General features: G+C 48.3%; 2 protein-coding genes across 14 annotated transcripts in view; both read left to right on the top strand.

Moving 5' to 3' along the window:
* The window catches only part of LOC124007149 (disks large homolog 4-like), a 118,266-nt gene extending 99,852 nt beyond the window's left edge, over positions 1–18,414 (top strand). For 7 of the 12 annotated variants that reach the window (XM_046317546.1, XM_046317537.1, XM_046317516.1 and 4 more), the window contains 19 exons: positions 76–126; positions 579–703; positions 6,573–6,742; positions 6,976–7,112; positions 7,654–7,795; positions 7,987–8,125; positions 8,381–8,615; positions 8,983–9,085; positions 9,189–9,303; positions 10,538–10,714; positions 11,063–11,105; positions 11,217–11,247; positions 11,415–11,462; positions 11,571–11,672; positions 11,788–11,960; positions 14,633–14,745; positions 14,861–14,952; positions 15,464–15,566; positions 16,349–18,414. In XM_046317546.1, the coding sequence (XP_046173502.1) occupies positions 76–126; positions 579–703; positions 6,573–6,742; positions 6,976–7,112; positions 7,654–7,795; positions 7,987–8,125; positions 8,381–8,615; positions 8,983–9,085; positions 9,189–9,303; positions 10,538–10,714; positions 11,063–11,105; positions 11,217–11,247; positions 11,415–11,462; positions 11,571–11,672; positions 11,788–11,960; positions 14,633–14,745; positions 14,861–14,952; positions 15,464–15,566; positions 16,349–16,373 (2,124 nt within the window). In that variant the 3' untranslated portion in view covers positions 16,374–18,414. Of the gene's footprint in view, positions 1–75; positions 127–578; positions 704–6,572; positions 6,743–6,975; positions 7,113–7,653; positions 7,796–7,986; positions 8,126–8,380; positions 8,616–8,982; positions 9,086–9,188; positions 9,304–10,537; positions 10,715–11,062; positions 11,106–11,216; positions 11,248–11,414; positions 11,463–11,570; positions 11,673–11,787; positions 11,961–14,632; positions 14,746–14,860; positions 14,953–15,463 lie in introns of all 12 variants that reach the window. The other 5 variants (XM_046317555.1, XM_046317526.1, XR_006833883.1 and 2 more) reach the window with 4 other exon arrangements.
* A 4,714-nt stretch (positions 18,415–23,128) lies between these two features.
* LOC124007136 (ephrin type-B receptor 4a-like) lies at positions 23,129–63,283 on the top strand. 2 transcript variants are annotated; one of them, XM_046317474.1, is made up of 16 exons: positions 23,129–24,139; positions 40,032–40,102; positions 40,284–40,565; positions 41,987–42,377; positions 50,555–50,707; positions 53,508–53,843; positions 53,971–54,095; positions 54,628–54,802; positions 56,343–56,442; positions 57,852–57,913; positions 58,238–58,351; positions 58,470–58,717; positions 60,144–60,359; positions 60,453–60,796; positions 61,277–61,435; positions 61,613–63,283. In XM_046317474.1, the coding sequence occupies exons 1-16, from the start codon at positions 24,061–24,063 to the stop codon at positions 61,716–61,718; spliced, it is 2,961 nt and encodes a 986-aa protein (XP_046173430.1). In that variant the 5' UTR covers positions 23,129–24,060; the 3' UTR covers positions 61,719–63,283. The 2 variants fall into 2 exon arrangements, with proteins under 2 accessions (XP_046173430.1, XP_046173423.1); XM_046317467.1 differs by having other exon boundaries at positions 57,849–57,913.
* The last annotated feature ends 7,141 nt before the right edge of the window (positions 63,284–70,424 follow it).

The raw sequence follows: 70,424 nt of genomic DNA, 5'->3' as shown, positions 1-70,424 counted from the left end.
CCCATATTGCTGCGTGGTTTTCGTCCTAGTTTTTACTCATCGTTCATTGGATAAAACACTGTCTTCCTCTCTCAGGTCAACGGGACAGAGGGGGAAATTGAGTATGAAGAGATTACACTGGAACGAGTGAGTGTTTTAGAGCAAATAATTAGAACATGGGGTCAAAGCCTTATTGTTATCCTACAACTGAGCAGGGATAGCCAAAGAACAGTCAAATGTATGTCATCTACAACAGTTTGGTCTGTGATAGTCATCATGTTTGACACTGCGTAATGCTGTGTGTGTGATGTTGTGTGTGATGCTGTGTGTGATGCTTGTGTGTGATGTTGTATGTAATGCTGTGTGGAATATTGAATGTAATGCTGTGTGGAATATTGTATGTGATGCTGTGTGGAATATTGTGGGAAATGCTGTGTGTAATGTTGTGTAATGTTGTGTGTGATTCTGTGTGTGATGTTGTGTGTGATGCTCTGTGTGATGCTGTGTGTGATGTTGTATGTAATGCTGTGTGGAATATTGTATGTAATGCTGTGTGTAATGTTGTGTGTGATGCTGTGTGTGATGCTGTGTGTGTTTAGGGTAACTCAGGCCTGGGCTTCAGTATAGCTGGCGGGACAGATAACCCTCATGTTGGTGATGACCCCAGCATCTTCATCACCAAAATCATCCCTGGAGGAGCTGCGGCCCAGGACGGAAGGCTGAGGTACGCCCCTAACTAACTACCTACCTACCTACCTAGCACAGCTAACATCATCTCCTTTTCACCAGCCTCAATTTGTCAATCCCAACCCTGAACTCTGTATACACACGCACATATACAGTTGAAGTCAGAAGTTTACATACACCTTAGACAAATACATTTAAACCCATTCCTGACATTTGATCCGAGTAAAGAATTCCCTGTCTTGGGTCTGTTAGGATCACCACATTATTTTAAGAATGTGAAATGTCAGAATAATAGTAGAGAGGGATTTATTTCAGCTTTTATTTCTTTCTTCACATTCCCAGTGGGTCAGAAGTTTACATACACTCAATTAGTATTTGGTAGCATTGCCTTTAAATGGTTTAATTTGGGTCAAATGTTTCGGGTAGCCTTCCACAAGCTTCCGACAATAAGTTGGATGAATTTTGGCCCATTCGTCCTGACAGAGTTGGTGTAACTGAGTCAGGTTTGTAGACCTCCTTGCTCGCACAAGCTTATTCAGTTCTGCCCACAGATATTCTATAGGATTGAGGTCAGGGCTTGGTGATGGCCACTCCAATACCTTGACTTTGTGGTCCTTAAGCCATTTTGCCACAACTTTGGAAGTATGTTTAGTGTCATTGTCCATTTGGAAGACCCATTTGCGACCAAGCTTTAACTTCCTGATTGATGTCTTAAGATGTTGCTTCAATATATCCACATAATCTTACTACCTCATGATGCCATCTATTTTGTGAAGTGCACCAGTCCCTCCTGCAGCAAAGCACCCCCACGCCATGATGTTGCCACCCCGTGCTTCATGATTGGGTTAGTGTTCTTCGGCTTGCAAGCATCCATTTTTTTCCTCCAAACATAACAATGGTCATTATGGCCAAACAGTTCTATTTTTGTTTCATCAGACCAGAGGACATTTCTCCAAATAGTACGATCTTTTTCCCCATGTGCAGTTACAAACCTTAGTCTGTCTTTATTATGTGGGTTTTAGAGCAGTGGCTTCTTCCTTGCTGAGTGGCCTTTCAGGTTATGGCGATATAGGACTCGTTTTACTGTGGACAAAGATACTTTTGTACCTGTTTCCTCCAGCATCTTCACAAGCTCCTTTGCTGTTGTTCTGGGATTGGATTTGCACTTTTCGCACCGAAGTACATTAATCTCTAGGAGACAGAACGCCTCCCCTTCCTGAGCGGTATGACGGCTGTGTGGTCCCATGGTGTTTAAACTTTGGTACTATTGTTTGTACAGATTAACATGGTATCTTCATGCATTTGGAAATTGCTCCCAAGGATGAACCAGACTTGGGGAGGTCTACCATTTTTTTCCTGAGGTCCTGGCAGATTTCTTTTGATTTTCCCATGATGTCAAGCAAAGAGGCACTGAATTTCAAGGTAGGCCTTGAAATACTTCCATAGGTACACCTCCAATTGATTCAAATGATGTCAATTAGCCTATCAGAAGCTTCTAAAGCCATGACATCATTTTCTTGAATTTTCCAAGGTGTTTAAAGGCACAGTCAACTTAGTGTATGTAACTTCTGACCCATTGGAATTGTGAATTATAAGTGAAATAATCTGTCTGTAAACAATTGTTGGGAAAATTACTTGTCATGCCCAAATTAGTTGTCCTAACTGACTTGCCAAAACTATAGTTTGTTAACAAGACATTTGTGGAGTGGTTGAAAAACAAGTTTTAATGACTAATGACTTCTGACTTCTATTGTATGCAAGTGTATGTAGACACATGAACATAGGCTCATGCATGCATATGCAAATACACACACACACACACGCACACGCACACGCACGCACACGCACACATACATAAACACACAAACACACTTACAAAACACAACCCAGGGCTCCAACAGTGATGTAGGCTACTCATGTCAGTGCCAGCTGAGTCTCAGAGAGAGAAGTCACACTCTGATGCCTAACCCCTCCCCCACTCCCTCCTCCTCCCCTCCCTCCCCTCCTCTTCCCCTCCCTCCCCTCCTCCTCCCCTCCCTCCCCTCCTCTTCCCCTCACTCTCCTCCTCCCCTCCCCGCCTCAGACTGCATTCACTCACTCAGCCAGACAGATGCGTTTCACCACTGAGTCCACTCATCGCAGTGGAGCTGCCTAAATATAGTCCTCCCCCTCCCCCTCCTCACCCTACCTAGGCCCTCTGTACTGGGACCCCACTCCAACATCTTTCTCTCTGTCCGCCTTGGCCTAGGGAATGGCTAGCACTTACACTCTCTGTCCCTCACAGGCCTGTCCATTACTGAAGGAATTTAACATGGCATTTAAAGGGCACATCTGGGATTCTAGAAGGTACTATCAGAGGAGATGAATATGACACGTCTTCCCCGCCGCACAAGGCTGGCTGGGCTGCCTCCATCGAAGTCACACTTTCCGTTATCCATTTGACATGTCTCTCACTGTCATAGAAAATGCAATAGCTTTGAATGCGTCGAAAGAACGTTTGACAGTCGCTAGACTGTGCAGAAACGTGTCTCTAAAATCTACATGTACCCGTGTAAATGGACATGTCAAGCGGGGTCCACGAATGAAGCGTATGCAAAGGCTCGTTTCTTAATGTTACTTTAAGAGCAGAGGAAGCAATGGACAAGGTCATGCAAATGTCAGGTCCTGAATATTCATGAGCACCAAGGCTTTGACAAATGTGACTCCCATTATATGGTGCTTTAAAAGCCTTGTCTGCTCTGTATCTACACAGTGCATACTCTGTGGACTTTAAAAGCCTTGTCTGCTCTGTATCTACACAGTGCATACTCTGTGGACTTCAAAAGCCTTGTCTGCTCTGTATCTACACAGTGCATACTCTGTGGACTTCAAAAGCCTTGTCTGCTCTGTATCTACACAGTGCATACTCTGTGGACTTCAAAAGCCTTGTCTGCTCTGTATCTACACAGTGCATACTCTGTGGACTTTAAAAGCCTTGTCTGCTCTGTATCTACACAGTGCATACTCTGTGGACTTTAAAAGCCTTGTCTTATCTGTATCTACACAGTGCATACTCTGTGGACTTTAAAAGCCTTGTCTGCTCTGTATCTACACAGTGCATACTCTGTGGACTTTAAAAGCCTTGTCTGCTCTGTATCTACACAGTGCATACTCTGTGGACTTTAAAAGCCTTGTCTGCTCTGTATCTACACAGTGCATACTCTGTGGACTTCAAAAGCCTTGTCTGCTCTGTATCTACACAGTGCATACTCTGTGGACTTCAAAAGCCTTGTCTGCTCTGTATCTACACAGTGCATACTCTGTGGACTTCAAAAGCCTTGTCTGCTCTGTATCTACACAGTGCATACTCTGTGGACTTTAAAAGCCTTGTCTGCTCTGTATCTACACAGTGCATACTCTGTGGACTTTAAAAGCCTTGTCTTATCTGTATCTACACAGTGCATACTCTGTGGACTTTAAAAGCCTTGTCTGCTCTGTATCTACACAGTGCATACTCTGTGGACTTTAAAAGCCTTGTCTGCTCTGTATCTACACAGTGCATACTCTGTGGACTTTAAAAGCCTTGTCTGCTCTGTATCTACACAGTGCATACTCTGTGGGCTTGGAGCTGACGCTGAACTAAAGGGTTACTGGTGGGTGGACTGATTGACGGACGGACTGGCTGACTGACTGACGGATGGGCTGACTGCTCTTCTCTCTGCGTAGTTAGAGTGACAGAGTGAAGGCCAGGCCAGCTGGTCACGTGACACAGGACAGGAGGATGGGGCCAAGAGAGTACGCTGTAGAGAGGATGGTGTGCAGGGCTGTCTCAAAGGGGTGAGAGAATAGGCCTGCCCGACCCCATCCCCTCCTCCCTTCTCCAGACCATCTCTGGAGACCTTCTCCCGTTCTTCACGCCCCTCTTCAAGTCATCCCTGACCACTGGTTGCGTCCCCTCTGACATCAAAATGGCCACTGAGTCGCTCCCCTCCTCAAGAAACCGACACTCGACTCATCTGACGTCAAAAACTATAGACCTGTATCCCTTCGTCCATTTCTCGAGTGTGCTGAACACTTGACAACACTTGAGTGTGCTGTCTCTGATCAACTTCCTCGTTATCTCACTCAGAACGATCTTCTTGACCCTGACCAGGGTCACTCAACCCGAGACTGCTCTTCTCTGTGTCACAGAGGCTCTCCGCTCTGCCAAAGCTGACTCTCTCTCCTCTGTTCTCATCCTCCTAGATCTATCCGCTTCCTTCGACACCGTGAACAATCAGATCCTCCTCTCCACCCTCTCAGAGCTGGGCGTCTCAGGCTCTGTCAGATCCTCCTCTCCACCCTCTCAGGGCTGGGCGTCTCAGGCTCTGTCAGATCCTCCTCTCCACCCTCTCAGGGCTGGGCGTCTCAGGCTCTGTCAGATCCTCCTCTCCACCCTCTCAGGGCTGGGCGTCTCAGGCTCTGTCAGCTCAGGGCTGTCAAGATCCTCCTCTCCACCCTCTCAGGGCTGGGCGTCTCAGGCTCTGTCAGATCCTCCTCTCCACCCTCCTCTCAGGGCTGGGATCCTCCTCTCCACCCTCTCAGGGCTGGGCTCAGGCTCTGTCAGATCCACCCCTCCTCTCCACCCTCTCAGGGCTGGGCTCAGGGCTGGGCGTCTCAGGCTCTGTCAGATCCTCCTCTCCACCCTCTCAGGGCTGGGCGTCTCAGGCTCTGCACACTCTTGGATTGCATCCTTCTTGGTAGGCCGTTCCTACCAGGTGACGTGGAGAGGTCTGCACCAGGGCTCAGTTCTCTCTATACACCAAGCCACTCGGCTCCGTCATGTCCTCACATGGTCTCTCCTATCATTGCAATGTGGATGACACTCAACTACTTTTCTCCTTCCCCCGCTTCTGACACCAAGATGGCAGCAAGTATCTCTGCATGCCTGGCAGATATCTCAACTTGGATGTTGGCCCACCTCCTCAAGCTCAACCTTGACAAGGCAGAGCTGCTCTGCCTCCCGGGGTAGGTCTGCCCACTCATAAACCTCTCCATCACGGTTGACAACTCCACAGTGTCCCCCTCCTAGAGTGTGAAGAACCTTGGCCTGACCCTGGACAACACCCTGTCGTTCTCTGCAAACATCAAAGCAGTGATTCGCTCCTGCAAGTTCATGCTCTACAACATCCGTAGAGTACGACCCTACCTCACACAGGAAGCGGCACAGGTCCTAATCCAGGCACTAGTACTCTCTCGTCTGGACTACTGCAACTCGCTGTTGACTGGGCTCCCCGCTTGTGCCATCAAACTCCTGCAACTTATCCAGAACGCTGCAGCCCCTCTGGTTGTCAACCTTCCGAAGTTCTCCCATGTCACCCCACTCCTCCGCACACTCTACTAGCTTCCAGTCGAAGCTCACATCCACTACAATACCTTAGTACTTGCCCATTGAGCAGCAAGAGAAACTGCCCTTCCCTACATTCAGGCTATGCTCAAACCCTACAACCTAACCTGAGTACTCCGTTCTGCCACCTCAGGTCTCTTGACCCTTCCACCCCTACGGGAGGGCGGCTCCCGCTCAGCCCAGGCAAAACTAATCTCTGTCCTGGTACCCCAATTGTGGAACCAGCTTCCCCCTGAAGCGAGGACAGCAGAGTCCCTGCCCATCTTCCGAAAACATCTGAAACACTACCTCTTCCAACACTCTTAAATAATCCTTTTCCTCACCTCGACACCTCACCTTCTGGGTGGCAGACTCGTCACTAACAATAAACCTCTCTCTTCTCTCTCTATTTCTCCATCTCTCTCTACTCTCTCTCTCTCTCACACTCTCTCTCTCTCTTCTCTCTCTATTTCTCTACCTCTCTCTCTCTCTCTCTCTCTCTCTCTCTCTCTCTCTCTCTCTCTCTCTCTCTCTCTCTCTCTCTCTCTCTCCCCTCTCTCAGTGTGAATGACAGTATCCTGTTTGTGAATGATGTGGATGTGAGGGAGGTGACCCACAGTCTGGCAGTGGAGGCTCTGAAGGAGGCGGGGGCCATCGTCCGCCTCTACGTGCTCCGCAGGAAACCAGCCGCAGAGAAAGTCACCGAGATCAAACTCATCAAAGGGCCGAAAGGTACAGCTCTGTTTGTGTCTGTTTCTGTGGTTAATGCTTCCATATTTATGTACCTGTCAGTTATTATTTACATATTTCTTTCCACCTCTTCCATCTCTCTCTCCATCTCACTCTCTCTGTTTCTCTCCATTGCTCTCTCTGTCTCTCTCACTGTCTCTCTCTCTTTCTCTCTCATATTCTCTCTTACTCCCTCTCTCTCTTTCTCTCTCTGCTCCATCCTGTCCCTCCCATAGGTCTAGGTTTCAGCATCGCTGGAGGGGTGGGGAACCAGCACATACCAGGAGACAACAGCATCTATGTCACTAAGATCATCGAGGGTGGGGCTGCTCACAAGGACCAGCGGCTGCAGATAGGGGATAAGATACTGGCGGTCAGTCGTCACACACACACACTGGCTAGTAGAGGCCCACTTAGACAAGCCAGCATATCTTGTCCACTTCAGCAGCGTAGGGGCTTTAAGAATCTCGATAAATAACAGTTGTAATTTTCACAGCCTGAGATGACTTTCATTAATATGGTAATAGATGTGTGGGATAGGGGAGTTCTTTAACATCACCAGCATTGCTTCTGCTGCTGCCTGCACTGTGTAGCTCTACTGCCATCTCCTGGGCCATAGAGACATTGCAGATGAGTGGTGGATTTGACTCAATATGGGCTCCATGCAGGAACTACAAAATGGTGCCTGATCCACTGCTTTATTTCCCAATGAGCTATGATACCATGCCCTGTGATTTAGCTTCAGAATAGCTTCAGAATGTCCTCAGAGAGAAGGATCACGTTGACATTCCATTGACTGAGAAGCTGTGTAATATGCCTGTCAGCACTGCAGGGGCTATTTTACTACGGTCATGATGTACAGGTCAGCAGCATGTGTAGCAGTAGGTCTGATCCCATGCTGTCTGTGGGTTCAGGTGAACAGTGTGTGTCTGGAGGACGTGATGCATGAGGACGCAGTGGGAGCCCTGAAGAACACAGCCGAGGTGGTTTACCTCCGGGTGGCCAAGCCTAACAACCTCTACCTGAACTCCTACAACCCGCCAGACCTTACCAGCAGTAAGTGTGTGTGTGTGTGTGTGTGTGTGTGTGTGTGTGTGTGTGTGTGTGTGTGTGTGTGTGTGTGTGTGTGTGTGTGTGTGTGTGTGTGTGTGTGTGTGTGTGTGTGTGTGTGTGTGTGTGTGTGTGTGTGTGTGTGTGTGTGTGTGTGTGTGTGTGGTCCTCTAATGGTCCATGTCTTCTTTCTTCAGCTTACTCCGCTCACATGGACACAGATCTTGGCCACCCCACCTACCTTGGATCAGATTACCCACAAGCCCTCACTCCCACCTCACCTAGTCGCTTCTCTCCAGTGTTGCACAGCATGATGGGGGATGAAGACCTTCCCAGGTGAGCAAAGCTTTCTGGGCTTACTCATATTCCAAATCCACCTATGGCTTTTCCCAAAGGCCTCCCATATAGTGATCGTAAAATGATAGGCTGATGGAGGTAAGATTTGGTTAGCACAGGCCTGACCCAGAGCTAACCAACGATTATTTTATTTTTCTCTCTGCCTCCCTCCTCCTTGTGCCCCAAAATGTGGTGTCCCCATTTCACTACTCATATACATATCTCCCTCCCCATGTTACCTCTCCCTCTTGTTAGTCTCCTTCTTCCCCTCCATTTCTCCTCGTCTCTCCCTGACCCTCCGTCCCTCCCCTTCTCCCCTGCTCTCTCTGTCAGGGAGCCTAGGAGAGTGCTGATCCACCGGGGTTCTACAGGCCTGGGTTTTAACATCGTGGGAGGAGAGGATGGAGAGGGGATCTTTATCTCCTTCATCCTGGCGGGGGGGCCTGCCGACCTCAGCGGTGAGCTGCGCAAGGGCGACCAGATCCTCAGCGTAAGGACACACATGCTCACACACACGAGTGGATTCATATTCTGTACTCACACACATACTCACATGTGTATAGTCACGCAACCACACAGGGACACACTTACGTATATATACACAAACTCTCGATCGCTCTCTTTCTTAGGCACACACACACACACAGCTTCACATGCACACACTTCTCTGAGAGTTTAGTGTGTGTGTGTGTGTGTGTGTGTGTGTGTGTGTGTGTGTGTGTGTGTGTGTGTGTGTGTGTGTGTGTGTGTGTGTGTGTGTGTGTGTGTGTGTGTGTGTGTGTGTGTGTGTGTGTGTGTGTGTGTGTGTGTGTGTGTGTGTGTGTGTGTGCGTGCGTGCGCGCATGTGTGTGTGTCAGGTGAATGGAGTGGACCTGCGTATCGCCACCCATGAGCAGGCTGCGGCAGCCCTGAAGAACGCTGGCCAGACTGTCACCATCATCGCCCAGTACAGACCAGAGGGTGAGGCCAGCACTACAGTAACCTACCATTGCATAAAACACTGCGTCACCATACGCCAAGGGACCATACATGTGCTAATGTATGTGTGTGTGTGTGTGTTCAGAGTACAGCCGTTTCGAAGCGAAGATCCACGACCTGAGGGAACAGCTGATGAACAGCAGCATGGGTTCTGGTCAGACGACACTGAGGAGCAACCCCAAGAGAGGCTTCTACATCAGGTACTTATTAATACTGCACTTTATACTACCCCAAAAGAGGCTTCAACATCAGGTTCTCATTAATACTGCACTATATACAACCCCAAGAGAGGCTTCTATATCAGGTACTTATTAATACTGCACTTTATACTACCCCAAAAGAGGCTTCAACATCAGGTTCTCATTAATACTGCACTATATACTATATACAACCCCAAGAGAGGCTTCTACATCAGGTACTTATTAATACTGCACTTTATACTACCCCAAAAGAGGCTTCAACATCAGGTTCTCATTAATACTGCACTATATACTATATACAACCCCAAGAGAGGCTTCTACATCAGGTACTTATTAATACTGCACTTTATACTACCCCAAAAGAGGCTTCAACATCAGGTTCTCATTAATACTGCACTATATACAACCCCAAGAGAGGCTTCTATATCAGGTACTTATTAATACTGCACTTTATACTACCCCAAAAGAGGCTTCAACATCAGGTTCTCATTAATACTGCACTATATACTATATACAACCCCAAGAGAGGCTTCTACATCAGGTACTTATTAATACTGCACTTTATACTACCCCAAAAGAGGCTTCAACATCAGGTTCTCATTAATACTGCACTATATACAACCCCAAGAGAGGCTTCTATATCAGGTACTTATTAATACTGCACTTTATACTACCCCAAAAGAGGCTTCAACATCAGGTTCTCATTAATACTGCACTATATACTATATACAACCCCAAAAGAGGCTTCAACATCAGGTACTCATTAATACGGCACTATATACTCTATACAACCCTAAAAGAGGCTTCTACATCAGGTCCTCATTAATACGCCACTATATACAACCCCAAGAGAGGCTTCTATATCAGGTACTTATTAATGCTGCACTTTATACTACCCCAAAAGAGGCTTCTATATCAGGTACTTATTAATACTGCACTATATACTATATACAACCCCAAAAGAGGCTTCTACATCAGGTACTCATTAATACTGCACTATATACGATATACAACACCAAGAGAGGCTTCTACATCAGGTACTCATTAATACTGCACTATATACTATATACAACCCCACAAGGACACAACACAGATACTACCAGGCTAGTACAGCACTGTGAACACCTCAGAGCACAAGAACCCACGTAGACTTCAAAGAATGTCTGTATCTACTTTTGTAACTGTGTCTTCTTTCTTTCCTCTCCCATGGTCTCCTCTCCTCCGTCTGTCCCAGGGCCCTGTTTGACTATGATAAGACAGCAGACTGTGGTTTCCTGAGCCAGGCGGTGGGCTTCAGGTTTGGTGACGTGCTCCATGTCCTGGACTGTGGTGATGAGGAGTGGTGGCAGGCCAGACGGGTCAGTCCTCAGACAGACGTTGAGGAGGTCGGCTTTATTCCCAGCAAACGCAGGTCAGACACCTCATAGCACCGTCTGTGTGTGTGTGTGTGTGTGTGTGTGTGTGTGTGTGTGTGTGTGTGTGTGTGTGTGTGTGTGTGTGTGTGTGTGTGTGTGTGTGTGTGTGTGTGTGTGTGTGTGTGTGTGTGTGTGTGTGTGTGTGTGTGTGTGTGTGTGTGTGTGTGTGTGTGTACTATATGCTATTTGTTTTCTCCGTTTGCATGTGGAATTCTATGGTTATGTAGCGGATCTTTCACTTTCAGCCTCTCACGCTCCTTTCTTCCCCTCTCCCGCTCTCTGTATCGCGCTCTCTTTCTCTCCCTCTGCCCTTTACTGCCTCATTTCGTTCTTAACCCCTTCAGGGTAGAAAGGAAAGAGTGGTCTCGCATGGGCACCAAAGAGAGGGTAAGCACATAAGTTAGTGAGGGTCTTATGAAAGATCTTACTCCAATGTCTTCGTCTCTCTCTCGCTCTCTCACTCGCTCTCTAAACATCTGTTTCCTCTGTGTTGTGCAGGATCGCAGTCGGGACAGCCTCGGATCTCAAGGTAAGCAGCCGTCCCGGAGGAGACTGGCTCTGCCCTCGGTGGTGCTAGAAATGCTGATTATTTTATTTAGCTAGAACGCCACAGCGATCAGATGAACAGTAGCTACTGACTGACTGACTGGCTAACTGCCAGACTGACTGGCTGGTGTTGTCGTGTTCTGGTTTCAGGGAGGGACGATTCTCAACACAGCTATGAAGCAGTGGCACAAGTGGAGGGTGAGAGTAGACTTTCAAGTACTATTTTATTCAAGTTATACTTCTATTTACTCCTTGTTTATTCCGTCTTACCTCTCTCTCTCTCTCTCTCTCTCTCTATCCATAAAGTGCATTATGCCAGGCCCATCATAATATTGGGTCCCATAAAGGACAGGGTAAATGATGACCTGCTGTCAGAGTTCCCTGACAAGTTTGGATCTTGTGTCCCTCGTAAGTATTGACCCGTCGTAGATGAACCATTTCCCTGCTCGCCCCATTGGTTTATGTCTATTGACCAGGTGATTGGTTGACCGCCTGACTGACCGCCTGTCCCCTCCCCCCACAGACACCACGCGGCCCAAGCGGGAGTACGAGGTGGACGGGCGGGACTACCACTTTGTGTCGTCACGGGAACAGATGGAGAAGGATATCCAGAGCCACCGGTTCATCGAGGCGGGCCAGTACAACAGCCACCTATACGGCACCAGCGTCCAGAGCGTGCGAGAGGTGGCGGAGCAGGTGCAGCATAGATAACATCCCCTCCTCGAGATACAGTATATTATCATGATGTTATTAATGTGATTCTATATTTTTTACAATGGGTTTAGATGAGAGGGGCGATACATTAGGCCGCGCCACATTATTTAACATGGTCCCAACATCTGCTGTACTGTATTGGTTGGCTTAAGAAGTGTTAAAGGATCTGGCTGATTGAATCCCCTTCACCCTCCCTCTGTTCTCACCCTGCGTCTCCTCCCTCCTTCTCTCCCTCCCCTCCACCCTCCCTACCTCCCTCTGTTCTCACCCTGCGTCTCCTCCCTCCTTCTCTCCCTCCCCTCCACCCTCCCTACCTCCCTCTGTTCTCACCCTGCGTCTTCTCCCTCCTTCTCTCCCTCCCCTCCACCCTCCCTACCTCCCTCTGTTCTCACCCTGCGTCTCCTCCCTCCTTCTCTCCCTCCCCTCCACCCTCCCTACCTCCCTCTGTTCTCACCCTGCGTCTTCTCCCTCCTTCTCTCCCTCCCCTCCACCCTCCCTACCTCCCTCTGTTCTCACCCTGCGTCTTCTCCCTCCTTCTCTCCCTCCCCTCCACCCTCCCTACCTCCCTCTGTTCTCACCCTGCGTCTCCTCCCTCCTTCTCTCCCTCCCTCCACCCTCCCTACCTCCCTCTGTTCTAACCCTGCGTCTCCTCCCTCCTTCTCTCCCTCCCCTCCACCCTCCCTACCTCCCTCTGTTCTCACCCTGCGTCTCCTCCCTCCTTCTCTCCCTCCCCTCCACCCTCCCTACCTCCCTCTGTTCTCACCCTGCGTCTGCTCCCTCCGTCTCTCCCTCCCCTCCACCCTCCCTACCTCCCTCTGTTTTCTCCCTGCGTCTCCTCCCTCCTCCCTCCATCTCTCCCTTCCCTCCACCCTCCCTACCTCCCTCTGTTCTCTCCCTGCATCTCTCCCTCCTCCCTCTATCACTTCCTCCCCTCCACCCACCCTCCCTACCTCCCTCTGTTCTCTCCCTGCGTCTCCTCCCTCCTACCTCTCTCTCCCTCCCCTCCACCCTCCCTACCTCCCTCTGTTCTCTCCCTGCGTCTCCTCCCTCCTCCCTCCATCTCTTCCTCCCCTCCCCTCCACCCTCCCTACCTCCCTCTGTTTTCTCCCTGCATCACTCCCTCCATCTCTTCCTCCCCTCCACCCACCCTGCCTACATCCCTCTGTTCTCTCCCTGCGTCTCCTCCCTCCTACCTCTGTCTCTCCCTCCCCTCCACCCTCCCTACCTCCCTCTGTTCTCTCCCTGCGTCTCCTCGCTCCTCCCTCCATCTCTTCCTCCCCTCCCCTCCACCCTCCCTACCTCCCTCTGTTTTCTCCCTGCATCACTCCCTCCATCTCTTCCTCCCCTCCCCTCCACCCTCCCTACCTCCCTCTGTTTTCTCCCTGCATCACTCCCTCCATCTCTTCCTCCCCTCCACCCACCCTGCCTACCTCCCTCTGTTCTCTCCCTGCATCTCTCCCTCCATCTCTTCCTCCCCTCCACCCACCCTCCCTACCTCCCTCTGTTCTCTCCCTCCATCTCTTCCTCCCCTCCACCCACCCTCCCTACCTCCCTCTGTTCTCTCCCTACATCTCTCCCTCCTCCCTCCATCTCTTCCTCCCCTCCACCCACCCTCCCTACCTCCCTCTGTTCTCTCCCTCCATCTCTTCCTCCCCTCCACCCACCCTCCCTACCTCCCTCTGTTCTCTACCTCCATCTCTTCCTCCCCTCCACCCACCGTCCCTACCTCCCTCTGTTCTCTCCCTCCATCTCTTCCTCCCCTCCACCCACCCTCCCTACCTCCCTCTGTTCTCTACCTCCATCTCTTCCTCCCCTCCACCCACCCTCCCTACCTCCCTCTGTTCTCTACCTCCATCTCTTCCTCCCCTCCACCCACCCTCCCTACCTCCCTCTGTTCTCTCCCTGCATCTCTCCCTCCTCACTCCATCTCTTCCTCCCCTCCACCCACCCTCCCTACCTCCCTCTGTTCTCTCCCTGCATCGCTCCCTCCTCCCTCCATCTCTTCCTCCCCTCCACCCACCCTCCCTACCTCCCTCTGTTCTCTCCCTGCATCTCTCCCTCCTCCCTCCATCTCTTCCTCCCCTCCACCCACCCTCCCTACCTCCCTCTGTTCTCTCCCTCCATCTCTTCCTCCCCTCCACCCACCCTCCCTACCTCCCTCTGTTCTCTCCCTGCATCTCTCCCTCCTCCCTCCATCTCTTCCTCCCCTCCACCCACCCTCCCTACCTCCCTCTGTTCTCTACCTCCATCTCTTCCTCCCCTCCACCCACCCTCCCTACCTCCCTCTGTTCTCTCCCTGCATCTCTCCCTCCTCCCTCCATCTCTTCCTCCCCTCCACCCACCCTCCCTACCTCCCTCTGTTCTCTCCCTGCATCTCTCCCTCCTCCCTCCATCTCTTCCTCCCCTCCACCCACCCTCCCTACCTCCCTCTGTTCTCTCCCTGCATCTCTCCCTCCTCCCTCCATCTCTTCCTCCCCTCCACCCACCCTCCCTACCTCCCTCTGTTCTCTCCCTCCATCTCTTCCTCCCCTCCACCCACCCTCCCTACCTCCCTCTGTTCTCTCCCTCCATCTCTTCCTCCCCTCCACCCACCCTCCCTACCTCCCTCCGTTGTCTCCCTCCCCTCATCATTCCCTGCTATGCTGTGTGAGTAGCAGGGGAAACACTGTATACTGGACGTGTCGGCCAATGCTGTCCGCAGACTACAGGCCGCTCAGCTACACCCCATCGCCATCTTCGTCCGGCCCAAGTCACTGGAGAATGTCCTGTATGTACACAATTACACACACACAAAGTATACACACACTCGCACACACACAAGATATGCACATACTCACACACTAGCTGTTGACTGACGACTGCGTGTGTTGTTTGTTGTACAGAGAGATCAACACTCGTCTGACAGAAGAGCAGGCCAGAAAGGGCATGGACCGTGCTCTCAAGCTGGAACAGGACTTCATCGAGTGCTTCTCAGGTAACACTGGAACACTTTGGCCTGTAATTCCAATAATTAACCTTTTAAATATGAATAGCATTCCTCCCATGAGGCCAAAGAGGGCGCTTTTGGTCATTGACTGCAGGAAAGGGCTACAGGAATGTGTAGACCTAATTCTCCTCTGACTTGATCTTGATGTTGCCTCATAGTTCCTTCCACACACGAACAGATACATATCTGACTCTCTCTCTCTTCTCTCTCTCTCTCTCTCTCTCTCTCTCTTTCTCCTCTGACTTGATCTTGATGTTGCCTCATAGTTCCTTCCACACACGAACAGATCTCTCTCTCTCTCTCTCTCTCTCTCTCTCTCTCTCTCTCTCTCTCTCTCTCTCTCTCTCTCTCTCTCTCTCTCTCTCTCTCTCTCTCTCTCTCTCTCTCTCTCTCTCTTCTCTCTCTCTCTTCTCTCTCTCTCTCTTTATCTCTTTATCTCTTTATCTCTCTCTCTCTCTATGTCTCCCTCTGCTTCACCTTACCTCTTCCCCCTCTCCAGCTGTGGTGGAAGGTGACAGCTTCGAGGAGGTTTACCACAAGGTGAAGACGGTGATCGAGGAGCAGTCAGGGCCTTACATCTGGATCCCCACCCGGGAGAGGCTGTGAGGCTGCCCCATAATCCAACTCCACCCCCCAACCACCCTCAGCCAGTCTGCCCTCCAGCCCAACCAGCGCTCAGAGAGACAGAGAGAGACATAGAGAGACACACAAACACACACAGGGGGACACGTGAAGATAGAGACACATAATCACACGGAGAGAGAGACACAGAGTAATACTAAAAGAGAGACACAGGTGTAGAAACCCAGAGAAACAGGTAAGGACAGTATTTAATCAGTATTCATATATAATCCATGTGTGGTGAGTACTGAGCGAGACTGGAGAGAGGTGACCAAGTTGGGCGTGGCAAGGCAAGGCGGTGGGCGTCCCCAGAATAAGCACAGGGTAACGGATCGGCCATCTCCCCCTCTCCGTCTCCCTCAGTCTCATTTGACATCCCCACTGACAAACAGGCGGGCGATCCCTCCTTTTTTATATCCCTGAGCCTCCTCTCCTCCTCCTGTCAACTCTCTCCCTCCATTCAGGACATGAAACGGAGAGAGAGAGAGAGAGAGAGAGAGAGAGAGAGAGAGAGAGAGAGAGAGAGAGAATGAGTGCATAGACTATGGAGGGACACACAGATCATATTGAGTCCCTCTGACCCGGAGGAGGCTCTATTCTAGTGAAAAGGCTTTGCTCCGTGTATGAACAACTAGGAACATCATCCCACTAATCAAGACTGGCATTCGCTCAATCACCCATGAATAGCATTTTGCGAGGGCATTTTTTCAAAAGCAGCTCAAATATAAACTCAAATTGTGAATTTGTGCATGTGTCCTTAAAGGCAACAGGAAAATGGTGGAAAATAAGAAGAAAGGATGAAGAAGAGGAGAAATGACTGGGCGGTGCGCACCACCCGTTTCCCCCTCCATTTTGATGGGCGGGGAGTTTCTAGCACGTCTCAACAGAGAGAGGAGCAGTACAGATGGAGAAAGAGGAGGGGCTAACTCACTGTGTGCATAGACAATGGAAGACCTCGCGTATAACCTCTGGGTCTCTTCTGTACGGCGCACACACAGTCAGCCCGTACAGTAGGGCCGTTCTAAATCCACCCGGCTCTTCTCCAAAAGCACTGGGCGGTCTGCCCTGTTTGTAAACGGCCAGGCAGATTCCATGCTGAATGTTCTCTTAAGGCACAACAGCAGAGTCCTTAGCTTCAGCGCTTTAGTGTTAAGAGCACCACAGCCAATTCTCTGATCACCCTTCCAAATAGACCCTCAACAACCCACACACAGTGTTCTCACTGGCCTGTGTGTGTGTGTGTGTGTGTGAGAGAGAGTGTGTGTGTGAGAGAGAGTGTGTGTGTGGACTGTGTGAGGATTAAATCTCTCTTCCTCTCTACCACTCTTTCACTGCCTCTTTCTTTCTCTCTCTCTTTCTTTCCTCACAAATTAAGGCTACGTATATATAACACGTTTAACAGACAAAATGGCCTATACAAATATATATTTTTAATGACGATTTATAACAGGAGTTAGAGCCTGTAAAATGTAATATCTCTTCAACAATATTCCATTGCTTTGTTTGGGTAAACTTTCTCTTGTGTTCAGGGATTTGTTTTGGTCCTTGACCATCGATTTGCCCTTCCACAACACACAGTCCTGACACACAAACACACAAATAACTGAGATGTAGCTGAGCTATAACTGAGAAATATCTGAGATATAACTGAGATATAACTGAGATATGACTGAGATATAAATTAGCTATAACTGAGAAGTATCTGAGCTATAACTGAGCTATAACTGAAATATAACTGAGATATAACTGAGATATGACTGAGATATGACTGAGAAATATATGAGATATAACTGAGATATAACTGCGATATAACTGAGATATAACTGAGCTATAACTGAGATATATCTGAGCTATAACTGAGATATAACTGAGCCTGTGCAGCATGTGTATTATCTTCTCCAGTTACACATCTCACTTCCTGTGGCTAGAGTGTTTTGAGTTGAGGTACAGTAGCTATATAATACACTAGTCCAATCTTATGGATGGGGTAAGGTGGCGTGTGTATGCGTGTGCATGTGTATGTGGGTGGTTGTGCATGTGAATGGGTGAGTATGCAAATGTGTGTGCTTGCGTGTGTGCGTTCCAGGCTCATGAGATTTGGTGCAATAGTGTAATGATGATATGCAATGAGACTGGGTTTGGGTGTCTTCGAAGATATACAATAATGCGTTATAGGCAGGATATATAAGTGTAATAATATGTTTGCACTGACAGCATTAACACAGGTTTTAATAGGGGGAGTGAGAATAAGACAAAATCAAATCTGGATTCCAGGGGTTTACAGACACTCGCTTGTATTTCTAACCATTTGTTTACAACTTTTGATTTGACGTTTAAAGGGTGAAGTTACTGGTGGAAGTGACCGTTCATATTTATTGTTCTTTGATTTTTTGGGGGGCTCACTTGCTTTTCCCCCAGTGAGAGATGGAAAGTGGTAATGTTTTGGATTGATGATTTATTATTAAGTCACTGTTTCAGTTGTATTCACTTGGAAGTCTGTACATTCTCATTTGTATCATTTTTTTCTTCTTCATTCAAAGAAATATCCGTTTTTGGGGAGCGGCCAGAACTGTTGTAAATACAGAGGTGTGTGTGAGACGCTGTTGCAATGCATACTGCTAATTGGACATTAGAGAAACCATCAGTCTCAGCACTGGTACCTGAGCCCACAGCCCTGCTACCCCCTCTAATACACAGGAACACATCACTTTGAGTGGGTCTCTCACACACACACACACGCGCGCACACACACACACACACACACACACACACACACACACACACACACACACACACACACACACACACACACACACACACACACACACATTCTACATGAATGGAATAATAGTATGTTATTCATTTCTTTATTTGAAAAATCAAATGTATTTCTTATTCTCTGTCTCAGACATCCATATCATAGTGTGATACTCCTAAACAAAATATATATATACATTTTTACTGAATAGACTGATGATAAGATTACATCGAGGTCAACTGATGCAGAACATGTGTTTAAAATGATTTATCTTGCAAAAGATATTTAACAATGACAATATCAAGCAAACTAATATGTTTCATTTAAGTGAATCGCTTGTTGTAAATTAGCTATAAAGACAAGACAATTAATTAAAATAAGCTTTCTGGAAGAAAAAATTGTGTCATGGCACCATTTTGTTTTTGCAGAGACTGTTTCATGTTGTGTTTTGGGAACAAGCCAGGAACTAACCATGCAGGTAAGGTTGGTCCTCAGCCTGGGAGGAGGAAAATGACCAGAACATTTTGTCCTTTAGGGGGCACTCGTATACCATTATTGTAGAGTACTTCTCCGCAGTCTCCAGTTTCACCTACTGCAATCTTTTATTTTTGGCTCTCCTTTCTTTTGTTGTGGTGTGTTTTTGTGTGTTTCTTGTTTTCCCAAATGTATTGTTTTTTGTTTTTCTCTTTCATTTTTTTCTCTGTCTCTCCATGTCCCCCCCCCCTTCTCTCTCTCTCTCACTCCCTCCTCACTCTGCTGACACCTAGGGGACCACCCTTTTCCCTTTAGGAAATCACACAACAAAGATGCTTCCTCTGTGAGCCTGAGATTTAGAGGTGTGTGTGTGTGTGTGTGTGTGTGTGTGTGTGTGTGTGTGTGTGTGTGTGTGTGTGTGTGTGTGTGTGTGTGTGTGTGTGTGTGTGTGTGTGTGTGTGTGTGTGTGTGTGTGTGTGTGTGTGTGTGTGTGTGTGTGTGTGTGTTCAGTGAAGACAGAAGGCATGGCACTAAATTGTGTGAGAGGATGAGGTGAGGTGAGACCCCCCCCCCCTCCTCCCGCTTACAATGTCAAGCACTTTGAGCATTGGAAAATCACTATATAACCAGTCCCACTTACAATGTCAAGCACTTTGAGCATTGGAAAATCACTATATAACCAGTCCCACTTACAATGTCAAGCACTTTGAGCATTGGAAAATCACTATATAACCAGTCCATTAGGTGTGTGTGTGTGTGTGTGTGTGTGTGTGTGTGTGTGTGTGTGTGTGTGTGTGTGTGTGTGTGTGTGTGTGTGTGTGTGTGTGTGTGTGTGTGTGTGTGTGTGTGTGTGTGTGTGTGTGTGTGTGTGTGTGTGTGTGTGTTGCCTGTGGAGCTGTGGGTGTGCACTTGGTGTGACTAATAGGGCATGAGAAGAGAGAATCACACCATATTGTCTCCCCAAGTGTGATTTGGATCAGTCTGAGAGGCCAGTTACCATAGGCATATCTAACCCACTACAGATCTGCCCATTTGATATGCAGGAGACACTTCACAAAACCAGTAATAAGTACCTGTTCCTACAGTCTTTTAGTTTCACTCTCTGTGGTGAATTCTAGCTATTCAGCTTCTTCCTGTGTGTGTGTGTGTGTGTGTGTGTGTGTGTGTGTGTGTGTGTGTGTGTGTGTGTGTGTGTGTGTGTGTGTGTGTGTGTGTGTGTGTGTGTGTGTGTGTGTGTGTGTGTGTGTGTGTGTGTGTGTGTGTGTGTGTGCTGCCTGGCAGGATCCTTCATTTGCGATCTGTGCTGATGTTCCACCTTACACTCGTGGTGTGTACAGTCTTTGTGTCATCCACACGTTTCTCACCGTGGCTCAACACTTCGGGTCACAAGCATTCCATTACCGTTTCATTCATGAGCACATTATCTCTGGTCAGAACTGGGTCAGCTCTAGGGTTAGCTGTTATCCCAATGAGATTTGAAATCCCAGCACTACAGACATATGTCTCTGTTGAATGGATTACATAAGGTTGTAGAACAACACCATTATCATCATCCTTTAACAGTCAACCAGGTGTATGGCTAGGCTGTCACTGAACTAGGGATACAGGCATGAGTTATGGGATTATGGAGCCGATTTGAAATAGTGCTGGTGTTTGGATATATGGGTTTGGTTTGGGGTGGGCGGTTTTTACGATGTGAGGGGCTAAAGGTAAGGGAGGGGTTGAAGGGGGGGGGCTAAACATGAGACCATGCCCATGAGCAATGAAAGCAGTTCTTTCACAGCTCTCTCTCGCTCCCCTCCCTCCCTCTCTCTCTCACACACACACACACACACACGCTCTCTCTCTTTCCCTCATGCCCATCTCCCATCCTCTCCCTCACTCTCACTTCCTGTGTCTCCTGTGTCCTTATCCTCTCCTCCTCCTCTCTCATCCCCAACCCCCCCCCCTCCCTGCCCCTCTCTTTTGCATAATGAATTATTTTGTGTCTGCCTTATTATTTAAATCCTGCATTCCACAGCACAACTTAGCACCCTCCCCTCGCCTTTCTACCCTCCGTGGTTACCATGACAACCCCCTACTTTCATGTTGTTTTCATTTCGATATCCCAATTAAAGATGGGTGACGTGAAGTGATCACGGCGGGAGGAGAGTGGCTGAGGAAGACTGCAGCTGAGCGGCTTTGGGGGTAATTGCGGTGACTGTGCAGTTGTAAATCAGTCATCGGTATTATGGATGGGAAGGCTAAATGTTGTGTGTTTGCGTATCAGAAGCAGAGAAAAGCCGTGGGTCATTGCTACCTCACACCTGCTCCACTGTCTGGGGGGGATAGAGGATGGAAGGGTTTTGGTCCGGGATGTAACAGCAGCATCAGATGTCCTGAGGCCATGGCAGAACAGTAGCCTGCTCATAGCCCCCCTTCAACCCTCCCCCCCTTTCACACACACACTGACGCCGAACTACCGCCGACTTCACACCTCTGTGGCACCGTGTGAGTCTCAGCTCTTCACGCGGTGTGTTTCTTTCATTCGTTTTTTCTTCTCTTTCTGGTTCCCACTGTTCTCACCTCCGCCATGTCTCTGTCTCAGCCCAGAGAGGGAAGCCCCGGACGTCTCGCCCAACACCCTCAGAGCTGTTAGCATATGTGTAAGGGAACATGGGGTTTATGGCCCGCTGTGGACGCGTACCGTCTCGGAGAAACTTGCTGATCCAGCCTTGTTCCAACCCACGTCTGCCTTTGATTCACATCGACAGAGTGAAAGACAGTGTTGTGTACTGCTGCTGTAGTATTGTGTAGTGTGTGAATGGATCGTGTCCAGGAGTGTATGTGCCACAGGATAGAGCCTTGGATTAAGCCCAGTTAGACCTGACCCCATTTAACCTTCATCTGACCCAGTTACCCATGGACCAGACTTTTTTGGGGGGCCACCTTGGACTCAAAAACCTCTCACTGCAACACACAGCTGCCTACGCCACCTGCACAATGGGTGTACGGGTATGGTTTTGGTATTGGTTGTGTGTCTTCTGTGCATACTGCTCATATTCTGAATCTGTGACATATAAGTGTCAGTCAAAGGGATCTTTTCGTGCAAATAGCTCAATTCAACACCCTTGATTATAATTATCTTGTTATTTTAAACTGATTATCACATTCAGCAATGTAGGATACATGAATTTACGTTACAGCAGTTTCTGTGTAGGAGAAGGAGATTTATGTCGCCTAATATCTCGAGTAGAAATGCTTACCTGATGTTTTATTTTATTTTTTATTTATCCTTTATTTAACTAGGCAAGTCTGTTGGGAACAAATTATTATTTACAATGACGGCCTACGAAAGGCAAAATGCCTCCTGCGGGGACTGGGGCTGGGATTAAAAATGAAATACAAATATTGGACAAGACGCGCATCACGACAAGAGAGACACCACAACACTACATAAAGAGAGACCTAAAGACAACATAGCCTGGCAGCAACACATGAAAACACAGCATGGTGATGTGAGCATTGTATGCGCTAAATGTGGGGTGTGAAAAAGATTTGTAGGCCATTAAGTCACACACACCCTAAATAAATAAAACATCACTTGGGTCGAACACCAGAAATGTCGGTTTTCTGACTTGCGGGACTATGCCATAATATAAGTATATCATAGAATATCATTATAAAATGTACTGTATATCGTAATAAGCATTATTTTGAATTCTCAACGCGTTCTTGTTCTCAGCTGAGAGTGACAGTCTTTCACTGCTATTAATTGTTTTCCACCGGTTTTCCAGATAATTTACGTAAGAAAAGGACAAACCGCTCCTTCACTTTCATGAAGTCACTGCCGAGGAAATAACAGGCCAATACACAAAGTGGGCCCCTGCGACCCTGAATTGAGAGTGCATTTATTTGCATGGGAATGACATGAAACCAGACACAAGTCTGCTGGTTTCTTCTCCAAATAGATTGTAGTAAGTAGCCTACATATATTGTATGCTTGCAGAGCAGACTGGGAGGAAATTTAAGACCATAAAATAGAGCATTGTAATATGATCTCCACTCCACTCAAAAAACCTGTAGGCTATTTCAATGTGTGTATCGTGAATGAAACACGACAACACTTTGGTATGAGCAATATCACTCCCGTTATTTAGGCTACAGAAACTCTCAACAAGATACAAGATACAAGATCGCAAAAAAATATCACAAAAGTAGGGGGTCGAGTGAATACATACACTGATTTGCATATTCCTATTTGACTGACAGCTCAAATTGACCTATGATTGGCCGAAAATGTGTGCGTGAAGGCGGGGCGTATGCAGTCAGTGGAGGTTAGTGCTTTTCGACTCTGATTGTGTGTGGTGAAACATCCCCAGTGAGACGACTGCGAGTGGACGGCGGATAAGTCCATAACTTTTTGTTTTCTGTTTATTATTACCTGAAAGTGAATTATCGTTAAAAAATATTAATATTTAAACTCTCTAATTTATCAATCATTCCACATCACTGGAAACGTACAGGCAGTGGCAACGAGACACGCAGTTGTTCCCGACCAATCGACTACATTTTTTTAGGGAAAAAAAATCATACAATTTATTGTTCTGGTCGTTTGGAAAGAAAATAGGCTACCGAAACGAACAAAACGCAGCAGTAACATTATTGTCGTTCATGTTGAGAATTGAGGGGGTTTCAAGTGCTTTAATTGCGGAGTCTAGACATCGAATTGAGAGGACATTTGGGTGAAGTAGAGGGCTGGCGGACAAAGAGTGGACCGAATACATCCCAAGGATACGAGAAGTTTCACATACATGCGTCCCCTTTTTGAACATGACAGAGAAGACAAAGGACAACGGTGCTATATAATTGTATAGCCAAGCTATACAATATTCTATAGCACTATAAAGCAAAGTTTTCCCTCATATGAAAGTTGATATTTGATTGACTATGCTCGATTTTTAAAGAAACCGGTGGTTGATTTTTTTTTTTTATCGACTTAATCCATGAGATATTGACTTGGCAACCGTCCGGTCAAAAAGCACGTTTTTTACCTTGAAATGCTGTGACCACATTTTTGAATGACTCATTTCCAGTGAAACTGGTGTTTGAACTGTGGTCCGTGTCAGATGTGGTCGGTGTTGCGGCCAATGGGTACACGGTCCAGCTGACGCTGCCACTGAATTCCCAGTTACACGTTGTTGTTTTTTTGACCCACACAACCGAAGGAGTTCGTTTATATTACGGATAATCTGTATGCCATTATGAATTTCATATCCAGTCGCATTGCCCCACTTTGGCTGGTCCTGCTGGAATGTGTGCTTCTGTCGACAGCAGAGGAAGGTAGGTTGGAATATCTCCGGTACAATGTTCTCAAATATAACAAGGCTGTTTCATGTTCTGTCATCATGCTTATTATCGACAAAAACAGTGTACAGTGGGGTTATTAGGCTACCTAATAATAGGTTATTGAAAATATGATTAAGGCCCATTTTGCCTTCAGATTGTGGTTACGTTGTCACAACAGCACCGTTACATTGTAACAGCCGCACATGGCAATGTAACATGCTTGTTGACAATTATCATGTGTGCATACATTCTGGTTCATCAATCCTACACTCCACACGTGAACTATGTTTACTGTACATTATGTTGTCTTTGTATAGAGAATCATCACCCTCCACTATCTAACTATTGCAATGAGACTTTTCCCGTTAATGAAGATTAACTTGACTGGCCTGCACAAGAGCCAAGTGTAAGTGTCTGTACATAGGCACTTTAAAAACAGCCCAAGACAACATAAATACCTGGATTCATTTAAGATACGAAGGTGATAATGAATTAGCTATGTGTGTGTGTGTGTGTGTGTGTGTGTGTGTGTGTGTGTGTGTGTGTGTGTGTGTGTGTGTGTGTGTGTGTGTGTGTGTGTGTGTGTGTGTGTGTGTGTGTGTGTGTGTGTGTGTGTGTGTGTGTGTGGATTTATGTATGTGTTCTGGAAAGGTGTGGAACAGCACAGAAATGGTCTTTGTGGAAACATACACCACATAGCTAAAAGTATGTGGACACCTGCTTGTCGAACGTCTCCTTCCAAAATCATGGGTATTAATATGGAGTTGGTCCCCCCTTTGCTGCTATAACAACCTCCACACTCTATTAGATGTTGGAACATTGCTGCGGTGACTTGCTGTGATTCAGCCACAAGCATTTGTGAGGTCGGGCCAGTCAAGTTCTTCCACACCGATTTCAACACATCATTTCTGTATGGACCTCGCTTTGTGCACAGGGAAGTTGTCATGCTGACACAGGAAACAGGGCCTTCCCCAAACTGTTGCCACAAAGTTGGAAGCACAGAATCGTCTAGAATGTCATTGTATGCTGTAGTGTTAAGATTTGGAGCTAAGGGGCCTAGCCTGAACCATGAAAAACAGCCTCAGTCCATTATTCTTCCTCCACCAAACTTTACAGTTGGTACTATGCATTCGGACAGGTAGAGTTCTCCTGGCATCCACCAAACCCAGATTTGTCAGTCGGACTGCCAGATAGCGAAGCATGATTCATCACTCCAGAGAAGGTGTTTTCACTGCACCGGAGTCCAATGGCGACAAGCTTTAAGCCACTCTAGTCGATGCTTGGCATTAAGCATGGTGATCTTGGGCATGTGTGGGGCTGCTCAGCCATGGAAACCCAGTTAAAGCTCCCGACGAACAGTTATTGTGCTGACATTGCTTCCAGAGGCAGTTTGGAACTCTGTTGTGAGTGTTGCAATCGAGGACAGGCGGTTTTTATTACGCTTCAGCACTCAGCTTCCCCGTTCTGTGAGCTTGTGCTGCCTACCACTTCGCGGCTGTGCCGTGGTTGCTCCAAGGTATTTCCACTTCATAATAACAGCGCTCACAGCTGACCAAGGCAGCTCTAGCAAGGCAGACATTTTACGAACTGACTTTGTTGGAAAGGTGCCAGCCTATGACAGTGCCACATTGAAAGTCACGAAGCTCTTCAGTAAGGCCATTCTATTGCCAATTGTTTCCTATGGAGATTGCACGGCTGTGCGCTCGATTTTATTTTCCTCGATTTTACTCACCTGTTCGACAACGGGTGTGACTGAATTACCCGAATCCACTCATTTGAAGTGGCGTCCACAAACTTTTGGCCACACAATGTACCAGCCTCTAGACCGCATCCACCCGGTGTCTCGGTGTCTCACTACCAATCAACCCTGAACGGCATGGCTCGGATTAGTTCCACATTACATGCTGAAATGGAGACACCTGGTCCCCGCTATCTACAAACAATTAACCTGGCGCTGTTTGACAGGCATGGATAACGTCCGAGCACGGCTATGGCGTTACAGGTGACTTGAAGGGATTAGTTGGGTATGCCTACTACAACTTCATTGTAATTAGCCACAGCAAACGGCAAAATCAATTCACGATTGTGTTTTAGTTGATTCATTGAAGTTTAAAACAGCATTCTTCGAGCTTTTGCCCTCAGTCGGTGTCTGAACTGTTTCGATTCACTCCACGTTCTGGCCTGTATGCTACTCTGTAGGCCTGCTTCACTTCCATTGAGAAGGGTTTTTGAGGATCTAGGCCTAGAATGTATCGTTTTCATGTCATGAACCCACCTCCAACATCTGTTCACTAATTCCCCTTTTCAACTCCCAACAGATGGAGCAGAAAGAGCAGCCCTGGGAGTTAGGTTGAATGTGACCTCTCCCTTATCTTTTGAAAAACTCCACTTAAACACCTTATTTACTTTTTCAAATCATATTCGCACGGCATTGGACGGTCTTTGAAGTGTTACCTCCATGTGGTGGCTGCAGGACTGTGAAGGTATTAAAAAGGGCAATGCTGGTGATGATTAATTTGGCCAAGTTAAGCTTGGCGTCCGTGGGGGGTAGATTGGATTCTGTCCACAGGGTAAGATCCTCAAAAGGGCCCCAAACCCTCTGAGATTAGTGTGTGTGTGTGTGTGTGTGTGTGTGTGTGTGTGTGTGTGTGTGTGTGTGTGTGTGTGTGTGTGTGTGTGTGTGTGTGTGTGTGTGTGTGTGTGTGTGTGTGTGTGTGTGTGTGTGTGTGTGTGTGTGTGTGTGTGTGTGTGTGTGTGTGAATGATTAAACAAAGGCTGATCCCTGTGCATATTGTATATTAGATATTTAGTGGTCTTTGTCGGGAAGAGTTTGAAGAAAAAATGCACTTCCACCCCAGTGAGCCCGGCGAGCCTTCACAATCAGCCTCCAAGATGAACTAACCCCCCAAAAGACACCACTCTGAAGGCCCATCCTCTCTCTGTTGCATTCTCATTTCCTCCACCTACGCTTCTTTCTCTCTCTCTCTCCCTCGCTCTTTCTCTCTCTGTCTCTCTCCCTCACTCTTTCTCATACTTTGAATAGAGTGCCGGGTTGAGTGACATTGTGCTTCACAACCCATAAACCCAATGTCTAAAACCAGCAAACGCTAAAATAATGTTTTTATTTCCGAATGCAAGAGGCCCTAGGTGAAAGAGTTAGGGCCTCGCCCCCCTGCACTCTTTTATTTTGTTACTCTTTCCGTTGACTCTCTCTCTCTGCTATGTGAGTGAGGCAGTGCAGTCTGGACTTACCACTGTCTGCCCCGCCGCGGAAATGCGGATTTCTTCCCCCGAAATCCTATTAAATGGAACTGATTTTTATAAGAAAGGGATTTGCATTTAAAGCAATCCTGCCCCCTCACTGACACCCTCAGCCCATCATCCTCTGTGGCTTAATCCCACGATTAGCCCCTTGAAGAGTTAAACAGGCATCTGAGTCGTGCAGCTGTAATGTACAGGCCAGTTTCCCTCTACTCTTCAGCAGCTCTTTCTCGCTCCCCCCTCGCTCTCTCTCTCTCTCCCTCCCCCTCTCTCTCTCGCTCTCTCTCTCTCCCCCCCCCTCTCCCCCCTCTCTCTCTCTCGCTCTCCCTCGCTCTCTCTCTCCCCCCCTCTCTCTCGCTCTCCCTCGCTCTCTCTCTCTCTCCCCCCTCTCTCTCGCTCTCTCGCTCTCCCTCGCGCTCTCTCTCTCTCTCTCTCTCTCTCTCTCTCTCTCTCTCTCTCTCTCTCTCTCTCTCTCTCTCCCCCCTCTCTCTCTCTCCTCCCCCCTCTCTCTCTCTCTCTCTCTCTCTCTCCCTCCCTCTCTCTCTCGCTCTCTCGGCTCTCCCTCGCTCTCTCTCTCTCTCTCTCTCTCTCTCTCTCTCCCCCCTCTCCCCCCTCTCCCCCCCCCCTCCCCCCCCTCTCTCTCTCCCTCTCTCTCTCTCTCTCTCTCTCGTGGCCTGATGAAGTTGCCTCCGCTGGCTGGGTTCGGCCTAGACAGATGGGTTCCTGAGTGGGTCTGGGTTTGCTTATCAAGTTTGCTTATCACAAATGAGATGCAATGCATATGGAAATATGACAGGTGGACGGTACTCCGGGTTGATGAGGGGATAGAAAAAGCCCCCCAGTTCACCACCACCAGCCCCCAATCCATGCATCAACGTCAGTGGCACGCTGACAGGCAGGCAAGAAGCAGGGCAGGTGACCCACGTCTGCACCTCCACCCACACACCACTCACTGTGAGAGGGGACACAATGGGGACGACTAGAGAGGGGACCGGCAGCAGAGGACAGGGAATGAGGCCACAGCCTTTCAAATAAGACAGGGACAGAGAATGACACTTATGGAGAGAGTAATTTCTGCCAGTGGGTGAGAGGGAGAGACTGCTATCAAGTCAAGTAGAAATGAGAAAGGGCTGACGAGAAAGCGAGAGGGTGTGTGTCGTAGGTGATAATCAGAAGCGCCTGGCTGGGAGACAGAGGGACTTCCCGTGCCTGTGTGTTCGCTGAGATTCCCCCGAGCCCCAGAATATCTGTCCTATATACAGTAACAACACTGAGGCTCAGCAGGCAGCAGGCTTACAGTCCCACCACACAGCTCCTCAGACAGAGAGAGAGAGAGAGTACACAACGTGTTCACACTGGTTTCACCATTTCATCCATCGTCATACGAGATATCTCTGTCTTATTTCCCTCTTTGGAACCTACAAAATCTGTTCCAAAGCCCCTCCCCCTCCCCTTCAATTCCACCATGTCTTTAAGCCTTTAAGAGCAAAGAACAGTGGAAGGAAGATTTTGAGCTGTACCCCCTCAATGTGTCTGGCTTTCCTTGGCTGCTGAAATGGAGAAAGAGGGGGATGAGTCAGAATGAAAGAGGAGACCCATGCAGGGCGAGTATTCTCTTGTATCTGGGCTTGGACGTGCCGATCTTTGGATGGCTGATGTAGCCTAAGTCTGTGCTGCCATTCAGAGTGACTGTCCTCCAGCTTCAAGCTGTTCACCTCCCACCGCGGATTAGTCACCGAGAGCCTGTGTGTGTTTGCGCGTGTGTGGTGTGTCTGCATGTTTCACGTCACAAAGACCATATCCAGTTGTAACAGTCTGTAATGGTTTTTCAGCCACCAACGGGGGACCCCAAAAGCTCGATATGTTAAAGAATGCAGACGTTGGAGAGAGCCCCCCCCCCCCCCCGACACTAAACGTTGGTCCTATTATTGTCCGCAGTCGAATGCGTGTGCTTTTTTTTTGCGTCGGAGCACATTTGAGTGCGTCTGTGGAAGTGTGTGTGAGAGAGTTGACCTTTTGTTTTGGTATTTTTCCCAGTGTTCAGTGGGAGGGAGACTCTCTCAGTGTGACTGACATGGAGATGCACGCAAACACATTTTCTGTCCAGAGATAATTATATGGATGCGACTTGAGTCGTGGGACGGGGGGGGGGGGGGAGTAGTGGGCGGAACGGCAGAATTACAAAGACAGAAAGAACCACGAAAACACAACAGACAGTAAACATGCTGAAAGTGCACGGAGGTTATACAGGATTTGAAAACGGATCTGTACCAGAGCCAAAGTGTGTGCTTCCTTCAACACATGGTGATAGTTTGCGAACTATCTTTATAAACTCTTTGTAAATTCTTATGAACGTAGAGTTATCCCCGGCACACTTGTTACCGTTGAGTCCCTATCAGTTATTAAAACAGAACAATTACAAATGAACACGACTCCTTTTCATTGGAGGTTGACTCTATCCTAAACCCTTTGTTCTAAGCACACAGTGACACAGACACGGGTTTAGTTGAGATGCCGATAAAACCCATGCCCACTAACTGCACCATTGTCACTTGATCTTGTAGCGAGCTGTTCCACAGTGGTTCTCTTTTTCTCTCTAAGGGATGGAGGTGAAGACTCAACAAGTTTTTTTTGTTTCTCTCCAGCTCTACTTACTTAGGCTTTTATGGAGTTTAATCTCACCCACAGCTCAGTGTCTTTTGTTAGCCAGGGAGGGAGATGTGGGAAGTCAACCGGACTCTTTCAGTCCCCCCCCCCCCTTTGGTGTGAGATTAGCTGAAGAACTCCAAATCAAACCAGGGAGAGACAAACCCAGAACATTACTACTGCCAAACAATCTCTGCAATTAGCTAGCTGAAGAAACGTGACAGAAATGTTGTGGTAATATTTCCCTGCGTTCTGGAGACAACTACCGCAGTCTGTTGCGTGGAAATGCTGCTGTCTCTACTTCTATATCTACTGCTGTGGCACAGGAATTTCAGCCGCCGTATTTTACACCAACAATTCAGAGGATTGAGTCAATTGGAGCCTGTACATATTGGAGCCAAAATGAATACCAGACTCGGAGGGTAGGTTTAAGACACTTAATCCCCACTGCTATGGTCAGCCATTTTGGTTCCCAACTGTGTTATTTAACTCTGGCTGCATCCCCAATCATACCCACACAGAAAAGTGACCCTGTCCAGTTCTAATAGCCAGCAGCCTGCTCCCGACAGTCACTGGATCGGGTTGTGGCCTGGGAGGGAAGGAGAGCACAGGGACACTAGTATCTTCCTGCCTGGACCAGCCTGTTTGGCATGCATCCCTGAAGAGGATTACATCCAACTAGGAGTCTGACATTAACACCCTCATTCTCACTTTCTTTCCTCACTCCGTTCTCTTTCGCTCTCTCTCTCTCTCTCTCTCTCTCTCTCTCTCTCTCTCTCTCTCTCTCTTTCGCTCTCTCTCTTTCGCTCTCTCTCTCTCTTTCGCTCTCTTTCGCTCTCTCTCTTTCGCTCTCTCTCTCTCTCTTTCGCTCTCTCTCTTTCGCTCTCTCTTTCGCTCTTTCGCTCTCTCTCTCTCTCTCTCTCTCTCTCTCTCTCTCTCTCTATCTCTCTATATATATATATATATATATATATATTAACAGTATATACACTGAGTGTACGAATATTAGGTACATCGTCCTAACATTGAGCTGAACTCCCCTTTCCCCTCAGAACAGCCTCAATTTGTCAGGGTATGGCCTTTACAATGTGTCAAAGCGTTCAACAGGGATGCTGGCCCATGTTGACTCCAATGCTTCCCACAGTTGTGTCCTTTGGGTGGTGGACCATTCTTGATAGACACAGGAAAATGTTTAGCATGAAAAACCCAACAGCGTTGCAGTTCTTGACACAGTCAAACCGGTGTGCCTGGCACCTACTACCATACCCGGTTAAAGGGACTTAAATCTTTTGTCTTGCCCATTCACCCTCTGAATGGCACACATACGCAATCCATGTCTCAATTGTCTCAAGGCTTAAAATCCTTCTTTAACTGGTTTCCTCCCCTTCATCTACGCTCATCGAAGAGGTTTAACAGATGACATCAATAAGGGATCATAGCTTTCACCTGGATTCACCTGGTGAGTTTGTCACGGGAAAGGTGTTCCTAATGTTTTGTTCACTCAGTGACATAGATGCACCTCTCTCTCAAACACACACAGGTCCATGCGCTATCATAACGGGGCCCTTATTATAAAGAGCGGAGAGTGAAGTGTAATGTTTCCTCAGAGGGCCTCTCACTCCAGTAGGTCTGCTGAATGCAGTGTGAGGATATCAGTGGCCAGTCCATCACTCCTCAGCTCCCTCCAGACCAGGAGAGAAGCAGGAAACAGGGAGGAGGGGAGTGGGATTAGAAGAGAGGGGGAGACTTAATCTCACAGGCTCAACTCCATGTCAAACACACAAACACACACACACTCTAAGAACTGCCGGGCTGCAGAAACACACACACACTCATGCTCACATGCACATGAATAGTGGAAGGCGGTGTCTTAGTGGCAAAATGCCCTGATAAGCTTCCACTAGTCTCTTTTCTTCTCTCCCTTTCTCCCTTCATCTGTTTCTATCTCTCTCTCCCTCCCAGCTGTCTCATAACTGCTTACCCCAGGTCAGCCCTGTCCAACACTCTCCCGCCCACCCTTCTCCCCGCCCTTCTCCCCACTCTTCAACCCACTCTTCTCCTCGCCCTTCTCCCCACTCTTCACCCCACTCTTCTCCCCGCCCTTCTCCCCACTCCACCCCACTCTTCTCCCCCCTTCTTCACCCTCACCCCACTCTTCTCCCCACTCTTCTCCCCACTCTTCTCCCCCCCCCCCACTCTTCTCCCCACCTTCTCCCCACTCTTCTCCCCCCCTCTTCTCCCCACCCTTCTCCCCACTCTTCCCCGCCCTTCTCCCCCCCTTCTCTTCCCCACTCTTCACCCCACTCTTCTCCCCACTCTTCTCTCCCCCCTTCTCCCCCCCTTCTCCCCGCCCTTCTCCCCACTCTTCACCCCACTCTCACTCTTCCCCACCCTTCTCCTCTCCCCACCCTTCTTCGCCTCCCTCTTCTCCCTTCTCCCCACTCTTCCCCGCCCTTCTCCCCACTCTTCACCCCACTCTTCACCCCACTCTTCTCCCCACTCACCTTCTTCTCCCCCGCCCTTCTCCCCACCTCTTCACCCCACTCTTCTCCCCACCCTTCTCCTCACTCTTCGCCTCCCTCTTCTCCCCACTCTTCTCCCCACTCTTCTCCCCCCCTTCCTTCCCCACTCTTCACCCCACTCTTCTCTTCACCCCGCCTCCCTCTTCTCCCCCGCCCTCTCCCCACTCTTCACCCCACTCTTCTCCCCACCCTTCTCCCCACTCTTCCCCACTCTTCCTCCACTCTTCTCCCCACTCTTCTCCCCACCCTTCTCCTCACTCTTCGCCTCCCTCTTCTCCCCGCTTCTCTTCTCCCCACTCTTCACCCCACTCTTCTCCCCACCCTTCTCCTCACTCTTCGCCTCCCTCTTCTCCCCGCCCTTCTCCCCACTCTTCACCCCACTCTTCTCCCCGCCCTTCTCCCCACTCTTCACCCCACTCTTCTCCCCGCCCTTCTCCCCACTCTTCTCCCCACTCTTCTCCCCACTCTTCTCCCCGCCCTTCTCCCCGCCCTTCTCCCCACTCTTCACCCCACTCTTCTCCCCACTCTTCTCCCCACTCTTCTCCCCGCCCCTTCTCCCCACTCTTCACCCCACTCCCTTCTCTCACCCCGCCTCCCTCTTCCTTCTCCCCACTCTTCACCCCACTCTTCTCCCCCCCACCCTTCTCCTCACTCTTTCGCCTCCCTCTTCTCCCCCTTCCCTTCTCCCCACTCTTCTTCTCCCCACTCTTCTCCCACCCCACTCTTCTCCCCCGCCCTTCTCCCCACTCTCCCCCACTCTTCTCCCCACCCTTCTCCCCCTCTTCACCCCACTCTTCTCCCCCCCACTCTTCACCCCACTCTTCTCCCCACCCTTCTCCCCACTCTTCGCCTCCCTCTTCTCCCCGCCCTTCTCCCCCTCTTCCTCCACCCTTCCCCCCACTCTTCACCCACCCCCTCTTCTCCCCGCCCTTCTCCCACTCTTCCCCACCCTTCTCCCCGCCCTTCTCTCCCCACTCTTCACCCCACTCTTTCTCCCGCCCCTTCTCCCCACTCTTCACTCTTCTCCCCCACTCTTCTCCCCGCCCTTCTCTCCCCACTCTTCACCCCACTCTTCTCCCCGCCCTTCTCCCCACTCCCTTCTCCCCACTCTTCTCCCCACCCTTCTCCCCACTCTTCTCCCCACTCTTCTCCCCACTCTTCACCCCGCCCTTCTCCCCACTCTTCTCCCCGCCCTTCTCCCCACTCTTCACCTCACCCTTCACCCCACTCTTCTCTCCGCTCGCCCTCTGTTTTTCTTGCTCTTTCCCTCTCTCCCCTCCGCATGTTCTCCCATCCTACCCTAACCTGAGTCTCTGTTCTCTCCTTCTCCTTCTCAGCTACACTCCCCTTTTTGCTGTTCCTCTTCCCTTCTCTCTTTCCTACTCTATCGCTCCCTCTCTCTAGGCGTGTGGGGGGTAATTGGCACTCTGAGTTTCCTTAATTAAAGCGGGGGTCTAATTGTAGTCGATGCAGGGCGAAGGCTCACAGGCCTATAATTTCCCTATCACACTCCAGAGCCACTGGAGGGGAAAGAGAGGGAGGAAAAAGCAAGAGAGCGGAAGGGCAAGTAGCGGAGAGGTAGAGAAGAAAGTGAAGAAGTCGGTCTGTGATTAAAGAGAGGGTTTGTGTTCCAACTCGATGGAGTCATGCTGTCATATTCAAGGTCACTTATGTAAAGAGCAGAGGCATTTGGGTTTATTCACCTGCTATGTGGAGTGGATGGGGTCGGAGTCTACGGGGACAGAGCTGGTAGTAGGAATCCTAGACTACTGTACCGCCAGGCCCTGCTCTCTGGGGTGGTGTAAGGCCAGGATGAAGGATGGCACCAGCTTATATGGAACACTCTTAGGCAGAGGTCTAAGACCTGCTGGTCTGCAAAAAGCAGCAGGCTGTGTGTGTGTGTGTGTGTTTAGTCAGCCCCATCTCAATGATAACCTCCATTTACTGTTGGGTGGCCTGTACTCTCTTGGACATGTTTTTTCTAAAAGGGTTCTTCGAGGCCTCCCGAGTGGCACAGCCTGCTGTAGTCGGGAGACCCATGATACGGTGTACAATTGGCCCAGTTTCGTCTGGATTAGGGGAGGGTTTGGCCAACCAGGATGCCCTTGTCCCATTGCGCTCTAGCGACTCCCTGTGGCTGGCCGGGCACTTGCAAGCTGACCGCAGTTGCCAGTTGTACGGTGTTTCCCCCGACACATTGGTGCTCTGGCTTCTGGGTTAAGCGATTGATTCGGAGGTTCGGAGATTCAGAGGACGCACGGAGGACGCATGGCTCTCAACCTTTGCCTCTCCCGCGTCCATACGGGAGTTGCAGTGATGGGACAAGACTGTAACTACCAATTGGAAATTGCAGAGAAAAATGGGTTCAAATAAAATAAGTACAAAAGGGCTCTTCAACTGTCCCCATAAGGGAACCCTTTTGGGTTCCATTTATTATTTAGAATCCGCTATAGAAAGGGTCCTATCTGCAACCAAAAAGTGTTCTTCAAAGTAGGGCTGACCCCATTTAGTTGACTGGTCGATAGGCTGTTAGTCGACCAAGATGTTTTAAGGCAAGCAGTGGCAAGTATATTTAAGAAAATGTATGGCACGTGAGACACCTGTCTGATTCACCCCTGTCTCAGTGGACTAATCCATTGCAGAGGCCACGGGGGTGGCACATCAGTATCACCAGTAGTACATTTATCATGAATTCCCATCATTTCTAATCTACAATGTTTGTTTGATTACGGTCATTTCTGTTAATACATTCAATATATTATTATTTCAGTCTTACTGTTGTCATTGTCGGAGTGGACACATTGTTTGCAGAGCGCACAACCTATGCTACACGTGTGAGAAAAGAGAAAAAAAAGCTGTGGTTTAGAGGTAGGCCTAGGCTACCTGGCCTCCGTGCAAATGTAGGCTTATTTGCCCATTTGGGGATCTGATAGTATTTCTGATTGTCTTAACTCACCGTCACTATGGAGCTTCTCACAGTCATTTTTTTTCTCTCGCCTCAAACAGCAAGTAAACAAAGTCTGTTTTTACATCCATTGAGAATGACAATAGTTCCTCAACATAGCCTACTTGACAGTTTTTTTCCCAGCTCTCTCCCTTTCCATAACCAAGGGGGAAAATATGTCATGCTCTGATCTGGTGGAAACGTCATAAAATGGGCCTACCTGATTCCTTCTTATCCCTCGCGCAAATAGTCTACAGCTGTGTCTGTTTGTCTGGAGCTCGCTGGCGCAGGAAACCGAGGGCTCAGAATATTTATACAATGTTGCAAGTTTGCTAGCATGATTGGGCCCGACCAAGTTAAGTTGCTACAATGTTTTAAGTTTCTTGCAGACAGGCCATGCATATCCAATGTGATTTATTTGTTTTTTTATCAAGATATTTTCTTCCTGCAGGCTGCAATGTTTTTATTTGTTGGTTTATGTTGGCAAAGGCAATAGAAGTCGTTTTTAGATTTGTATAATTTTCATTGATACAATTTTGATGAACCACGTGAAATTGATTTTGAGACATGTAGTTATTAGAAATGAAATGAAACTGTTCCACAAAAATGTGCACATGAAAATCTAAACTGTCACGCCGATCAGTAGAAATGGTAACGATAACTTGGCACTCCAAATGGAAAAGGTTGCCGACTGCTGGTGTAGCCTGTTCCCGTCAACTTTAGGAGTGTAATGGCAGAATCTGCAAAGGTCAGCAGTAGCAGGCAGCGGGAGGAGGAAGGTCGGAACAGGTTTACTCCTTTTGATTGGGCTATATTGACCTCTTGTTCCCTCTTTAGTAATTTGTGAGTCTTCATTTGTAATCACAGTGCTTAAAGCATCAGACAAGCTCAGTAGCCTACATGTAGTTGATTATATTCAAACATAGGGTGTGACTACAGTACATGAACTCCTGGTCGACTAAGATTTTATTTTGTCGGGGACAGCCCTACTTCAAGGGGTTCTCCTATGGGGACAGCCAAAGAACCATTTGAGGTTCTAGATAGCACCTTTTTTTTCTAAGAGTGTACTCTGTCATATAGCGCGGTACTACATGTCTGTGCATGCATGCACAATGAGTAAACATAACATTAGGAACACCTTCCTAATATTGAGTTGCACCCCCATTTTGCCCTCAGAACATCCTCAATTTGTCAGGGCATGGACCACACGGTGTCGAAAGCTTTCCACAGGGATCCTGGCCCATGTTGACTCCAATGCTTCACACATTTGTGTCAAGTTGGCTGGATATCCTTTGGGTGGTGGACCATTCTTGATACATACGGGAAACTGTTGAGCGTGAAAAAACCAGCAACGTTGCAGTTCTTGATACACTCAAACCGGTGCACCTGGCACCACTACCATACCCTGTTCAAAGGCACTTAAATATTTTGTCTTACCCATTCACCCTCTGATTGGCACACATACACAATCCATGTCCAATTGTCTCAAGGCTTAAAAATCCTTCTTTAACCTGTCTCCTCCCCTTCATCTACACTGATTTGAAGTGGATTTAACAAATTCCATCAACAATGGATCATAGCTTTCACCTGGATTCACCTGGTCAGTCTGTCATGGAAAGAGCAGGTGTTCCTAATGTTTTGTCCACTCAGAGTCGTAAAACACTCAGACAGACACATGCATGCTGTCTCATAAAACATAATGATAGTTCAGTGGTAAACAGTGATTACACACCTCATACTCACCACACACTCGCCTCATACTCACATGGCTGGCGTAACCGGCTGTGCCTGGAGGGGGCTGACAGTTGTGTTTCCGCTGCTCCTTATGATTGATCCTCATAGGACATCAGTAGGAGTAGGTTAGGGATGGCACAGTGTGTGTGTGTGCGCGTGACTCCCATTTTATAGTGGCACACCAGTTACCACCATGAAGACGTTGTGTAATTTGGTTTCCTGTGAATTTGAGGCAGAACACACAATGGGGAAACACCGGGTGAGATTGTGTTTTCTTCAACACGCCATCTCCACCTCACCACCATGCCTTCCCATTCCTCCATCTCCACCTCACCACCATGCCTTCCCATTCCTCCATTTCCACCTCACCACCATGTCTTCCCATTCCTCCATTTCCACCTCACCACCATGCCTTCCCATTCCTCCATTTCCACCTCACCACCATGCCTTCCCATTCCTCCATTTCCACCTCACCACCATGCCTTCCCATTCCTCCATTTCCACCTCACCACCATGCCTTCCCATTCCTCCATTTCCACCTCACCACCATGCCTTCCCATTCCTCCATTGCCACCTCACCACCATGCCTTCCCATTCCTCCATTTCCACCTCACCACCATGCCTTCCCATTCCTCCATTTCCACCTCACCACCATGCCTTCCCATTCCTCCATTTCCACCTCACCACCATGCCTTCCCATTCCTCCATTTCCACCTCACCACCATGCCTTCCCATTCCTCCATTTCCACCTCACCACCATGCCTTCCCATTCCTCCATTTCCACCTCACCACCATGCCTTCCCATTCCTCCATTTCCATTTCACCACCATGCCTTCCCATTCCTCCATCTCCACCTCACCACCATGCGTTCCCATTCCTCCATTTCCACCTCGCCACCATGCCTTCCCATTCCTCCATCTCCACCTCACCACCATGCCTTCCCATTCCTCCATCTCCACCTCACCACCATGCCTTTCCATTCCTCCATCTCCACCTCACCACCATGCCTTTCCATTCCTCCATCTCCACCTCACCACCATGCCTTTCCATTCCTCCATCTCCACCTCACCACCATGCCTTCCCATTCCTCCATCTCCACCTCACCACCATGCCTTCCCATTCCTCCATTGGATTTACACTTGTTCCACTCCTGTCTGAAGCTGAGAGCGACCCTGCTCCCCCTTAACCCCTCATCTCCCTCTCTCCTTGCCCCATGGGTGTCCATTTCTTAATTCTGGCTGTTGGACTGTGCTTATCAGCCCTCTGCAGCCTGCTACTACCAGGGAAGGATGGGAGAGAGAGAGTGGTAAAGATAAGGAGGGGAAACAGGAGGGAGGGAGGGAGGGAGACGTCAGGGCTCTCAGGGACTGTCAATGGAGATGGAGAGAGTGAGCGATATGGATAGAGGGACAGGGAGAAGTGTTTGGCTTGTCAGAGACAGGGGGGGGGGGCTGTTAAAGGGCACATTGTATCAAATGTGCCTCAGTGTAAATGACAGTCTGTCAAACCTGCAGGTTTCATATCAGCCTATCAGAATTATTGATGGCGTGGCGCTGTTCTGTTCTAAACACAGCTGACCCAGAAAACAGACAAGTGATAGAAAACTTTCATTCTGTCTTTCCAAAAGCAGACTGTGCCAGAGAGTAGGGTGCACTAAGATAGATAGAAATAATTCCCTCACGAGGCAGAGGGAGGGTGGGGTGAGAGAGAGAAGGAACGGAGGACAGAAGAGAGAGAAGTTAGTATCTGTGCACACCGAGGACATGTATTAATAGATCAAAGGAAGCCTGGTAGTGGGGAGATGATGTGGGCACGGCTGGGGATGGTCATGTGACCATCTTACCTGCAGACAGCCTGACCCCTTAGAAGGACCCCTGCAAGGAAACCCCTTAGGGACGGACAGACTCTAAAAACACACCACTGAGATTCTGATGGAAGGAAACCTCGTTCCATCAATAAGTCATGGGCGGACCACAATGCAGCAAAGAGCCAATCTACCGAGGGACGTCTGGGGGGGGGGGGGGGCATTTTCGCAGGAAAAGAAATCATTTCAGCTCCGCTTGCCTGTGACATTTCTGCATTGTTCCAGTTCCGGGCCCCAGTCCGTATTGAATTACTCAATCATAGCAGAACAGTTCTTGGCTGTTAGGGACCTGGCAGTCTGCCTACACTCCAGGAGATTACGCAGAATTAATTCATTTGTAACCATGGCTGGAGGGGTGTTGTTGTGCCGTAGGTGTATGCGCAAGACCAGTGTGTGTGTGTTTGTTGTGTGCGCGGGCATCCATGTGTCTATTGAGTTGCACATGTGCATTTCGAATATCCCCTTGTTCCCACAGCTTGTCCATATGTCCCCACCCTCTGCCCCTGAGAATAGAGAGGTTTCTCAGCAGGTTATTTTTTTAGCTAGAAACAAGGGGGGGGGGGCTTAGGACAGACCTGTATGGCACACTGACCGCAAACATGGAGGGGAGGGAGGGAGGGCTAAACAGAGCTAAAAGGCGAGGAAGAGAGCAGGGTCTATTTGGCTCAGGACTCAGTTGCTCCCTCTCTCTGTAGTGAATATATTTATCAACCGCCTCTCCCTCCCTCTTTACATTGAAGCGGAGCGTTTAGCGAGAGCCAGTTGAATGACACAGTTCTACTGCCTCAGTCAGTTGATCACGGTGAGCACCGGGAAAGTGTGTCTGTCCGTGTATCTCTGTGACGACTGTTAAAGTGTGTGAAGTGTCCTCCCCTGCGGTGTGTGTCCTCACATTTCTCGTGTCCGTCTTCACAGAGGTCCTGATGAACACCAGGACCGAGACTTCAGATCTCAGGTGGACCATCTACTCCCGTGACAACCCTCTGGTGCGTATACGGACCCCCAAACGTATTCTCTCTCTCTCTCTAGAAATAGGTCCATCCGATACTGGATCCTACCTTTGAACTCACTTTGTTCCTCATAAGTTTAGAATCTGTATGCCAACTGTATAACAATGTGCATTGATGGGCTTGCTATCTAAACATATTTTCCCCCCCACACACACAGTGGGAGGAGGTGAGTGGTCTGGACGAGGAGAACAACAGTGTGAGGACCAATCAGATCTGCCAGACGGATGGCTTGTCCAGCCATTGGCTGCGCAGCGGGCTGATCCAGCGGCGGGGAGCGTCCCAGGTGTACGTGGAGCTGCGCTTCACCATGATCGAGTGTTCGTCCAGTGTCACACACCACCGCAGCTGCAAGGAGACCTTCAACCTTTACTACTACCAGGCCGACTCTGACGAGGCTACACCCACTCACCCATCATGGATGGAGAACCCCTATACTAAGGTACACAGCTATTGTGTACACACATACACACACACGCACACATCAACACTCAGCAACACATTCCTCATGGATGAAGAACCTCTACACTAAGGTATACACACCAAGGGTTGGAACCAGGTCAGGGAACAGAACCGAAAACTGGAAAATAACTAAATTATTTGAGGAACAGAATCAGAATCAGAAACAAAAGTGATCTATACTGTTCCGGAACAGAAACTTTATTTTTTAAAGCATGGGAACTGGTTAATAATGTTCGTTTTTTTTCCAGTTCCACGAAAATCGCAAAAAAAAGCACCTATGTAAAGCCCTCACTCTATTCCAGTGTCTGCCTGCCAGCTGGAAATCTTTTGTGTGTGTGTGTGTGTGTGTGTGTGTGTGTGTGTGTGTGTGTGTGTGTGTGTGTGTGTGTGTGTGTGTGTGTGTGTGTGTGTGTGTGTGTGTGTGTGTGTGTGTGTGTGTGTGTGTGTGTGTGTGTGTGTGTGTGTGTGTGTGTGTGTGTGTGTGTACCGTAAGTTACCTGCCCCTCCCATCTGAAACATAGGTTACTGTAGCCTACTGACATCATTACAAGCATGATTCAGAAATTGGGGAGAGATGTTTAAAGGAATGGATTAACTTTTTCAAGGCCAGTTAAGGATATTATAGTTATCATGTTTCACATTGGATTTATGAATTGTGTTTAATTCTAGCGCTGCTCTAAAAAAAACACAAAGCTTGTTAGCTCTGGTCCACCTTTAAACCAACTCGGAAGTTCAAAGACACTCAAAGTTCCTGCATAGAAGCCGCTCTTCCGTAGATATCATTCTGTGGGCCTAATTCAGATCAGGCATGTCATGACAAGATGTCCGCCGCTGCAAGGCAAGCTTCCCCCATCCTCTCTCCTCACCCGCAAAATATGTCAGTCGCATCTCACGCCCTACATTGTGACTGGCAGCACAGTTTGTGTGTTTGCCTTTCGTTATGATTAAACCATGTTGTTACGGTGAAATACAATTAGCTCTTAGCGACTTTCCTATACAGATTAAATCGCTTACCCGCTCAATAGCCAGTTACTCTGTCTGCGCTTATTGGGGAAGTCATTTAATGTCGAGCTAAAGAAAATGAAAAAACGATTTCGAAGGTTTAAAAAGGAAAGGAATATTAAACTGTACTTTTGGGTCTCGAACCGGTTCAGAACTTATTTTTTCTGGTCAGAACAGTGCAAAAAAATGACGGTTCTGTTCAGAACGAAACGTTTTGGGAAACAATTTTGGTTCCACACACAGCTGCTCTACACACACCGACATACACAGATATACACGCCCGTTATGGATGAAATCCACTGGAATGTGAGTAGGCTGTTGGGATGTTGGATACCATGTAGAGATATTACTTCCTGTGTTTGTGTTGACCACCTGCCTCTCCCTCCTGTCATCCTGTAGGTGGACACAGTGGCAGCAGACTTCCTGCTGAGGAAGGGCGGGGAGCGTAAGTTCAATGTGAAGACCCTGCGGCTGGGGCCTCTGTCTAAGAGGGGCTTCTACCTGGCCTTCCAGGCACAGGGAGCCTGCATGGCCCTGCTGTCTGTCAGGGTGTTCTTCAAGAAGTGTCCCGCCCTGGTCAGCTCCCTGTCCTCCTTCCCTGAGACCGTGCCCCGTACCCTCGTACAGGAGGCCCAGGGTGTGTGTGTGGACAACGCCGCCCAGCAGGGTCCCCGGCCACGCCCTCCCAAACTCTTCTGTGGAGAGGACGGCCAGTGGGTGGGCCAGCCCACTACCTCCTGTGGCTGTCTGTCCGGATATGAGCCCGCTGATGGACACAGCCGCTGCTCAGGTGAGAGGAAAGGGGAGGTGAGGGGGGAGACGAGGGGAGTAATGCCGTCTCATCAGTTTAGTTGAAATCTATTCTGTCTGTCCTTTCACACTCACACAGAGTTGATGCCTAAACAATGAAACAATGGAGAAGTGGCCGGGTGGGGGTTGGAGGGCGGGGGACAAGAGAGAAGTGGCTTACAGAAGCAGTATTAACCGGGAGTGTTGTGGTGGGGCAGGTTAAAGCCTGGGGGACCGAGGGAGGTCAGGGGGAGCAGGGGAAAAGGTTAGAGGTGAGGGCGGTGTCACAGGGCTGGGCGGCTGAGGGTGGCGCTGAGGACATGTCAGGACTGGTTGTCAGACAGACCCAGTGAATCAGCCATGAATGGAGGGGAAGAGAGGAGGGAGGCAAAGAGAGGAGGGAGGGAAAGAAGAAGGAGGGAAAGAGAAGAAGGAGGGAAAGAGAGGAGGGAGGAGAAGAGAGGAGGGAGGAAAGAGAAGAATGAGGGAAAGAGAGGAGGGAGGGAAAGAGAGGAGGGAGGGAAAGAGAGGAAGGAGGGAAGGAGAGGAGGGAGGGAAAGAGAGGAGGGAGGGAAAGAGAAGGAGGGAAAGAGAGGAGGGAGGGAAAGAGAAGGAAGAGGGAAAGAGAAGAAGGAGGGAAAGAGAAGAAGGAGGGAAAGAGAGGAGGGAGGGAAAGAGAGGAGGGAGGGAAAGAGAGGAGGGAGGGAAAGAGAGGAGGGAGGGAAAGAGAAGGAGGGAGGGAAAGAGGGAAGGGAAAGGGAGGGAAAGAGAAGGAGGGAGGGAAAGAGAAGGAAGGAAGGAGGGAAGAAGAGGAGGGAGGAGGGGGAAGAAGAGGAGGGAGGGAAAGAGAGGAGGGAGGGAAAGAGAGGAGGGAGGGAAAGAGAAGGAGGGAGGGAAAGAGAGAAAGGAGGGAAGAAGAGGAGGGAGGGAAAGAGAGGAGGGAGGGAAAGAGAATAAGGAGGGAAAGAGAGGAGGGAGGGAAAGAGAAGGAGGAGGGAAAGAGAGGAGGGAGGGAAAGAGAGAAAGGAGGGAAAGAGAGGAAGGAGGGAAAGGAGAGGAGGGAGGGAAAGGGAGGAGGGAGGGAAAGAGAATAAGGAGGGAAAGAGAGGAGGGAGGGAAAGAGAGGAAGGAGAGAAAGAGAGGAGGGAGGGGAAGAGAGAAGGGAGGGGAAGGGAAGAGAGGAGGGAGGGAAAGAGAGGAGGGAGGAAAAGAGGGGGGGAGAGAAGGAAAGAGAGAAAGGAGGGAAAGAGAGGAGGGAGGGGAAGAGAGAAAGGAGGGGAAGAGAGGAGGGAGGGAAAGAGAGGAGGGAGGGAAAGAGAAGGAGGGAGGGAAAGAGAGGAGGGAGGGAGAGGATGGAGGGAAAGAGAGGATGGAGGGAAAGAGAAGGAGGGAAAGAGAGGAAGGAGGGAAGGAGAGGAGGGAGGGAAAGGGAGGAGGGAGGGAAAGAGAGGAGGGAGGGAAAGAGAATAAGGAGGGAAAGAGAGGAAGGGGAGAAAGAGAGGAGAGAGGGAAAGAGAAGGAGGGAAAGAGAGGAGGGAGGGAAAGAGAGGAGGGAGGGAAAGAGAAGGAGGAGGGAAAGAGAGGAGGGAGGGAAAGAGAGAAGGGAGGGAAAGAGACGAGGGAGGGAAAGAGAAGGAGGGAGGGAAAGAGAATGAGGGAAAGAGAGAAAGGAGGGAAAGAGAGGAAGGAGGGAAAGAGAGGAGGGAGGGAAAGAGAATAAGGAGGGAAAGAGAGGAAGAGAGGAGGGAGGGGAAGGAGGGAAAGAGAGGAGGGAGGGGAGGGAAAGAGAGGAGGGAGGGAAAGAGGGGGGGAGAGGAGAGAAGGAAAGAGAGAAAGGAGGGAAAGAGAGGAGGGAGGGGAAGAGAGGAAGAAGGGGAAGGGAAGAGAGGAGGGAAATGGAGAAAGGAGGGAAAGAAGGAGGGAAAGAGAGGAAGGAGGGAAGGAGAGGAGGGAGGGAAAGAGAATAAGGAGGGAAAGAGAAGGAGGGAAAGAGAGGAGGGAGGGAAAGAGAAGGAGGAGGGAAAGAGAGGAGGGAGGGAAAGAGAGGAGGGAGGGAAAGAGAAGAAGGAGGGAAAGAGAGGAGGGAGGGAAAGGGAGAGAGGGAGGGGAAAGAGAAGGAGGGAAAGAGAGAAAGGAGGGAAAGAGAGGAAGGAGAGGAGGGAGGGAAAGGGAGGAGGGAGGGAAAGAGAGGAGGGAGGGAAAGAGAGGAAGGAGGGAAAGAGAGGAAAGAGAGGAGGGAGGGAAAGAGAGGAGGGAGGGAAAGAGGGGAGGGAGGGAAAGAGAAGGAGGAGGGAAAGAGAGGAGGGAGGGAAAGAGAGGGAGGGAAAGAGAGGAGGGAGGGAAAGAGAATAAGGAGGGAAAGAGAATAAGGAGGGAAAGAGAATAAGGAGGGAAAGAGAGGAGGGAGGGAAAGAGAGGAGGGAGGGGAAGGAGGGAAAGAGAGGAGGGAGGGGAAGAGAGGAGGGAGGGAAAGAGAGGAGGGAGGGAAAGGGGGGAGAGGAGAGAAGGAAAGAGAGAAAGGAGGGAAAGAGAGGAGGGAGGGGAAGAGAGAAAGGAGGGGAAGAGAGGAGGGAGGGGAAGAGAGGAAGAAGGGGAAGGGAAGAGAGGAGGGAAATGGAGAAAGGAGGGAAAGAGGAGGGAGAGGAAGGAGGGAAAGAGAGGGTGGAGGGGAAGAGAGGAAGAAGGGGAAGGGAAGAGAGGAGGGAGGGAAAGAGAGGAGGGAGGGGAAGAGAGGAGGGAGGAGAAGACGGAGGGAGGAGAAGAGAGGAGGGAGGGAAAGAGAGGAGGGAGGGAAAGAGAGAAAGGAGGAGAAGAGAGGAGGGAGTGGAAGAGAGGAGGGAAGGAAAGAGATGAGGGCGGGAAACAGAGGAGGAGGGGAAGAGAGGAGGGAGGTTGCAGGTAAAGATTCTTCCATTACCAGTACATGGAAGCCAATCTGACAACAGAGAGAAGCAGGGAGTATTCTCTCTGGGGAGGGACAACTCTCCTAATGAGTCAAATTATCCATGTACACACACACACACACATTCACAGGTGGAGAGAGACAGATGGACAGAAAAGTGGATAGTGTATAATGAAAAGCCAAATGTTTTACTCAAGCCTCTTGTTTGAAGAGAAGAAAAAAAGTATGAAAATGTGTGCACTCACTACACTCACTACTCTGGATAAGAGTGACTCTCCTGAATGACTCAACTGGAATGTTCTGATGTTCTATCGTACGTTTCAGTGGTTAGATACTTTTGCAGCTCTGACAAGGAGTTGCTCATGAGCCAAAACAGCCACACTCAGCAGGTCATTACAGGCACTCCGCATCATTGCAGATGACTGAAAATGTTGGAGAAGAGCTCATACAGGCAGTAATAGAGCTCTGCCAAGCTAACGCCAGCACGCACACTGGTACGCACACACACAGTGCAGGACACTTCTCTTCCTCATGTCTGTGTGCCTGTGTGTCTGTGTGTGAAATGGGCCTCCACCCCTATCTCCCACTCCCCCCTGGAGAAATGTAAAGGGAAGGTCACAATAGGGTCACATTCCACACTCTGTGCTTTAAGAAGAATGGGAACACTCTCTCTTCATCTCTCTCTCTCTCTCTCTCTCACACACACACACTTTGTCTCTCTCACATGCTACTGCCTCAGTAGCACTTGTCTGCACAATGACATTAGCATGCACACACAGCCAAGTATATACAGTGGGGCAAAAAAGTATTTAGTCAGCCACCAATTGTGCAAGTTCTCCCACTTAAAAAGATGAGAGAGGCCTGTAATTTTTATCATAGATACACTTCAACTATGAAAAAAATTATTTGGTCAATAACAAAAGTTTATCTCAATACTTTGTTATATACCCTTTGTTGGCAATGACAGAGGTCAAACGTTTTCTGTAAGCCTTCACAAGGATTTCACACACTGTTGATGGTACTTTGGCCCATTCTTCCATGCAGATCTCCCCTAGAGCAGTGATTTTTTGGGGGCTGTTGTTGGGCAACGCGGACTTTCAACTCCCTCCAAAGATTTTCTATGGGGTTGAGATCTGGAGACTGGCTAGGCCACTCCAGGACCTTGAAATGCTTCTCACGAAGCCACTCCTTCGTTGCTCGGGCGGTGTGTTTGGGATCATTGTCATGCTGAAAGACCCAGCCACGTTTCATCTTCAATGCCCTTGCTGATGGAAGGAGGTTTTCACTCAAAATCTCACGATACATGGCCCCATTCATTCTTTCCTTTACACGGATCAGTCGTCCTGGTCCCTTTTCAGAAAAATAGCCCCAAAGCATGATGTTTCCACCCCCATGCTTCACAGTAGGTATGGTGTTCTTTGGATGCAACTCAGCATTCTTTTTCCTCCAAACACGACGAGTTGAGTTCTTACCAAAAATGTAGATTTTGGTTTCATCTGACCATATGACATTCTCCCAATCTTCTTCTGGATCATCCAAATGCTCTCTAGCAAACTTGAGACGGGCCTGGACATGTACTTGCTTAAGCAGGGGGACACGTCTGGCACTGCAGGATTTGAGCCCCTGGCGGCGTAGTGTGTTACTGATGGTAGGCTTTGTTACTTTGGTCCCAGCTCTCTGCAGGTCATTCACTAGGTCCCCCCGTGTGGTTCTGGGATTTTTGTTCACCGTTCTTGTGATCATTTTGACCCCACGGGGTGAGATCTTGCGTGGAGCCCCAGATTGAGGGAGATTATCAGTGGTCTTGTATGTCTTCCATTTCCTAATAATTGCTCCCACAGTTGGTTTCTTCAAACCAAGCTGCTTACCTATTGCAGATTCAGTCTTCCCAGCCTGGTGCAGGTCTACAATTTTGTTTCTGGTGTCCTTTGACAGCTCTTTGGTCTTGGCCATAGTGGAGTTTGGAGTGTGACTGTTTGAGGTTGTGGACAGGTGTCTTTTATACTGATAACAAGTTCAAACAGGTGCCATTAATACAGGTGACGAGTGGAGGGCAGAGGAGCCTCTTAAAGAAGAAGTTACAGGTCTGTGAGAGCCAGAAATCTTGCTTGTTTGTAGGTGACCAAATACTTATTTTCCACCATAATTTGCAAATAAAGTCATTAAAAATCCTACAATGTGATTTTCTGGATTTTTTTCCCTCATTTCGTCTGTAATAGTTGAAGTGTACCTATGATGAAAATTACAGGCCTCTCTCATCTTTTTAAGTGGGAGAACTTGCACAATTGGTGGCTGACTAAATACTTTTTTGCCCCACTGTAATTTAGCAGACAGTGTTTAACTAACTTCTGTTGCAGTCTTCTCGTTTTTCGCATCCCTCCCCACCAAAGAGGAAAGTGTGTCATTAAAGGCAGTGTGTGTGGGTTGATGTATGGAGAGTGTGCCATCGGTGGTGGTGGTGGTGGTGGTGGTGGTGGTGGGGCATAAAGCTCTTTAAGTCGCCCGGTTGGAGCCTATCTGTTAGCTATAAAACTCTCTCATCCCACCAGCAGCCAGCCAGTTAGAGGGTATTTACCAACGGCACTCTGATGCCTTATCTCTGACTCCTGTCTCTCTCTCCCTCTTTCTCTGTCTCCTTCTTTCTCTGTCTCTTCCTCTGTCTCCTTCTTTCTCTGTCTCTTTCTCTGTCTCTCTCTCTCTGTCTCCTTCTTTCTCTGTCTCTTCCTCTGTCTCCTTCTTTCTCTGTCTCCTTCTTTCTCTGTCTCTTCCTCTGTCTCCTTCTTTCTCTGTCTCTTTCTCTGTCTCTCTCTCTCTGTCTCTTCCTCTCTCCCTTTCCCTGTCTCTCTGTCTCCTTCTTTCTCTGTCTCTTTCTCTGTCTCTCCGTCTCTGTCTCCTTCTTTCTCTGTCTCTTCCTCTGTCTCCTTCTTTCTCTGTCTCTCTCTCTGTCTCCTTCTTTCTCTGTCTCTTTCTCTGTCTCCTTCTTTCTCTGTCTCTTGCTCTGTCTCTCTCTCTGTCTCTCACTCCCTCTTTCTCTGTCTCCTTTCTCTGTCTCTTCCTCTGTCTCCTTCTTTCTCTGTCTCTTCCTCTGTCTCCTTCTTTCTCTGTCTCTTTCTTTGTCTATCTCCATCTTTCTCTGTCTTTCTTTGTCTCTCTCTTTCTGTCTCTCTCTCCCTCAGTCTCTGTCTCTTCTCTGTCTCATTCTTTCTGTCTTTTTCTCTGTCTCTCTCTTTCTCTGCCTCTCTCTGCCTCCCTCTTTCTCTCTCTCTCTTTCTCTGCCTCTCTCTTGTCTCCCTCTTTCTCGGTCTCTCTCTTTCTCTGCCTCTCTCTGCCTCCCTCTTTCTCTCTCTCTCTTTCTCTGCCTCTCTCTTGTCTCCCTCTTTCTCGGTCTCTCTCTTTCTCTGCCTCTCTCTGTCTTTCTCTGTCTCTGTCGGTCTCTGTTTCTCTTGGTCTCTGCCTCTGTGCGGCTTCGATGCTCCCTGGCGTCTGGTCACTGAGGTCGAGTCTGTTAGGAGAACTCTGAACCTCAGAGCAGCTCCACCTTCTGTCAAAAATGCCTTTTACTAAGATGCATTGTAGAGTCTGCTCAGTATCAGTGTAAGGATTCTTCTGTGATTCTTTGGAGATACTTATGTGTTGTGTCCGGTACCTGTTTGCACATGTTTTTAAGGCATGCGTTTCTATAGTACATGTGCTACTATTCAAAGGCCCTCTTCGCACACAATAGAGAGAGAGAGAGGGTGAAAGTTACACCGTCGTGTACACGGATAACAAAGAGAAAGTCTATTTATACTGTCTGGGAAAGGAAGGCCAGGGCCACTTGAATTGTAATGATGTCATCTTACTCAGCGATTAGGTTTGACGCGGGGCTTTTATGTAGCTTCCTGCCTGGATGAGTTAGCACCTTAACTGTTTAGCCTCTCTATTTGGTTAATGATAACTCGGCTCCAGGGAGTCGGAGACTGTTAGACAACCCGGCTTTGTATTAATCCTGTGCACAGTGTTTCCCCTATATTCATTTGGCAGCGGCGGGCCGCGGCTGCTCAAACTTTTCCGCCACTCCAAGAAATATGATATATATATGGTGAAATATGATCTAGATGATGGAATATGAAATATATGATGGAATATGGTTTTTAAAAATATAAATATTTTTGTGGAGGGTAAAACGTTGTCAGTGTAATCTTAATGGACTAAAAACAGGTATAATTATGTAGAAAATATAAAGGAGGTATATATTTTTTAATAAGATCATCTTTGAGAACGAATAATCACCTATGGATACTCAACCGTCACGAGAGAATCTGACATTTAAAAAATGTCATGGCATGGGGCCCCCCATTGATTTTGTTCTAACGTTTGAGTCACCCAGATAGCATAAGAACACGGCATAAGCTACAGGAGAAATGTTTAGAAATACACAAAATGTGCTTTTAAAACTGCAGATTTTCTCCCAGAAACTCTGAACTACCCATTAAACATAGACACTGTACAGGTGGAACAACAACCCAAAACTAGCTCTACCTAACGGCTGATGACTTGCATAACCGTGTTATTCCGTACAATAAAAATGCAGCGCGATGAAACCCAACTTTATTGTTCCTCATGGGGAAATGCAATTAGTCGATAACAACTTAAACTTCAGTCAAGTAGAGCAACGGCAGTTTGTTAGAAGTCTTTATCCATGGATGATGTGTGTATGTGATGTGATGATGATTCGTTGTCATACTGAGTGGGTGTTATGACTAATGTTTTAGGAGTCTGTTATTATTACCCAGTACTTCACAGGGGCTCACATAGCTCAAATTAGACCTTCAATATCCGCAAATGAATCCATATGATCCCCAGCTATGTATTTGATTAATTTCTGTAGCCGTTTATTTAAACAGAAAGTGAACAGAGCAGATATTACAATAACACACACACACACACACTTGCTGTGCCGGATCCCCCTCGCTGAATTCGCCCGGTGTGTCAGGGAGCGAGCCTGATTTATGGGCTGTTTACACTGAAGCCGGGTGTCCCGCCTGAGTCGAAGGATCAGAGGAGAGGCGAGCGCATTCACATTCATTTCATTGTGTTTATGTATCTTGGCGGTGATTAATGAGCGTTCCTGTACTGTTTGTCTTTTTTTAACATGCTTTTTGGCTCCCAACCCGACCTGCTATGATGGGACGCTATGCTGCCTGCGGTGTTGGTTTCTGGTGTTACGGTTGGTGGCGACGTTCAGGGCCGTACTAACTTTCCTTCTCCCCTCTCGCTCACCCTCGTCCTCTCAGCCTGTCCTGTGGGTCAGTTTAGGTCCGCCTCGGGGGGCCAGTGCCAGGCCTGTCCAGGGTTTAGCCATGCTATGGTGACGGGCTCACCTGTGTGTCAGTGTCGTCCAGGATACCTCCGCGCTGACTCGGACACCCCAGACACCCCCTGCACCAGTAAGTAGACACATTATTACACCAGTGGAGGTGTGATAATAATAATAATGACTGGAACGGAGCGAATGGATTCAAACACATGGAAACCACATGTTTGATGTATTGTCTTACCTTTATTTAACTAGGCAAGTCAGTTCAGAACAAATTATTATTTACAATGGCAGCCTAGGAACAGTGGGTTAACTGGTCTAGGAACAGTGGGTAGCTGCCTTGTTCAGGAGCAGAACGACAGATGTTTTACCTTGTCAGCTCGGGGAATCGATCTATCAACCTTTTGGTTACTGGCCCAACGCTCTAACCACTAGGCTACCCTGCCGCCCCATACATACTTAACCACTAGGCTACCCTGCCACCCCATACATACTCTAACCACTAGGCTACCCTGCCACCCCATACATACTCTAACCACTCAGGCTGCCACCCCATACATACTCTAACCACTAGGCTACCCTGCCACCCCATACATACTCTAACCACTAGGCTACCCTGCCACCCCATACATACTCTAACCACTAGGCTACCCTGCCACCCCATACATACTTAACCACTAGGCTACCCTGCCACCCCATACATACTTAACCACTAGGCTACCCTGCCACCCCATACATACTTAACCACTAGGCTACCCTGCCACCCCATACATACTCTAACCACTAGGCTACCCTGCCACCCCATACATACTTAACCACTAGGCTACCCTGCCACCCCATACATACTCTAACCACTAGGCTACCCTGCCACCCCATACATACTCTAACCACTAGGCTACCCTGCCACCCCATACATACTCTAACCACTAGGCTACCCTGCCGCCCCATACATACTCTAACCACTAGGCTACCCTGCCGCCCCATACATACTCTAACCACTAGGCTACCCTGCCGCCCCATACATACTCTAACCACTAGGCTACCCTGCCACCCCATACATACTCTAACCACTAGGCTACCCTGCCACCCCATACATACTCTAACCACTAGGCTACCCTGCCACCCCATACATACTCTAACCACTAGGCTACCCTGCCACACCATACATACTCTAACCACTAGGCTACCCTGCCACCCCATACATACTCTAACCACTAGGCTACCCTGCCGCCCCATACATACTCTAACCACTAGGCTACCCTGCCACCCCATACATACTCTAACCACTAGGCTACCCTGCCACCCCATACATACTCTAACCACTAGGCTACCCTGCCGCCGCCCCCATACATACTCTAACCACTAGGCTACCCTGCCACCCCATACATACTCTAACCACTAGGCTACCCTGCCACCCCATACATACTCTAACCACTAGGCTACCCTGCCGCCCCATACATACTCTAACCACTAGGCTACCCTGCCACCCCATACATACTCTAACCACTAGGCTACCCTGCCACCCCATACATACTCTAACCACTAGGCTACCCTGCCACCCCATACATACTCTAACCACTAGGCTACCCTGCCACCCCATACATACTCTAACCACTAGGCTACCCTGCCACCCCATACATACTCTAACCACTAGGCTACCCTGCCACCCCATACATACTCTAACCACTAGGCTACCCTGCCACCCCATACATACTCTAACCACTAGGCTACCCTGCCACCCCATACATACTCCACCCTCTATTTACTCTCCCCGGATACTCGTTCTCTGCGCTATTTTCTTTCACTTTCAACTTGTGTTTCTCTTGTTGCCCTCCCCCCTTTGTTGTCCCTCGCCCCTCTCCTATTTCTCTTCTCTGGCGTTGTGCTCAGCCCCTCTCACCTGCTCTGTGGCCTTTTGTCCCAGGGCTGAGAGTATTGAGATGCGGTTCCTTTGTAACGGGTGTAGAGCGGGGCGGAGCCTGGATGTCACTCCCAGGAAGGGAAGCGTTGATGGGTCGTGAGGGACACCTCAGTGTGGATTCAGGAATTTCAATTCAGCCACGTGTGATGTGTGAATTGGAGGCCTTTTGAATTGGGCACGCTCACTCAGAATGGCCGCAAAAGGAGTTCGCAAGGAACAGCAGTCTGAAACTCGTCTGAAGACTGAAACCCGTCGAGGACAAACAGAATTCCCCGTAGACTCTGCTAGCCTATTTAAATCACAGGTTAGATGACAGCTCTCCCTAATTAAGTCAGATAGTTGATTTATTTGACCACTCCAGATGTTTTGACTTAATCACAAGCCGTTTTTTCCCCTCATCCTAGATGTTGACGTAAATGAAACCTAAATTACAGCAGGCCGTTGCGATGGTACACAAATGCCTCCTACTTGAGGCCACCCAAAACCTCCCAGAGAGCATTATGGCGGATTTTACTAAGCACTACTATCACAGAAGCTGTAAATGGCCTAGCCACTGGCTCAATGACAAGGCACAGTCTCCTTAGCAGGAGCAGGAACTAATTCACACTGGCTGAGTGGCATTGCAATTGTGTTTCGCTTGGTTGGCAGCAATCACAATCCCCCTACTACAATCTTCAGCTGCTGATCATTATCATTTAAAATGTGGACGTGTGTAATTGGAGCACCAATTCAATTCTGCATCACAATGTTGTTTCCTGCTGTGCCCCTCAGCCTCTTGTCCCTGGTGGCTCCTCCAAACGCTAGCTGGAAATGTATCTGGGACATGATGAGTAGCATGCAAGCGATTTAATTGATAATGCAAATCTGAAACAGAGGGACTCTAATATGGCACATTGGGCCAGTAAAGTACCTTCTAATGGGAAATGTATTAGTACCTTTGTCTGATGAAATATTTGTGATTTCCTGATGTGGTGGTGTGTGACCCTCTCCTCTCCGCCCTGTCCTCCAGGACCCCCCTCTGCCCCGCGAAGCATCGTCACCCAGATTAACGACACCACGGTGACCCTAGAGTGGAGCGAGCCCCAGGACAGTGGTGGCCGGACTGACCTGAGCTACTCTGTGGAGTGTTCTCTGTGTGGGGCCCCCTGGGGCCCCTGCTCTCCCTGCGGGGACAGTGTCAGCTACCGGCCCTCTCAGCGTGGCCTGCTAGGCCGCAGGGTGGTGGTCTGGGGCCTCATGCCTCACACTACATACACCTTCTCTATCCAGGCCCTCAACGGGGTAACCCCGACCAACGGCAAGGGGGCACCCAGCGACAGTGTCAACATCACAACCAGTCACGACGGTGAGAGAGATAGAGACACAGAGAGGACGAGAGAAGGGTTTGTGGTTGGGGTCGTATGGTTAGAAGAGGCAGATTGAATGTTGTTTTTATCTTTTAATGCTGTTTCTTTGTGTTGGTCTGAGTGCAGTTCCAGTTCTGGTGTCTGTGATCAGGAAGAGTATCTCTACAGAGAGCAGTCTGACTCTCCACTGGTCAGTTCCAGCCCAGCTGCACTACACCATCCTGCAGTACCAGCTACGTTATTGTGAGACGGTGAGGATGACCAGACGCTCTGTCCTCCCACTGTTAAATACTCTAGCTCTGACTCACCTTAGGTCTTAGGGAGTTGACCGTTACATCTGTGTACATCACGCTGACCTCCCTCCCACTGGCCCAACCTGGCGCTCTTATCTGCTTTTGTTCTCCCACCATCCGTCTCTTCCTCCATCCCGCTCTCTCTCCGTCCCTCTCTCTCACTCCGTCCCTCTCTCACTCCGTCCCTCTCTCTCTCCGTCCCTCTCTCTCTCTCTCCGTCCCTCTCTCTCTCTCTCCGTCCCTCTCTCTCTCTCCGTCCCTCTCTCTCTCTCCGTCCCTCTCTCTCTCTCTCCGTCCCTCTCTCTCTCTCCGTCCCTCTCTCTCTCTCTCTGTCCCTCTCTCTCTCTCTGTCCCTCTCTCTCTCTCCGTCCCTCTCTCTCTTTCTCTCCGTCCCTCTCTCTCCGTCCCCCTCTCTCTCTCTCTCTCTCTCTCTCTCTCTCTCTCTCTCTCTCTCTCTCTCTCTCTCCGTCCCTCTCTCTCCGTCCTGCAGGAGCGTCGAGGTGAGGAGCAGGAGCAGTTGTGTAGCTACAGGGAGAGTGACAGTAACCAGGTGGTGCTGAGTGATCTCCGCAGGGCCACTCAGTATGAGGTGCAGGTCCGGGCTCGCACCATGGCCGGCTACGGCAGCTTCAGCCCAGCAGCCTCCTTCCGCACCATGCCTGACGGTAAGGAAAGGCCCAGCCTTCACTCTTTCAGTGAGGCCTATCCATATCCAGGCTCACAAAGTATTCTGGGGGTTTTCACTTTTTTTGTGTGTCCTTTCCGCCTTCTTGTTAATTTGCCAGATCACATTAGTTCATTAGTTACAACATTTGTTCATTAGTTACAACATTAGTTCATTAGTTACGACATTAGTTCATTAGTTACGACATTAGTTCATAGTTACAACATTAGTTTATTAGTTACGACATTAATTCATTGGTTACGACATTAGTTACAACATTAGTACTTTAGTTACGACATTAGTTCATTAGTTACGACATTAGTTCATTAGTTACGACATTAGTTCATTAGGTAAGACATTCTTTTTAGTTATACAACCTTTTTTTCTTTGCGTCTCAGACATTAGTTCATTAGTTACGACATTCGTTCATTAGTTACGACATTCGTTCATTAGTTACGACATTCATTCATTAGTTACGACATTCGTTCATTAGTTATGACATTCGTTCATTAGTTACGACATTCGTTCATTAGTTAAGACATTCGGTTCATTAGTTAAGACATTCAGTTCATTAGTTACAACTTTACTTCATTAGTTACAACATTAGTTCATTAGTTACAACATTAGTTCATTAGTTACAACATTAGTTCATTGGTTAGGACATAAGTTTGTTTGTTACGACATTAGTTCATTAGTTACAACATTAGTTAAGACATTCGGTTCATTAGTTAAGACATTTGTTTTAGTTACAACATTAGTTCATTAGTTACGACATTAGTTCATTAGTTACAACATTAGTTACGACATTAGTTCATTAGTTAAGACATTTGTTTTAGTTACAACATTAGTTCATTAGTTACGACATTAGTTCATTAGTTACAACATTAGTTCATTAGTTACAACATTAGTTCATTAGTTACGACATTAGTTCATTAGTTACGACATTAGTTCATTAGTTACAACATGAGTTCATTAGTTACAACATTAGTTCATTAGTTAAGACATTAATGAACTAATGTCTTAACTAATGAATCAGTCACAACATTTGTTAAATAGTTACAACATTTGTTCATTAGTTACGACATTTGTTCATTAGTTACGACATTCGTTCATTAGTTACGACATTCGTTCATTAGTTACGACATTCGTTCATTAGTTACGACATTCGTTCATTAGTTACGACATTTGTTCATTAGTTACGACATTGGTTACGACATTACGACATTCGTTCATTAGTTACGACATTCGTTCATTGGTTACGGCATTCGTTCATTAGTTACGACATTCGTTCATTAGTTACGACATGAGTTCATTAGTTACGACATTCGTTCATTAGTTACGACATTCGTTCATTAGTTACGACATGAGTTCATTAGTTACGACATTCGTTCATTAGTTACGACATTCGTTCATTAGTTACGACATTCGTTCATTGGTTACGACATTCGTTCATTAGTTACGACATGAGTTCATTAGTTACGACATTAGTTCATTAGGTAAGACTTTAGTTTTAGTTACAACTTTTTTTCTTTGCGTCTCAGGGCATGACTCTCCTTCCCAGCTTCTGGTGACCGGTGTCCTTATCGCCATGGGGATGCTGCTGCTGGTCACTGTCATCACTGTCGCTGTCTTCTGCATACGGTGAGAACCAGGGAGAGAGGGAGGATTGGGGGGACGGGGAGAGAGAGAGGATACTGTCATGTGAATTGTACATAAAGGGAAAAGCTCAAATAGAAATATGGATCTTAACATTTGCCATGCTTTTGTCTTTTTGCAACCGGTACCAATCTTATCACGCTTAGATTATGACTGTTACCTTCATACACTATGTCACATTTGAGCGAAACTCTCAAAGAGCCAAATCATTTCTCTTTGTGACTTTGTGCTTACGGGGTTAGAAGTTATTCCGCTCATTATAAGACTTTCCCTTTGCTTCATTGTTTCAGCAAATAGCTCCACATGCCCTCTGAAAAAAGGTTCTGGGAACATAGGGAACTAGAGAGTGAGAAAGAGAAAGGGAGAGTGGGAAAGGTAGAGGGGGGGGTGGAGAGAAGGGGTGAGAGAGAGCGGGAAAGGTGAAGAGAGAGGGGTAGAGAGAAAGAGAGGGGGTGGAAGGAAGGGGTGAGAGAGCAGGAAAGGTAAAGAGAGAGAGGGGTAGAGAGAGGTAGAGAGAGGGTGGAGAGTTGGGGGTAGACAGGATGCAGCAGTCCCAACCCTGTCTCCACAGGACAGGAGAACAATAGCTCTGACCTTGGGGCACACACTACACACACATGCAGAGTTGTGCACACACATCCACACACATTGTTCATTTGCACATACACTAAGAAGTACACAGTGTGCACACCCTCACGCACACACACACACGCACAGTTGTCGGCCTGGTTCCACCGCCAGATGAGGGTGGAACAGTATTGCTATTTTGGGCCTGAGAGAGAGAGAGAGGGAGAGGGAGGGAGGGAGGGAGAGAGAGGGGAGAGGGGGAGAGGGGAGAGGGAGGGGAGAGAGGGGGAGAGGGAGGGAGAGAGAGGGGGAGGGAGGGAGAGAGAGGGGGGGAGGGAGAGAGGAGAGAGAGAGAGAGAGGGGGAGGGAGAGAGAGAGAGAGAGAGAGAGAGAGAGAGAGGGAGAGGGAGAGAGAGAGAGAGAGAGAGAGAGAGAGAGAGAGAGAGAGAGAGAGAGAGAGAGAGAGGCATGGGTCCAGTAGCTACAAGGCTGTACAGTCCTACTGGGATGGGTCTGGGCCAAAGGAAGTCTCACTAATGGAGCCCTCCATCACATCAGTCCCAGACACAGAGCAGAGTGGCTCCTGAATGCGCAGAACAGTAGAGGGCCCAGGGTCAAGGCATTACTTCATCTACCAGTCATGTATTGTTTCTGAGACCGAGAGAGAGACTCAATGAGCTTGTTTGTGACACTAAGAAACCCTCACAGAGACCAGAGGTGTTACGTCACTGGACTAGCTCTCTTTCTCTCTCTCTCTCTCTGACCCCTTTTCCCTCGTCCCCCCTCTCCCTCCTTCCTCTCCCACTCACTGTTCTTCTCGGTAGTAGACACAGCAGAATGAAGGACCCAGAGCTGAGTGACAAAAACAGCCAGTACCTCCTGGGCCAAGGTGCGTACACATACATATACATACACATACACATACATACACATATACACACACACACACACACACACACACACACACACACACACACACACACACACACACACACACACACACACACACACACACACACACACACACACACACACACACACACACACACACATACACATACACACATACACACACATACACACACGTACATAGAAATAGCGCATACAGCTATTTTCAAAGTAATGTTATTAACATGTTTTAGTCTGTCTGCTACTTTGGCTGTTCCGTCGTTTACTTCCCCCTACCCTCCCTCTACTCCTCTCCTCACCTCAGGAGTCAAGGTCTATATTGACCCCTTCACTTACGAGGACCCTAACGAGGCCATACGGGAGTTTGCCAAGGAGATCGATGTTTCCTTTGTCAAGATCGAGGAGGTCATTGGTGCCGGTTGGACTCTCTTATCTCTTTGTTTTTCATGATGTATCGCTGCCTGTAAACAGACTGGTTGGTATGGTGCTACAGTATCATGTTTGTACTAACGGGTATTTCCCTGGCTCGTCTATAGGGGAGTTTGGGGAGGTATGTCGGGGAAGACTGAAGGTTCCAGGGAAGAAGGAGAACTATGTGGCCATCAAGACACTGAAGGGCGGCTACACAGACAAGCAGAGGCGGGACTTCCTGTCGGAGGCTAGCATCATGGGCCAGTTCCAGCACCCCAACATCATCCACCTGGAGGGCATCATCACGGCTTCCTGTCCCGTCATGATCCTCACTGAGTTCATGGAGAACGGAGCGCTCGACTCCTTCCTTAGGGTCAGTCTATCTATTGTCCTGTCACTTTGTCTCTCCGAGAGTCCTTCACACGCACGCACACACACACACACACACCTTGACGGTGACCGTGACCCCACTCTCCAGGGGTGTCTCAGGGGGAGTTGGGACATGAACGTACATTTTAGTCATTTAGCAGACGCTCTTATCTAGAGCCACTTACAGTTAGTGCATTCATCTGAAGATAGCTAGTTGGGACAACCACATATCACAGTCGTGGTCATTTCATCTGAAGATAGCTAGTTGGGACAACCACATATCACAGTCGTGGTCATTTCATCTGAAGATAGCTAGTTGGGACAACCACATATCACAGTCGTGGTCATTTCATCTGAAGATAGCTAGTTGGGACAACCACATATCACAGTCGTGGTCATTTCATCTGAAGATAGCTAGTTGGGACAACCACATATCACAGTCGTGGTCATTTCATCTGAAGATAGCTAGTTGGGACAACCACATATCACAGTCGTGGTCATTTCATCTGAAGATAGCTAGTTGGGACAACCACATATCACAGTCGTGGTCATTTCATCTGAAGATAGCTAGTTGGGACAACCACATATCACAGTCGTGGTCATTTCATCTGAAGATAGCTAGTTGGGACAACCACATATCACAGTCGTGGTCATTTCATCTGAAGATAGCTAGTTGGGACAACCACATATCACAGTCGTGGTCATTTCATCTGAAGATAGCTAGTTGGGACAACCACACAGTCGTGGTCATTTCATCTGAAGATAGCTAGTTGGGACAACCACATATCACAGTCGTGGTCATTTCATCTGAAGATAGCTAGTTGGGACAACCACATATCACAGTCGTGGTCATTTCATCTGAAGATAGCTAGTTGGGACAACCACATATCACAGTCGTGGTCATTTCATCTGAAGATAGCTAGTTGGGACAACCACATATCACAGTCGTGGTCATTTCATCTGAAGATAGCTAGTTGGGACAACCACATATCACAGTCGTGGTCATTTCATCTGAAGATAGCTAGTTGGGACAACCACATATCACAGTCGTGGTCATTTCATCTGAAGTCATTTCATCTGAAGATTGCTAGTTGGGAAAACCACATATCACAGTCGTGGTCATTTCATCTGAAGATAGCTAGTTGGGACAACCACATATCACAGTCGTGGTCATTTCATCTGAAGATAGCTAGTTGGGACAACCACATATCACAGTCGTGGTCATTTCATTTGTCCTCAATAAAGTAGATGTCAGTAAACTCAGAGCTTGTAAAAGAGGTGAAAACTCCAGTGGGCGTGTTACTTCGCACAGGACAAGTATAATCCCCCACCAAATGATTATTATTATTACACACAAACACACGCAAATGCACAAACCTGTTCTCCTACAATTCAAACATTCCCATCTCTCTCTCTCTCTCTCTCTGTAGTTGAACGATGGTCAGTTCACTCCCATCCAGCTGGTGGGCATGCTGCGTGGCATCGCGTCGGGCATGAAGTACCTGTCTGAGATGAGCTACGTCCACAGAGACCTGGCCGCCCGCAACATCCTGGTCAACAGCAACCTGGTGTGTAAGGTGTCTGACTTCGGCCTGTCCCGTTTCCTCCAGGAGAACTCCTCAGACCCCACCTACACCAGCTCTCTGGTGAGACTTACTGTTCTTCCTCCACACCAATCCCATAGTGCATCTGGTTATGGTGTGTGGTTGTTGACCCCCCCCTGTCCTCTCTTCAATCAGGGTGGTAAGATCCCCATCCGCTGGACTGCCCCAGAAGCCATCGCCTTCAGGAAGTTCACCTCAGCCTCCGACGCCTGGAGCTACGGCATCGTCATGTGGGAGGTCATGTCGTTCGGAGAGCGGCCCTACTGGGACATGAGTAACCAGGACGTGATCAACGCCATAGAGCAGGACTACCGCCTGCCGCCGCCCCCTGACTGCCCCGCCCACCTCCACCAGCTGATGCTGGACTGCTGGCAGAAGGAGCGCTCGGCCCGCCCCCGCTTCGCCGCCATCGTCAGCGCCCTGGACAAGCTGATCCGCAACCCCGCCTCGCTGAAGATTGTGGCCCAGGAGGGTGCAGGGTGAGTGGGCACAGATATCTAGGCAAAGGGCTGGGTGTGGAGAGTCAGAGAAGGCCAGTGTGGGTTTGAACACAGCCTGTGGTAAAGACAAGGAGGTGACTGTCTCACCAGATGGAGAGTATATATATTGTCTCTTAAAAGAGCCCAGTCTTTATTCCATTGCTTCATTCCTAGAATACAGTCCTGTCTGTCAGAGTCAGTCTACATTAACCTCCTACTGTCCCTCCTCCTCTGTCCTGCTGTGACCTGTCACACTCTAACTGTGCCCATTCTCTCCGCCTATCCAACCCCGGATACTAACCTGTCACTCACAGCTTGGGCCACACCCCCTTCCCCTCCAACAGCCATTGTTGTTCCCTGCCACTCATGCAGCCTTAGATCCCGCCCCCATTCTGTGGAAATGCCTATCCCTCAAGACTTAATGCCTGTGAGGCCCCTGGTATGCTAGTGACAGAGAGAGTGTGTGTCCCCTGTCCCCAGGCCGTCCCACCCCCTGCTGGACCAGCGGGCCCCCCCGGCCCCCTCAGCGTGTGGCTCCGTAGGGGAGTGGCTGAGGGCCATCAAGATGGAGCGCTACGAGGACAGCTTCCTCCAGGCAGGATTCACCTCTGTAGAGCTACTGGCCCAGATCACTGCTGAGTAAGTTCACAGTTCACACCTGCAACAATGTGTCTCTCTTTGACTTTCAAACCTCTTGAAGTTGAGTCACACTCTACGACCGTAGCTCTATGTCCGTCTACCTGTCGGTCACTCAGTATGTCTGTCTGTCAGGCCTTCTGTCTGTCTGTTTATCTAACAGTATGTCCTTCTCCTCAGGGACCTGCTGCGTCTGGGAGTGACCCTGGCTGGACACCAGAGGAAGATCCTGTCCAGCATCCAGACTCTGACCATGACCAAGAGCCCTGGCACCATACGCTTCTAACCCCGGCACAATTTACCTTGACCCCCGACCTCTGACCCAACACAGACACCAGCACGCACACAGCACATCGTACACCCATGGATCCAGCCAGCACCCTGCTACAACCACACAGTCCCTGACCCTGGCACCAACCGGGCCCATTCTTAGACGTGAAGTCCATCAGTGACTGGGCGTAGTGACAGCACCTCAAGTTGAACTAATTATAGATGACCTTCCCTACAACCTGACCAACCTGTCCTTGCTGATCAGTCAAGTGATCAGTCAGGCCTGGTGCTGAGGACTGGTAAGGAGGCTGCTGTGCTCTCTATCCTCGATGCAGTGAAAATAATGGAAGAGGTAAAAGCTTTAGGCAAAAAATCTTTGTGAGGACCCATTACACTTCTTTGCTTATCTGAAGTTACGGGTTTTATGCGCCCAACCAAACTTCTGGGAGAGCGTGATCGTCCCCTTTTGATAGGCTTGCTGGAGCCTCTCAGACTGCCTCTCTGGCCAGTTCACCCTCACTCCGCCTCCACTGCTTCACTGCCTGAATGTTTACCTGTGGTCCTAAACAAACTGGTGATACCATGGGAGGAACAGGTCAGTGCCCGACGCCAAACCCAAGGACTAAAGTTGATCTATTGGTGTGTTTCGCCAGTGGCAGACGAGGTTACTGCAACATGGATTAATATGATATGAACCCATGGGAATTATACGACGGTGTGGAGGGATGCCATCTGTTTCAGCGGACCCGGAAAACGTGTGTTTGGACTCTTTTTCGAATCGGCCTCACTTTTTCCCCTGGTTTCAAAATGGCCTTGGCTTTCCTCGGGTGTTATGGGTAATGTAGGCGTTTGGACCAGAACAGACTGTAGTCATACAAGCCTTCTTTTCCTTATCTTCTTCAGTGACAATGTGTGACCCTCCTGGGTCAGTCGTGTGGGAGGAGGACTGAGACATATCAGCACTTTTATATATTGAACAGACAGAAGTTGGGTTTTTAGTCAGTTCTCTGTCTCTCCAACCCTCCTGTCAGCAGCTACATTACTTCCTGTGTTTCTCTTGGAGTATGGCTGGCTGGCATTTCCACTTCCTGTTGCTGCTGGACTGAGCAGATCACTTCCACACACTCAGACTGAAGGAGGTCCCTGACCATTTTTACTTGGGACTTTGACCAGGAAAAATACCAGTCTGGCCTCTCATTATTTGGTTGATATTATAGGTGGTCCGTTTTTCGTCTTGCTTGAGTGCCATTGGATCTTCGATGTGGACTGATGTCAAAATGCCTGTTCTATAAAGCAGAAAGCCCTCCCTGGGTTATGTAGTTAGATCTGCCAATACAGAAGACTCTTCAGACGCCACCGTTTTCACATGTTTGGGGAGATTGTGTGGTTCCTTGTTAACTAAAGGATTGTGGGAAATGTGGTCTTCACATTGAGGATCTGTTATGGAAACGGGAACCCCTCTTTTATAAAGTTTCCATTCAAAATCATGTATAGATATGTGTGATTTGATTCGCCCCGTCCTTTCTGTGTGTAACCTGTACTCAGTCCCAATAAAAGACACACCCCGGTGTTTATCATCGAGACTCCTCATTTAGTGGCGAACTGAGCTTGTAATAACAACAGATTACTCACACGCCCTCTAGAGATGTAAAAAACGCACACACATGAATGCAAACACACGCACGAGCACGGGAGGAAAAACACATGTAAGTGCGTGCACGCACGTGCATTCTAAGTGAAGCATCCCAAAAACAGAGTGCATCCACCACCTACAGTATAATATCCGTACTCCTGTAATCGTTTTAAGGGTGATCCGTTTCCTTGGCAGCTCTTGTTTCAAACATTCCTCCCCGCAGATACTGTGACCTTCTCCACGGTGAAGGAGTGGGGGGTTGTGGTTCGGGAATTGAGCTTAGACCCCTCCTCACCCTCACCACTTTCAGCTTAGCTCCCTCGTGGACATTCCTCTCTCCTTTTTCTTTTTTAAAGGGGGCAGCCCAAACCACTGAGAGCTCTCAGTCTGTCCTTGACTCTGTTCGCTGACACTTAGCTGGGTGTTCTCCCCACTGTTCCTCAGCTTCCAGTCCACTGGAGTAGTGCTCTCTCCCTGCCCCTGCTACTACAGCCCCATTGCCACAGCCTCAAAGCAGTCAGAACAGCCCAGAGAAGGCTCGCCACAGGCTGTCTCAATTCTTACTCTGGGTGTCTGTTTTTTTCAATGCTTTCAAGCTAATGTATGTGTTTTGATTATCTGTGTTATTGATGAGTCATTGCCAGGTCCCATGACCCTAATGTGCCCTACGCTCGGCTGTTTCAGAGGAAGTGTGTCACAGAGATAAACAATGAGAGGATGACCCCTCCAAACTCTGACCCTTCCTTCAATGTAAAACAATAAATGCCCTCTCCAACCACACCAGCACACTTAATATAGGGTCTTTCTGCTGAAATCTGCCATTAAGTCCTGCTCTTAATTCTCCACAATAATACAATACGTTCAGTGTCCCAGTTTGTAATGGTTTAATAATTTGATGTTTTCAACACAGGCAGTCCTGGGCTGTGTGTGTGCATATGGGTGAGTGTGTCTGTGTGAGTGGGTGGGTGTGAGAGATGGGTATTGAGCTAGCTCTGATTTCTAGTGTTGACAGTTTCTTCGTGACCTTTAACCCCTATCTGAATGCCCATCCATTAGGGCCTTTGTTGAGGAGATAGGAGACTGGGCCAATCAGGTTTCAGCACTAAAGTAATTGTGTCGTTCCCCTTGCATTCCTGTGTGCACTCAACTGTGGAGCCAGGGTGGTGGAGGCCCGAGCAGAAAGACAGGTGTGTAAGTTTGAGTGTGAGAAAGAGAATCTGTGTATGTGGTGGAGTTGTTGACAACTGTGTCTGCTTACTTTCGTTCCATATAGACTTCTTCTTACTGCCAGGTGCAGGTCATGGAGAGTGTTTCTTGGGATTGAGGACTAAAGTTACAATATTTAGCTTATTTATCCATTTAATTATCAGTGTGTCCATCCATCTCTCTGTCAACCAGTCTGTCTGCTTTTTTGTGTCCACAACGCCACTGGCCAGCCTCTCCATCTGTCTGTCTGTCTTTACTCAAGCTTCAATGTGTGTTTGTATAGTCATCACTCACATACCTCTCATCCCCTTATCTGTCAATCTGTCTGAACTTCCTCTATCTATCGTTCCATCTGTCCACACATCCACACCATCCATCTCATCCCCTGTCCCTTTCTCTCTCCCTTATTGGATGATGTCCCCTAACCATGTAATGAGGAATTGAGGGGGCTGGGGGTGTCCCCCCCCCCGTGCTGAAACTCAAGCCCCAGGCTTCTAGGTCTCTCAGGCCACCTCTGGGTAAGGATCCCAACAGGCTCAGAGGCAGTTTCTATCTACAAGCCATCAGACTGCTGAACACTTGAACTGGACTGACCACCTGCACTGAATCTCTGCACCTTAGCATTCATGTACTCACACACACCAACACTAACACACGCATATACACTGATGCTACACACACATCACATCTCCTGTTATTATTGCTAAATACTGCACAATTTAGCCCCACAATCCCCTCTTCCCCAAAACATGTATATATATTGGACTATAAATTGTGCCCTCCTGTATTATACTTGTGCTAAAATGTTTCTTCTATTCTAATAAGCCATTTACTTTACGTTCCTATTCTTATCTTGTATTATTCTTATTGTTGTTGCGTTGTCGAGAAGGGACCCGCAAGTAAGCCTTTGGTTGGACGATGTATACCAGTGGTTCCCAACCAGGGGTACTAGGACCTATCCTCAGGGGGTACATGAGAAGACTCATGAGACCATAGTCCTACTGCTAAAATGCACATGCGGGGGTAAATCAGGGGTATTCTAGGCAGAGAGCAGAGCAGGGGTGGAAAAAGTACCCAATTGTCATACATGCCCCTGAACAGGCAGTTAACAGGCAGTTAACCCACTGTTCCTAGGCCGTCATTGAAAATAAGAATTTGTTCTTAACTGACTTGCCTAGTTAAATAAAGGTAAAATAAACAAATAAAAATGAGTACAAGTAAAGCTACTTTAATAAAAAATGACTCAAGTAAAAGTGAAAGTCACCCAGTAAAAAAGTCTAAAAGTATCTGGTTTTACATATACTTAAGTATCAAAAGTAAATGTAATTGCGCAAATATACTTAAGTATCAAAAGTAGATGTGTAAATCATTTCAAATGATTCATTTACGGATAACCAGGGGCAAACTCTAACACTCAGACATCATGTGCAAACAAAGCATTTGTGTTTAGTGAGTCCACCAGATCAGAGGCAGTAGGGATGAGCAGGGATGTTCTCTGTTTAGTGAGTCCACCAGATCAGAGGCAGTAGGGATGAGCAGGGATGTTCTCTGTTTAGTGAGTCCACCAGATCAGAGGCAGTAGGGATGAGCAGGGATGTTCTCTGTTTAGTGAGCACCAGATCAGAGGCAGTAGGGATGAGCAGGGATGTTCTCTTGAGAAGTGTGTGAATTAGACCCTTTCCCTGTCCTGCTAAGCATTCAAAAGGTAACGAGTCGTTTTAGGTGTCAGGGGAAAAGTACATTATTTGCTTAAGGAACGAAGTAAAAGTAAAAGTTGTCCAAAATATAAATAGTAAAGCAAAGTACAGATACCCCAAAAACCTACTTGAGTAGTAGCCTAAAATATGTTTTAAAGTACTTTACACCACTGCCACTGATGTGTACTATGTGTATCCTGTATATATGACTTATAAAACTTGAAACTTGAGGAGCGAGTGGAAGAACACTAGAGTTATTCCAAGAAGCCACTACAAAGAGAAAGAATGACTTAAAGGTGAGAGGAGTGATGTGTTGTATTTTATGTCTGTGTGTCTGTAGTGGGGGGGGGGATGTTGAAATGTGCTCATTATCTTTAGCTGAGTGCTGACCTCTCATAGCTTTATTATCAAGGTGAGTTCTGTTTGAAGGATTAGCTTGGCCAGGGCCCCACTACTGCTCTTAATTCTCACCAAATTGTCAGGCAAGGGGATTTCTTCACCCTAATTTAAAACCCCTTCTCCGCCGTTTAATTCCACTGTATGACTGACAACTCCAACTGAACTGCCTGATCCCAGGACATCATTTCACACCTCCTTCGGAGAGAACGTCTGACCTCCAAATGATCTTAGCTCCTATATATGACCTTCTTCAAAGGCGGATGTTGGGAGGGACAGAAGTTGGTCATATCCTTTGCACTATACCACTACCAACATGAGGAGATTCTGAAGGCGTTGCAGAAAGGCACTATTGTCCTTACGTTTCTGACCAGGACGCATGCGAGATTGGAAGATTGCATACTTTGCAGGGGAGTTAAATGTATGTTACGTTTTCAAAATGTTTACCTAAGCTTGGGTTTGAATGCTCCACCCAGAGCGGTGTCCCAGTCAGCCTTGCACTTAACCTCTTGCTGAGGCCCCAGCTTAATCTCCCATCTTAAACCCAACCCCGCCTCACCTCTGACCCACCCCCCCACAAGCGTAAATCCTTTTCGCCAATCCCCCATGGTTTCTCTGCTTTTTCTTCTGCTGTTCTCTCCTCCAGTAAGCTCGGTTCTTTACGTGGTCTGAATGTCCTTCGCCCCAACAGGATCTTGATCTGATCCTTGTCCTATCCTGGTTAACTCTATCTTATCTGGGTTTGGGATCTTTATTACTGTGGTCTGGTCTCTAGACCACTTCATCCATAAATAACTGTTATTTGTCCTCAAGCAGGTCTGGGTGTCTGGCTCTTCGGAGAATTGCCCAATCGATGACCGATTCGACCGATTGTGTCAGAATTAGTAGAACGATGAGACCCATGCGATGTGATTGTGTTCTGTCCAAGTCATAATTTCTCTGTTTCAGACAGTTGACTGACCTGGAGAACACCGAAATTAGTCCAAATAAGCCAACTGAAAAGAGCTATTGTGAGTGATTTATGCAGCTAATAAGAACCATTTACAGTGAGTTTGTAGCTGAATGGGATCTCCCCACCTGGGCTTAGATTCCCGCCCCAACTCCCCTCCAATAGCCCCCCTCACCTCCTTTTCCCTTCAGGCCCGTGTGGATGATTTACAGCCCCTCATAATCACTCATTAGATGGAAAACACATGCTCACTCATGCTGAATACTGACCTGTTCTACAAACCACCAGCATGCTTTAAGGAAACTCCCATTGTGACGGTCTGCAGGGCATTCAAGAGTTTGTGTGTGTGTGTGTGTGTTTTCTTTCTTTGAGTCCCTGTATCATTGTTTACAATGTACATACTTAGAACCTTGAGGACAGAGCATATGGTTTTGATTTATCCGGCATCTGGTGGCAATATGCATTTTTTGTTGTGTGTGTGTGTGTGTGTATGTCTGTGCTTGTGTGTGCTTGCGTACGTGTGTGTGTGTATGTCTGTGCTTGTGTGTGCTTGCGTACGTGTGTGTATGTCTGTGCTTGTGTGTGCTTGTGTACGTGTGTGTGTATGTATGTGCTTGTGTGTGCTTGCGTACGTGTGTGTGTGTGTGTATGTCTGTGCTTGTGTGTGCTTGCGTACGTGTGTGTGTGTGTATGTCTGTGCTTGTGTGTGCTTGCGTACGTGTGTGTGTGTGTATGTCTGTGCTTGTGTGTGCTTGCGTACGTGTGTGTGTGTATGTCTGTGCTTGTGTGTGCTTGCGTACGTGTGTGTGTGTGTACGTACGTGTGTGTGTGTATGTCTGTGCTTGTGTGTGCTTGCGTACGTGTGTGTGTGTGTGTATGTCTGTGCTTGTGTGTGCTTGCGTACGTGTGTGTGTGTATGTCTGTGCTTGTGTGTGCTTGCGTACGTGTGTGTGTGTGTATGTCTGTGCTTGTGTGTGCTTGCGTACGTGTGTGTGTGTGTATGTCTGTGCTTGTGTGTGCTTGCGTATGTGTGTGTGTGTGTATGTCTGTGCTTGTGTGTGCTTGCGTACGTGTGTGTGTGTATGTCTGTGCTTGTGTGTGCTTGCGTATGTGTGTGTGTGTGTATGTCTGTGCTTGTGTGTGCTTGCGTACGTGTGTGTGTGTTGTTGGTTAGGTTACCCATGAATTCCTCCTGGAGATCAATGGACAAAGTAAAAGAAGCCTGTCTGGGGTAGAGTTCAGTCTGTAACGAAACGCAGCCAAACATACTCAATATAAGTAGTGTGTCCTCTCAAATTACAAAGTAGTCATTTCAATACATTTCAGTAACTACCGGTTCATAAGATTCGTTATGACATTCTGAAAAGTTGATTTGTTATGATTGTGGAACTTTTGAGGATAATGGAGGGTGCTGTTACACAAAATGGCTGCAGCAAATCATCCCGTGGATGCCTCGGTAAAATGGAGGGCAACTACCTCCTCCTTTCTCTGTTTATTTCCCCATTACAGACAGAATATGCATGCATTCACATTGTAGTGTATAATGAGAACCTCACAAGACCGCTATGCGTGTGTGTGCGTGCGTGTGTGCGTTGACAGAAATGTGTATGTAACAGAGAACAGAGCCTACCCTCTCCTTGAACTCCCGGTCCTGCTCTCTGCTGGTAATGAAAGGCAGGTTTCTCCGCTCACCTCTGCAACTAGCACCCGACCCCTCCCCCAAGGCCCTTCTCTACTAGTGGTAAACATGCAGAGGGTATGATGAGGGTAGTTAGCAGGTCACGTGTGCCTGAGAGGGTGATACAGGGGGACTGTTCCGGTCCATTTGGGCTCATTTTGAGGAACCCCTATCTGTGCTAGGGGCTAGAGGCTAGGTGCTAGCGGCCTGGTTGCACTGACATGTAGGCAAGAATTAAAGTTAGCTTAGTTGTTTTTTTATGAAGTGACATTAAGTCCCTGCTCTGACTGAGGTACCTGGAGCACTGAGGTCTCTGCTGACAAGAGTTTCTCCCGTTCTCCATCACTCAAATCCCTTGAGCTTTGGGAAATTAGAGGCTCATTCATCAAACACGCTGTCACAATATTATTCTACCAATTATCCTTGGCTTTTTCCTCGCTTCTTCTACATTCCCAGACCTCTGCCTTCTCCCAACATTACCCCAAAACACAATTTGAATGACTACCATAACTGACAGTAATAACTGTGTGTTCATTTCTCTAATTGAGCCTCTTATTCCATTAAGGACCTCAACTCCCCAAGGATGCAGTGTGTGTGTGTGTGTGTGTGTGTGTGTGTGTGTGTGTGTGTGTGTGTGTGTGTGTGTGTGTGTGTGTGTGTGTGTGTGTGTGTGTGTGTGTGTGTGTGTGTGTGTGTGTGTGTGTGTGTGTGTGTGTGTGTGTGTGGTGTGCGTGTGCGTGTTTCTCTTTTCCTCTTTTTGCCTCTGTTTCACACTGCAATCCTCACCCAACATTCACAAATGGCACTGGCCCACGTCTGTTCTCTGTCATGTTATGTTTCTCACTGGTTTGGATACAACCACGTACAGGCCCACGTCTGTTCTCTGTTCTCTGTCATGTTATGTTTCTCACTGGTTTGGATACAACCACGTACAGGCCCACGTCTGTTCTCTGTCATGTTATGTTTCTCACTGGTTTGGATACAACCACGTACAGGCCCACGTCTGTTCTCTGTCATGTTATGTTTCTCACTGGTTTGGATACAACCACGTACAGGCCCACGTCTGTTCTCTGTCATGTTATGTTTCTCACTGGTTTGGATACAACCACGTACAGGCCCACGTCTGTTCTCTGTCATGTTATGTTTCTCACTGGTTTGGATAC

The sequence above is a fragment of the Oncorhynchus gorbuscha genome, linkage group LG02, assembly GCF_021184085.1.
Source record: "Oncorhynchus gorbuscha isolate QuinsamMale2020 ecotype Even-year linkage group LG02, OgorEven_v1.0, whole genome shotgun sequence".
Lineage (NCBI taxonomy): Eukaryota > Metazoa > Chordata > Actinopteri > Salmoniformes > Salmonidae > Oncorhynchus > Oncorhynchus gorbuscha.
Note: the sequence above shows the minus strand (reverse complement) of the source record. Positions and strands in the feature narration are given on the sequence as shown.

Excerpts from the sequence above, each read along its gene's own strand:
- LOC124007136 (XM_046317467.1), top strand. The coding sequence starts at position 24,061 with ATGAATTTCATATCCAGTCGCATTGCCCCACTTTGGCTGGTCCTGCTG. Across the intron at positions 24,140-40,031 it reads TCTGTCGACAGCAGAGGAAG|AGGTCCTGATGAACACCAGG; the intron begins GTAGGTTGGAAT and ends CCGTCTTCACAG. Across the intron at positions 58,352-58,469 it reads CGAGGAGGTCATTGGTGCCG|GGGAGTTTGGGGAGGTATGT; the intron begins GTTGGACTCTCT and ends GCTCGTCTATAG.